General features: G+C 36.6%; 2 protein-coding genes, 2 long non-coding RNA genes and 1 pseudogene across 6 annotated transcripts; 3 read left to right on the forward strand and 2 right to left on the reverse strand.

Moving 5' to 3' along the window:
• Positions 1-8,716: 8,716 nt before the first annotated feature.
• Positions 8,717-11,770, forward strand: LOC134283421 (uncharacterized protein K02A2.6-like; annotated as a pseudogene).
• Positions 11,771-16,078: 4,308 nt separating this feature from the next.
• LOC134283433 (uncharacterized) lies at positions 16,079-20,752 on the reverse strand. 3 transcript variants are annotated; one of them, XR_009995480.1, is made up of 6 exons: positions 20,480-20,752; positions 19,956-20,061; positions 19,530-19,845; positions 19,320-19,425; positions 18,982-19,049; positions 16,079-18,681 (listed from the first exon to the last, which is right to left on the reverse strand). It is a non-coding gene; the product is annotated as an uncharacterized LOC134283433 (long non-coding RNA). The 3 variants fall into 3 exon arrangements; XR_009995478.1 differs by having other exon boundaries at positions 18,982-19,110; XR_009995479.1 differs by lacking the exon at positions 19,530-19,845 and having other exon boundaries at positions 18,982-19,110.
• A 116-nt stretch (positions 20,753-20,868) lies between these two features.
• On the forward strand, positions 20,869-21,784 carry LOC134283432 (uncharacterized). The gene is made up of 3 exons (XR_009995477.1): positions 20,869-20,906; positions 21,031-21,568; positions 21,706-21,784. It is a non-coding gene; the product is annotated as an uncharacterized LOC134283432 (long non-coding RNA).
• Positions 21,785-33,556: 11,772 nt separating this feature from the next.
• LOC134283422 (uncharacterized protein K02A2.6-like) lies at positions 33,557-34,552 on the reverse strand. The gene has a single exon (XM_062765867.1). The coding sequence runs from the start codon at positions 34,550-34,552 to the stop codon at positions 33,557-33,559; it is 996 nt and encodes a 331-aa protein (XP_062621851.1).
• Positions 34,553-63,757: 29,205 nt separating this feature from the next.
• Positions 63,758-64,948, forward strand: LOC134283423 (uncharacterized). The gene has a single exon (XM_062765869.1). It carries the CDS (start codon positions 63,758-63,760, stop codon positions 64,946-64,948), a length of 1,191 nt encoding a protein of 396 aa, XP_062621853.1.
• Positions 64,949-72,089: the final 7,141 nt, after the last annotated feature.

The following is a 72,089-nucleotide window of genomic DNA, read 5'->3' on the forward strand; positions in this document are numbered from 1 at the left end:
CGTGCGTGCACGTGTTCTTCACTCTGATTGGCTGAAACAAAAATCTCAATATCTTTTCCGTTCTTTGACGAAATGCTACGAAATTTAAAACATAAGCATACAATAGGATGTCCTACAATATGATATATAACAATTGTCATTAAATCACACGCATGCACGTGCGCTGAAATCTGATTGGCTTAAACTTTAAATGGTTATAACTCCCTTGGTTTTCAACGAAATAGGATGGTATTTAGAATATTGATAGACATAATGGACCCCTACAAGAAGGTATAGTCATCATGCACATGCTTGTAACTTGAAATGAGTAAATTAAAAATATGCTTGAATAAGTGTATTTTTTAATACTTCTGGATTTATTGCTTTGATATTAAGTCTATTTGAATATATATACATAGTGTAGAAAAGATGATATGATCATTACCCACATGCATTCACATGAGCTCGCATGTAATGCTAAAATTTAAATATATTTCGTAGTCTTCTGGGAAAACATTGTTTAAGTCTAAATTGCACAAAGTATGTCGTATTTGATAGAGTTTAAGGAAATATGGCACCAAAAGGGAGTTGGGGAGCGTTTGGGGAACATCTGTAACGGTCCCCGTTACAATTAGCCCTAGTTACACTTTCGAATTTATTTTACAAATTATTTCGATGCTTGAATTTTCAGGATTGAATAACAAATTTTGAAGATATGAAAGAAAATGTAATAGGGGTGCAATGCTATACATTTTTCACATACGTTTAATCCTCTCATGATGCCAAATAAAAACAATGTCCCTATCATTTATTTTCTCAGATTTCTGTCTAAAATCACAGTATTATTGCTCTGTAACGTACAGAAAAAAAGCTGGATTAATGTAACACTTGTAATGAAATTTCATCATGTTTGAATGTGGAAAATTAAGTTTACAAAAACTGTAGTGTCCGTAACCAATTCTGTGAAATCTGAAGGCTTTATAAATATCTCATAACTAATTTCCTAGATAGGCATCTCATATAGATATTGAGATGTGTTGTAATTATCATGAGCATGAGTACGTCTTATGATAAGAAATATACGCTCTTACAAAAGTACATTTCACAGCCCCCCTTTGGGCATAAATGTGGATTCCAAGAGGAAGCTTAAGTCATGTGCTTATTTGAAAAACAGAAATATTATAGACACCAGCAGAAATCTAGAGCACAGCCGGACAAATATTTATCTATGATAGTGGACGGTATTGATCAAAACAAAACACAAGTTCCGCACTTTGTACACGCAAGCAAATTTACATCTAGTATGTGGAGACTTCGTGTTCATCTAGTGGGTGTGATCGATCATGGTATTGGCATATATGGATTCTTCGACATGTTTGAGTACAGCCATTCAACCAAGTTAACACTGTCTGTCCTTCTAAGTGTATTCTATTTCATAAAATTGCTTCAAGTGCCAGAGGTTTGGACGCGGACAATCACTCGTATTGTTAAAGTTCTGAATCGAACTCAAAGTGTGACGAAGAGGGGCATGATGGTAAAGGATGCCAAAACTGCAAGGGCGGGCATATGGCTTCCTTCAAAGAATGCCCTATGTGGAAAAAAGAAATACAAAAAGTAAAAGCTGATAACAGGATACCTTATACACAAGCCAAAAAATTGGTATACATGTTCCGTGTTCCAAAACCGAATTTGACTTCATATGCTACTGTTGTTAAATCGTCCTCTTTGAAGAAAATGTCTAGTCAAGATTCTGAGAAAGACTCTCTTCAGCAGACTTCTTCATGTCAAACACCTCTCTCATCTGACAAAGGTAAACAATGCCTGCTTCTACAGGATCTGCAAAAAAAACCGTGGCTGCGACTACATCACACCAAGCAGCTACGAGCAAATCAAATCATCGGGGAGAAAAAACAGATAACAATCAAAAAACACTTCTAAAAACACCCCAAAACAGTCGAGTGATAGGTAACCTAAAGAGACCGTTACTCTCCACAATAAATTTGGGGTCTTCGAGGAGATGGACATTACTCCATGTCATTCTTCGCAAGCCCGGAGTGTATCACCCCCCCCCCCCCAAAAGTAAAGGGAGGATATCCCCTATTTCTCATATTAAATAAAAATGCATCACCCAACGGTATTGTCGAGGTTTTAATGAATTATCTTTACTTATTCAGGACCATTGCCCGGTAGCTGTATGCTTACAAGAAACGCATTTAAAAGTAACTGATAAAATTAATATTTTAAAACACATATTTCCGCTGGCATATTTTTTATCTATGCTGAAAAAATTCAATTATCGACCGAGTAATAGACCCAGAAACACGGAGAATGAAAACTCCGCTCAGACACTGTGGGGTATGGTATTTGTCACTCAATTTCTCAGATACAAGTCAGAAACATATTGATAGGTCTGCTTTATAATATGTGGGACATTCTAAATAAGATATATACAAAATAGGACAAAAATTAAATGACAGATATTTCTTTCAGCTAAAGGTCCTTCACCTCCTTAAAATCACAATTTTGGAAGAGGTATTCTTGCTCATCACAACTATGTACATAGTTTATTTAATTCTTAGGAGCAGAAAACATTTTTTTTTAAATTCATGTATTTTCACTATATAATCAAGAGAGCCCTGCCTTAACACCCGAGCCTGACCCTTGGGCCTTGAAATTCACAATTTTGGTAGAGGCACTCTTGCTCATCATAAATATGCACTTAGTTTATTAAATACCCAGGAGCAGAGAAGAATGGATTTTTCAAGCAATTCATGAATATATAGAGCCCCCCCCCCCCCCTTACACCACAACCCCTGACCCTGGGGCCATAAAATTAACAATTTGGTTAGAGACACTCTTGTTCATTATAACTATGCACTAAGTTAGTTTATTTAATATCCAGGAGCTGAGAAGATTTTCAAAGAGTTCATGAATTTTCACTATATAATCTATAGGGCTCCGCCCTAACATCAGAACCCCTGACCCTGGGGCTAAACAATTCACAATTTTAGTATAGGCACTCTTGCTCATCATACCTATGCGCTTAGTTGGTTTATTTAATACCCCGTAGCAGAGAAGATTTTAAAAGAAATAATGCATTTTCACTATATACTTATTTAGCCCCGCCCTAGCACTAGAACCCCTGAACCCGGTGCAATGAATTTCAAAATTTTGGTAGAGGACTCAATGCTGATTTCAATCATGCAAACAGTTTGACTGCTGGATGTCCAAGAGTAAAGAAGAAGATTTTTAAAAGATTGCATTAATTTTAGTGGTTTTTGCCCCCCCCCCCAGGGCTCCAGGGGACCATGACATTCACCAATTTTGTTTCCCTTCACCCATAGATGCTTTATGCCAAATTTGTTGAAATTGGTTCAGCTGTTGCAGAGAAGAAGCTGAAAATGTTCAAATGTTAAGGGACAATGCACGACGACGGACGAAAACAGATAGCTGAGTAAACTCAGGTGACCTAAAAACCTGTTTAAAATTTTCTGGAATTCCAGAGAGAGCAAAAGACATCACAAATGAGATTGTTCAAAACATTACAAATAAACAAGTACTACCAGAAGGTGTCGAGACACTACACAAATCTGCTATTAGTACCTCCCACTGACTTGGCCCACCACGCTATGGCCGCGGGGTATCATAGTACGATATGAGGACAAAGCTACAGTCTACCAAAACAAATCTTATCTCCAAGGGTTAAACACAAATCAAGACAATGAGTATAAAATATTTGAATGTCTAAAAATGGCAATGTGTTTTCGCTGACTTCCAGTGTAAAATGCACAATCCCGTGGGCCGATTTAGAATGCTTTTAGAGATTTTGTCCAAAAAATAAAACAGTTATCCAAATAACGTTTCCAGTTATTATCAATATACAAAATTCTCCAAAAAATGTTTTGCATTCTGAAAATAAAGTGCCACGCCACAGCATGATACGCCCGTCAAAAAATTACAATTATCTTAAACAATTAAAAGTGCAAGAAAATCATGTCAACCTTGATTTTAAGATTTCCATGATTTTTCGACTCCTTAAAAAATGTGTTTATCCATCTCCTGTGGTGTAGGCATTAATTATAACATATACTGCATCATTCATAGATTTCTATACTGGTTGTGTTAGACCTTGCCAAATGCCTATCATATTAAACAATATCAAATTAGTCTTAACAACTTAATCTATACCTAATTAATTTTGAAAATAAAAGGCTGGCCATCAAATATAAACTGACCAACAGTTCTTCTGTCTAATTCCCAAAGGATGCACTGTCAGTTAATTAAGATAATGCTCTGAAGAAATGATTGAGACAACTATAGCCTTGCTACACTGAACACATTAATTAATCTTTAACTGGATGCTTGTCTACTCATTACTCCCAAGAGATTATTGGATCTGCACTATCTACCATAAAGCATTTTTAAAACATATAAAACCTCAATGATTTTTTTGTTAGATTTAATGGCAGACAGGTTTTAATATGCAATTCATATGGACATGCTGATTCCACCCCACCTCCATAAAATTATTTTTTTAAAGTTCATAATATTATGTAATATCAAAATAGTTTATTATGCAAAATCAAATTAGTTTTATTTACTTCTCATCAAATTCATTTTAAAACTTATGCTAGCCAACAAGAGCTATTTTTAATCCAACAGGATTACCCATTTGACCCAATACTCAAGGGATATAGATAGCATCGATGCTCTCCCTCACACTAAACTCATTAATTTCTCTAATTTGACATGCAATTTTCTGTTATCAAAATTCTTCTTGACCAGTGCTTGATAATTAAACTCATGGGAGTGGTGGAATTTCTTTAACATACATTACATTTGTTATAGATTGCTGTCAAGTATATGCTTAAAAAAATAAGTATTTTCTTGATTTAACATTTTTCTAATAAGAATAGTGCAATACTTTTACATTTTTTGGAGTGTGTAAATGAAGAGAAAACAAGACATTTTTTTTTTTAAATTTCACTTAAATTAAAGGTCACAGTGACCTTGAAATAGGTCGCGACACACCCGCTACCTAGGATGCATGAAGTGGCCAAGTTTGATGATTCTAAGTCTAATAGTTTTCTAGTTATGGACAGGACAGGATTTTTCCATATTTGGCTATAACTTTTTAATTATAGGTCAGAGCGACCTACTTTTTGTGCGCGACACACCTTCTACCCAAGATGTATCAGCTGACAAAGTTTGATAACTCTAGGCCTTATAGTATTCAAGTTATGAGCCGGACACGAGAAAAGCTAACAGACGGACGGACGGACAGACGGACAGACAGACGGACATGAAGCCTATAACATAATACGTCCCGTCTTAAGACGGGCGTATAAAAACGTTTCCTCCAGAAATCCTAGTTTCATCTTCAGAGGGGCTTAAAAATCAAACTCATTTACATAATAAATAAGCTGCTGTAAGAATGTATCTTTTTGTGTCATATTTTCAGTATACATCCATCATGACTTCATATTTTACAACATGATTTGAAAAAAAAATCTTAAGAATGCATTATAACACACACAAACAAGAACCGTCCAAAGGGGACAAAATACCCCCGCTGGGTTTTTCAGAAGCAAGTTTTTCCATAAGAAAAATATGTATCCATCATGGATTATGAAAATTTTCTTCCAGTTCCCCAAGTAAACTTGGGTGAAGGTCATGACACACTCTTACGTCATAGGCAATCTTTGTGTGAACTGAGAACCTTCCAAGTTCATCCATAAGAAAGATATGGACCGAACACGAATTATGAAATTTTTCTTCCAGTGACTTTGAACCTCTCTAAATGACCTTGGTTCAAGGTCATGACACACCCTTGGGTCATGGGCAACCTTTGTGTGGAGCGTCTCTCGGTAAAAAAGATGTGGACCGGACTTAATTGCACAGACAGACGGAGGGACAGGCAGACGGACAAGGTGATTCCTATATACCCCCCCCCCAACTTCGTTTGCAGGGAGTATAACAATAAGAAACCCTGTATATCATCATAAACTTTATTTGTTTATATTTATTGTAGGATGATGTGTACAGTTGGATCATCCGCCCAGAAATCCTCCCTCCTGTGGCATATCTAAAGTACAACTTATCTAATTGTTTACTCATTGTCATTCAATTGTTTGATTACCTCATTGTTTGATTTACTATAGTGAAAACTTTGGAACTTTGATTAACTTTGGCGAAAACTTTGGAACTTTGATTTACTATGACAAAAACTTTGGAACTTTGATTAACTTTGGCGAAAACTTTGGAACTTTGATTTACTATGGCGAAAACTTTGGAACTTTGATTTACTATGACAAAAACTTTGGAACTTTGATTAACTTTGACGAAAACTTTGGAACTTTGATTTACAAAGTAAACTATAGTTAACTATAGTTTTTGTTAGGGAGGATTAGATATGCCAACTATAAGGAGATTAACAAAATGTGCAAAGCAACAACTTAAAGATCGCCAAAACAAATAGTAAAAGATGTATGGAGTATCATTAGCTCAACAGAGAAAGTAGAAGATTCATTAATAGATAGCATCCTACAGTCCTGCAACGTCTCCTACTCAGCGTCTGTAGATAATTTGAAAACTATCACCAAAAGGAACTGCATATCGCAAATGAGGTCTAATTGATACATGGATAAATAATTACAATCAAACCTTTCTCACAGCCTGGAATGTTAACATGGATATACAATATATAATAGACCCGAACTCATGCGTAGCTTACATTCTATCTTACATTAGCAAAGCAGAAGCAGAAATTGGAGAACTGCTAGCAGATGAACAAAGAGAAGCCAGGGAGGGAAATAAAGACGCCGCTTTGGCAATGAAACAAATATTACAGGTATATATACAAAACAAAGAAGTGTCGACCCAAGAAGCTGTATACAGAATATGCAGTTTGCATCTCAAGGAATGGACAAGACAGGTCCTTTTATCCCTGCAAGAAATTATGCATTTAGAATGAGTCTTCCTTTGAGTGCTCTTCATTCAAAAGAATATATGGATGCCATCCATCATTGATAAGTATTACGCTCGCCTTGATAGAGAGGACTTTAATGACCAATGTCTAGCAGAGTTCTGTTCCAACTATTTCTTCTATCCAAAATGAAGACCTCCAAATGCATCCCGAAAAAAAAATAATGACATTTTCTCAATTCATGTACGTCAGAAAGGATTGTTGTATATTGAAAGAAGAAAGGATGGGAAGAAGCTCCCAAGATACCCAAGGTACCCAAGATTCAATTGTCTTAAAAATCCAAACGACTTTTACTTGCCTCTGTTACAACTACACTTGATTGGTTGATTGTATATTGTTTAACGTCCCTTTTGAGATTTTTTCACTCATATGGGGACGTCACCGTATGCCTTAACTCTTTTTGGAAGCAGTCATGCTGGTAATCATGTGATTTTGAATGAGACAAATGTATTTACATAAACAAGGGTTTACATAAACAAGGGTTGAAATTTTCCAAAGACATTCTTTAGCTTACGTAAGGGACGTCCTTTAGTGAAACCCATGATCACTGTGTCAACAACTGGCCACTTTATAACAGTGATGGGTCCATATCTTGCTCGAAACAATGATGCCAGTATAATCAAACATACTATGCAGAATTTGTAATTGGCTGCAAGAGGACGATATTTTTATCGTTGATTTTGGAAGGATATTGTTTTACAAACAAATTTTCTGTATGTCGGTAAATTTTTCCTCCACGTTACATCAGGCATATTTTGAATCTGAGCAATGCGTATTATTGTTGGTACCACCTTAAAACATACAAACAGGGTATGTTTAAACGAATAGTTTTAGGTCCGAGTTACTTAAGACGTCTGTGAAATTTAAAAGTAATCCATTCTACAAACTTCTCGTGAGAATTAAATACAAGCACAGATAGCTTTGTAACAAACATGTTTATCCATATTACTAGACAAGAAGTTGTAATGTTTATACTCTAAATTAAATCTGTCAATCTATAATTAACAATTAGAGTGCCAGCATCAGAATGTTTATTTTCAATCAAGCACTGCTCTCTGACATTATCAGTTCTCACGATAAAGTTCCTCTCCCTAATTTCATCTGTTGTCAATCATTATCATATGCATGGGAATTTGTTCAATCTGATGGTCACTCAATAAATAGTTAGTAAACTAGACAGACGTGTTCTTTTACCTCTCTCTCACAACATTACAATGGCGACGAGGATTCTGTGAATAATCTTTTGGATATATACTAGTTCTACTGTGTAGTACACTTGTAGCAAAAGTTTATCCAATATGTCGGCATTACCAAACTTTCCACCATTTTCTGTGCATGAAAATGCAACGGACATACGCTGGAAGAAATGGAAGTTGAGACTGGACAATCTCATTCTTGCGATGGGAGTTAAGAACTACAAAGCCAGACAGAGAGCTCTGCTATTCCACTATGCTGGAGAGGAGGTAAATGAGATTTTTGAGACATTACCTAACACAGGTGATGATTACGACACGGCGGTAGCAAGGTTGACTGAATACTTCGCCCCAAAGAAAAACACTGAATTTGAAGTGTACAAATTCAGGCAGGCCAAGCAAGAACCCGGAGAAACAATTGACACGTTCCACACCAAACTTAGACAATTGTCGTTAACTTTTAACTTGTGAATTCAACAACAATGACAAAGAAGTGAAATCACAGATAATTCAGGGATGCAGCTCAACAAGACTAAGAAGACGAGCACTGAGGGACGACATGAACCTAGAAGATCTACTCAAGCTGGCAAGATCACTAGAACTATCGGATAAACAGGCAAGTGAAATCGAGAAGACCGACAAAAGTTCTGAGGAAGTGCATGCAATGAGGAAACGGCGCAATGCACCCAAATTTCTGGAAAGAAAACGTGGTACTAAGGATCGGACAGACACACCCTCAAAGGAGAAATGCTTCAACTGTGGTGGACAATTTCCCCATCTGAAAGGACCGTGTCCGGCAAAAGGTAAGACATGTAACGCATGTCACAAGATAGGCCATTTCGCATCCGTCTGCAGATCAAAGAGCAAATCAATAAATCGTAAACCCAAATCTGTGAGACAGCTAGAGGCATGTAATAGCGACTCTGATTCAGAATCTTGTGAATATCTCTTTGGGTTGGATCAAATTAATTCCATTACCAGGAGACAACCGCGTATCAAAGTTGAAATCAACGGGATACCCGTAAATGTTCTAGTTGACACAGGCTCAAGCATCAACGTCTTAGACGAAAGCACATTCAGGAAACTTGAAAATAATGTGAAATTGCGGAAGGCGGATACCCGTGTATTCGCGTATGGTTCTAAAACTACCCTTGATATTATCGGAAAATTCCAAGCAACAATCGAAAACAAAAACAAAATTGAGATTGCGGATGTCTATGTTGTTAAAGGGAACTCTGGTTGTTTACTTGGATACGATACATGTGTTCAACTGCAAATTGTGCAGAAAATAGCATCTCTAAGTGATGACAAAATTTAATTTTTGTGTCAAAAGTACCCGAAAGTGTTCAATGGGATCGGAAAACTCAAACACAAGCAAGTAAAACTCCACGTTGATGAATCTGTGAAACCTGTTTCACAACCACACAGAAGAATTCCGTTCCATGTCCGGAAACAAGTTGAAAAAGAACTCGAGAAATTAGAGAAACTCGACATCATTGAAAAGGTTAATGGTCCCACACCATGGGTCTCTCCGATCGTCGTAGCTCCTAAACCTAAGAAACCTGGAGAAATTAGACTGTGTGTGGATATGAGAAAAGCCAACACAGCAATACAACGTGAACGCCATGTCACGCCAACCATTGATGACATGATTCTTGATCTCAATGGATCTAAAGTATTTTCCAAACTCGACCTGAATGCTGGGTATCATCAGCTGGAATTACACCCAGATTCTCGGAACATTACAACGTTCTCAACCCATGTTGGATTACATCGATATAAACGACTAAGCTTTGGAATTTCTTCAGCAGCAGAAGTATTCCAGAACTCGCTTAGTACAGCGCTTGAAGGTTTACAAGGAGTTCGGAACATAAGTGATGACATCATAGTGTTTGGACAAAATAGCGAGGAGCATGACAGAAATCTAGAGGCAGTCTTTAAACGACTTGAGGAAAAACACCTCACATTAAACAAAGAAAAATGTGAATTCAACAAAACGCAAATTGAATTCTATGGATATGTATTCAGTTCAGAAGGAATTTCCGCAGACCCGAGAAAAGTGGATGCGATAAAGAACTCTGAGATACCGTCAAATGCAAGTGAAGTCAGGAGCTTCCTAGGCATGACAAATTATGTAGGGAGATTTATTCCCAACTATTCAACAATTACTGCGCCATTACGAGAGCTAACCAAGCAAAATGTGAAGTTTGAGTGGCAACCTAATCAACAAAAAGCATTCGACATGTTGAAACGTGAACTTACAAGTGACAAAGTTATGGCATATTTTGATCCGTCAAAAGAAACAACAATGATTGTTGATGCAAGTCCCGTAGGACTTTGTGCGTTATTAACACAAGAAGGCAAAGTCATATCGTACGGAAGTCGTGCGTTAAATGATGTGGAAACTATATACTCACAAACTGAGCGCGAGGCACTGGCAGTTGTTTGGGGATGTGAGCATTTTCATCTGTATTTGTTTGGACAAGATTTCAAAGTCATTAGCGACCACAAGCCATTGGAAGCGATTTTTAATAATCCGCACTCAAAGCCTCCCGCGAGAATAGAGAGATGGCGATTAAAACTGCAACCATATCATTTTAGGCTACAGTACCGTCCAGGGAAAACAAATGCGGCAGATTACATGTCCAGGCATCCGTCTAAGTCAACAAAGATCAGCAGTCTGTCAGACATCGCCGAGGAATACGTTAACTACGTAACAGAGAATGCCGTACCAAAGACTTTGACCTTAGCTGAAATCAGTGATGAAACCCTAAAAGACCCTGTCCTTCAACAAGTAATTGAAGCAATTACTTCCGAGAAAAAGATTCCTGAATCTAAAGTCCTCGATAAAACAATTGAAACTTTTAGACGAAGGCAAAATGAACTAACTTTACACCGAGACGGAAACTACTGCGTGTTACTCATCGAAAACAGGTTGGTCATTCCGAGATCATTACAACAAACAGTGATCAAATTAGCGCATGAAGGTCATCAGGGGATAGTCCGTACTAAACAGCTACTCAGAGAAAAGGTTTGGTTTGTCAACATAGATAAGCAAGTAGAAGAATTTTGTAAAGGATGCGTTCCGTGTCAAGCGTCAGTACCAGGACAAAAGTACACACCATTGAAGATGTCACCCCTACCCGACCGACCGTGGTCTGAGGTCAGCATGGATTTCTGTGGACCATTTCCGTCGGGATCCTACTTAATGGTCGTTGTTGATGATTATTCGAGGTACCCTGTTGTCGAAATTCTATCAAAATTAACAGCAAAGGCAGTGATACCGAAACTAGACAACGTTTTCGCCTTATTTGGAATTCCTGATGTAGTCAAAACCGACAATGGACCCCCGTTCAACGGATCGCTCTTCAAGGAGTTCGCAAAACATGTAGGATTTCAACATAGGAAAATAACACCGTTATGGCCACAAGCTAATGGAGAAGCGGAACGATTCATGAAGACCATTGGAAAAGCGATTCGAGCCGCACATGCCGAACACACAAGCTGGAAACAGGAGTTATACTGTTTTTTGCGCAACAATAGAGCGACGCCACATGCAACAACAAGCACAACACCCGCTGAAATACTACTAGGCAGAAAATTAAAAACCTGAATTCCCGAGATTATTCCATCGTCCAAAAACACAGAAATATCTCGCAAAGATCTAAAAGAAAAAGAAAAAATGAAGAGATATGCAGACATTAGAAGAGGAGCACTAGATCATAAGCTGCAGCCGGGAGACAAAGTTCTTGTAAAACAACAAAAACAGGACAAACTATCAACTCCATACAGTCCCGAGCCGTACGAAGTAGTTAAACAAAAAGGCTCTATGATAACCGCTAAGAATGATAACAAAGAAGTCACCAGAAACGCATCATTCTTCAAGAAAACTAACGAAGACGAAAGGTCATCCGAGGTACCAGACGATTCCAGTAATGACTTAATTACCGCACAGCCGGAGCCTAGACGGTCAACTCGCGAGCGCAGACCACCAGCGCATCTAAAAGATTACGTGTGTGCATTGTGTGAAGATTTGTAATGGGGCATAATAATCCCCAAATCATAATTATGTAGTGATTTTGTACATAACATTAGTAATTGTGCATGAATATATTGTCGTAAAAAGTTCGAGGAAAGAGACATCAAAGTTGAACAAACATTTAGAAAATTACTGACAATTCTCAAAATGTAACCCACATGAACTTTGATAAGTGCTAACAGTAATTAGAATTATTTCGATGTACATGTTTTCAATTAAAGAAAGGGAGGGATGTAATGTTTATACTCTAAATTAAATCTGTCAATCTATAATTAACAATTAGAGTGCCAGCATCAGAATGTTTATTTTCAATCAAGCACTGCTCTCTGACATTATCAGTTCTCACGATAAAGTTCCTCTCCCTAATTTCATCTGTTGTCAATCATTATCATATGCATGGGAATTTGTTCAATCTGATGGTCACTCAATAAATAGTAAGTAAACTAGACAGACGTGTTCTTTTTCCTCTCTCTCACAACATTACAGAAGTGACTTGTTAAGTGAATATAACATATATATACAAGTATGAGCTTTCCTAAAAAGCATGTCTGACGTGGTTTGCTGAAATTCATTTAGCGGAAAGAAATGATAGTGTAGGAGTTGTAATTTACACTACTTAAATATTTTTATTTATACCCAGGTTCGTTCCGAAAAATAATTGAAATTGTTCAGGATCAAGGTTAATTTTCCCTAAAGTCTGTCTCACCAAGTTACTGTAAGCACTTTTCGCGTAATATCTCAAAATATATAAATACCTTGGCTTTCTACCATGGTCCGATCGTTAGATCATTTTTTTTCCAACCTTCCTCCGTTTATCCGAACCCTCGAGGTCAACCAGCGTATACACACGGCGGCAAATTCAAAGTCTACGGGGTATTAACATGGTAAACTCGTCCATTAGCGTCTCGATTACGGGGCCGGGAACCAGTTTTCGAGGGGAGTAGTCGTTCTTTGCAAAGTAAATTTCCAACAAATCGTAAAAAATCAAAGGATTTAATTTAAATTGCTTTTATTGGTAATTTAAATGTAACTTTGAATTAAAATAAATTTTAACAGCATGTAACAAATTTAATTATAAACTACGAGAAAATAGTTCGAATCTAACGAAGTACAAGTTGTGGATAATGGTTGTTGACATGTGTTGATTCAAGCTCGCCAGTCTCAGTGTTAAAAGTAAGTTGTTTATTTATTCTATGGAATTTTTCTGCAGCTGTAGTTGTTTTACTAGCTTATATGCACACAAAAGAGAAGGATCTACAAATGCTAAGAATATTTATATTTCAAAACGCATGATATTGCTGACATTACAGATCTGCTTAGGGCTCATATGCATTGGTAAACCGTACTAGTCTAAGTGCTCTGTAACAGTCTGTATGTAAGCACATGTGTGAAAATTAAAAGGGGTATATCTATGATTTTAATAGAAGAAGAAGATGGTTAAACGAATAGGTGAAATAATACCAAAAGGGAAATAACAGCTGATTATAACACATTAACTAAATTTTTGAAAATTTATTTCTACTTTCATTTTCATTTATTAAATTTCATGTGCATGCATTTGGCAGATAAATAACCAAAAAATTAAGCAAGAGATCTAAAGTGCATTTTTATATTTATGTGTAGTGTCAACACCATAGGGACCTTCATTCCCAAATTCTGTAGCCTCCAGTATACTCATAAATATGTATACTATTCAGTTCAACTTTAAATTTTAAGATTTGTACAAGTATATATAGCTTTTGATGAGGAATATATTTTCATTTCAAGATTGACAAGATCATGGTATTAAACTAAAATGGGAACAGATATGGTCACACTTGCTGATGATACAACCTGAAAGGGGTAGGATGGGTATGTCAGGAAATCCTTTTTTTCATGTAGGAAAGTTTGGAACTTGTAAATTGACACATAAATGTTACAGACCATTCAACAATTCATCAGATATATCATATATACTCGCTTATAAGAAGTTTTTTGGGAGTTAAAGTTTGGGCCTAAACTCTTAGTCTGACTTATAGGCAAGTTATAAAAAAGGTTGGTATCTTTTAGGGATCAATCCCTCTCATGTTTATAAGCATAAAAAATGCAACCAACTTATAGGTGGACCGACTTATAGGCGAGTATATACGGTACTCAATTGTAATAATAATTCTGATTTCATCTGTTAATATTTCCTGGATGTAATTGTCTATGTTTTTAATATGACACATTAGGCCATCTGAAAAAGATTGTTTTGTTGCCCTCTCTCGACCAACTGACTAAAAATGGCCAACTCAATTTTTTTTTTTCAAATTTCAGAGGTTTCTTTTCTTTTTATTCTCTTTATCCCATTAACAAATTTGTTGAAATTTTATGGGAAAGAAATTCTCCAACCTATCCACAGGACCAATAATTTTACCTTGATTCAGGAGAGGACAAAGAAACATTATTTTAAAGATGATTTGGCAGTAACAATTTATTGTTCTAATAGGTAAAACACTTGGTCATCATCCATGCTCATAGCTCTGTCTCAAGTTTAAACTTGTTTGAAAGAGATTATGATAATTATTTGCTAATTTGACACCTGGTTTTTGTAGCACAGTGGATGACAAATCCCATTGCCTGACACCCAGGACTAACTACTTCATCGGTAAATAAAAAAAAAGACAAATTATTTAACTTCAACTGCTTTAGGGAGAAAAATGTACCAAGATTTCATAATTTTTTTTACAATTATAGCATCAGTTATGCCCCTTACCTCTAGTAATTTTTAGCTCATCTAAGATGAAAGCTCAAGTGAGCTTTTCTGATCACCCACTGTCCGTTTGTACAAAGCATCTTTGGGTTAAGGGGAATTGAAATTGTTAAATGATGGGGCCAGGCCCCCTTTCAAGGGGAGATAATCAAGAAAATACTAAAATAGAGTGGGTTTTTAAAAAAAATCTTCTTAGGAAACACTGGGCCAGAAAAGCTGAAACTTATGTGGAAGCATTCTAGAGGAGTGTAGATTGAATACCATGGATATGTCAAAGTGATCTGGAAGACCCATGAACCATGCACATATTCTTTAAGTAAATTTAAACTCAATATTATGAATCCTAGGATATATCTCAAAGTTCTTTCTCAGCTCCATGTATATAGTAATTTATTGAATTAAATTTTAAAAACATCTTTCAAATGTATTAAGACCTTAAATACTCTCATGTGTGGATTACAGTCTGCATAGGTCAAGACACCCCCCATCCCTTTCCATTTGGGGTTCAAATTTTTATGTTAACAAAGAGGGAATAGTTCTTAAAAATTAGCTGCAGCTGGACAAAACGTTAATCAGTGTGACTTATTGACATTTTGTTATTGTCTCTCAGTGTAAGGCACTGCTTGAAAAAACACCTTTACAAAACTTTACTTGTGAAGTAAATTTCATTAAAGGTGCTCCCAAAAGCAAGGTCATCTTTGTATTAACTTTACAAAAAGTAAAGGTGAAAAGGTAACCTTTAATTACACGAAAAGATAATTAAATATAACCTTTCACCTTTTATGCCATATTAAAGTTCATTAAATATATTGTAGAAAATTCTTATTTAAATGCTGACTATTGTTTAATACACTTATTCTTTGGAAATTAAATATAACCTTTCACCTTTTATGCCATATTAAAGTTCATTAAATATACATATTGTAGAAAATTCTTATTTAAATGCTGACTTTTGTTTAATACACTTATTCTTTGGATTTTCACAGTTAGTTTAAAGAATCTAATCTAGTCAGTACCCAGAATTTTAAGACAAATGTCATATATTGTTTTTATTATCTTGTATCCATTTCCAGTGGAAATTAGTATTAGAAATGGTCATCTACAGATTCAAACACTCGACTCAAACACTTGACAGACTACACCTCAAATGATGTAAGCCAGGTTAGCTTAGTTGGAGCAGCTGGCGTTTATTTTGATACATGTAACAAAACATAAATTTTTAATATACATTACATTGAATGTGAAACAATAAAGCACTGCAATGCATTTGCAAAATAATTTACATGTAATAAATTGTATCCCTATCACTGACATTAAAAACCGCCCAGGCAAAAACCATAGATGGTTAACTATGGAAAACCTGTGTCCGTCGCTATGTAAATAATGTCTCAAAGGAGAATGCCGGACGTGCATTCGGTGCAATAGTTAAAAATGCATGAACATCCTATAATATTTGCATGTATGAAAAAATCAAAATTAAAATACATTTCAACAGTTTTGTTATTTCCATTACCAGTATATTTATACAAATATGATATATATAAAGCAAAAAAAAATGTGTATGTATTGAAGAGCACTGGCTTAGAATGATATGAACATATTACTGAATACTCATTTCTCATTGGCTTTTCTTTGGCCACGCCCACATATACAACCAAAACCATTGATATACATTCCTCGCATACAAAGTATTCCCGCTATACTGCGAAACACAGGAAAAAAATATTATCTGCACCAGGATTGCCTACAACTCTCTGAATTGGATGACATAGATCTTTAATATGTACATTGATATTAATGATAAAGTAATTAAAAATATAACAATGGGAAAAATTGGCATACTGATATTTTTCATTTTCCAATCAAAAATGATCTAAAATATTCTGTATTTTTGCTTCTCATAATATGATCAGTCAGATATACAGCACAAACAATATCCAGTTATAACCTTGAATATAAACATTATATTGAGCTATCTTTGACTTTTGCTTTCCTTTAAACATTCAGATACATGTGAGAAAAAATACAAAAAAGAAATACAGATGACAAGTATAAATTTTACATTTCTGCTTATGAAATGGAGGTCTCATTTCACTTTAAAATATAATACTAATACATGTACAATATTTATTCTTTCTGGTGCATGTACATATATAAAATAAAATTTGCAGTTTAAATTGAATTAAAAATGTGAAAAAAATTACATAAAAGGCTATTTGATTTGCACTTATTATACACAGGCTAATAACATCTTCAACTTGTAATGCAAAATGATGCATTTTACATATTCACAAACACAAAATATGGTGAAAAATCTATTAGAATAGATGCGGGGATGCAGTTTGCAAAATGCATGAGATCATGTACGAGTCCAGCTTCACCCCATGAGCCTGTCTATGCTTGATTTAATTTAGATTTGTTTTTATGTCTGTGGTAATGTTAGTGTGTTTGCATATGTGTCCAGCTTCACACATTTTCATGTATGTGCTCGACTTCACACGCCTTGGAAAATATGTAATAGGTTGTGTTAGATGCTTGTGTGTTTGCATATGTGTCCAGCTTCACACATTTTCATGTATGTGCTCGACTTCACACGCCTTGGAAAATATGTAATAGGTTGTGGCAGATGCATGTGTATTTGTGTATGTGTCCAGCTTCACACATTTTCATGTATGTGCTCGACTTCACACACCTTGGAAAATGTGTAATAGGTTATGGTAGATGCATGTTTGCATATGTATCCAGCTTCACATATTTTCATGTGTTTGTTCGATTTACACGTCATAAATGTAAAATATGTAACCAAAATGGTGTAAAACATTTACAAGTGTATGATGCACAAAGAGAAAAAAAGTTCTGTGTGTTTTGTTCTGCAAAAAAATAAATTATGTCCTGTTGAGAAACTGACAATCAAAATAAAGTAACATATTCATTTTACATAACTGTACTGAAAATCACTCATCCAGTTTAAATTACTGTACTGAAAATTGAATTTGTGCAAAAACTCTGAATGAATAACATTTAAAACCAAGAATGCTTGCATGTTCATCTATAAATCTCCAAGATATTTACTAGTTAGTTTGTAGCGCCGCATCAGGCAGTCTTATAACACATTTCATAATGTCAGTTTGCATGAATAAATCAATTTATCCTTGTTCATATCTTGCCGAAATTCTAGTCTACAGTTTATTTACACAGCACATCACAAACAGAAACATTCAGGAAAAATAATTCACTAAAAATAAAATCCAAGTTAAATAATCACATGTACATATAAATCCAAGAAATATTAGGTTATATTCCAAGTAAGTAAGTAACTTTATCTATCTCTAACAGTTCTATCTACTAAGTCTTCTATATTTCCACCTTCCTACCTTATTCTAAAATTCTGTCGCACTATATATATACACCTGTACTCAAGATCCGCTCCTGACGATCAGGAGCACATTACATGTATAAGATCCTTAAGATCAGGAATCAATACACAGGTCATTACAATCAGCAGGGGGTTATATAAGAGGGGCGATTAATATACAGATAAGATGATAATGTGTGAACAATTAAGTATTGAAGAGTTATATTACAGATAAGATATTCTAAATCACTACATGTTTACAAATTTTTGATCATATCATTGATAACAGTACATTTTCTTGATCATGACATCTGTTTTGGATTCCCCTCTCTGACATCTTTTCTTGTTCACCAATTAGTTCAACAGTCATCTGGGTACTCAGGTGTTGTACAAGTCCTAATAATAATAATTTTCAAAATTATAAAGAAAAAAAAATATAATTTTTAAATAGGTTTTCATTACTTCTATTGAAATTAAAGCACAAGCTTTTGAAGACATACTTAAGTAACAACACATGTATAACTAAACATAATGGAAATTTAGACAAAGCGACTCAATGTCAAACATATGATAGTGATACATCTGTAATATCTATGAAACTTACCGAGATGCTTAAAATGTTTATGGTGTGCTTTCACTATAAAGCTTAGCAGTATATAAACATCTCTTGATTAAATGTTGAAGTCCAATCCTCACCTGACTTGCACATTCATATGGATTGGTTCTATGTTGATAATCTCTTTCAACAATTGTCATCACAACATCTGAAAGTCATCAATCTTCAAAATAAATCTGACGCTCACCTCTCAAGTGTATATAGACTCCCTGTACAAATGCATGGAAAATAAGATTTTGAATAAAAAATGAATTATCTCCATATCACCATACCTGGCCTTTTTAAAAATGTGAGGAAATATTTTAAATACTTTTCTTTAGATAAAATCATGTAGTAAGTATCCAACAATGTTGAAAAAAAAGTATCTCTAGAATTTTACATTTATATTGAATGTAAAAAAAAAATCAAAAGACATTACCTAAAATGGAAATAAAGTACAACTGTGACTGGTGTCTCAGGCACAACCAATATACACAAGACCTTTCCATCCTTAGCAGCATGCATTAGCTCCACATTCCTTGCTTCTGCAAAAATATACAATGAAAATTTGTTAAAAAATGAGAGCGAAGCTTTATATTGAATGAAAAATGCATTGTTCCTCTACTTAAAAAAAATCAAAAGGCATTACCTAAAATGGAAATAAGGTACAACTGTGACTGGTGTCTCAGGCACAACCAATATACACAAGACCTTTCCATCCTTAGCTGCATGCATTAGCTCCACATTCCTTGCTTCTGCAAAAATATACAATGAAAATTTGTTAAAAAATGAGAGCGAAGCTTTATATTGAATGAAAAATGCATTGTTCCTCTACTTAAAAAAAATCAAAAGGCATTACCTAAAATGGAAATAAGGTACAACTGTGACTGGTGTCTCAGGCACAACCAATATACACAAGACTTTTCCATCCTTAGCAGCATGCATTAGCTCCACATTCCTTGCTTCTGCAAAAATATACAATGTCAATGAAAATTTGTTAAAAAATGAGAGCGAAGCTTTATATTGAATGAAAAATGCATTGTTCCTCTACTTAAAAAAAATCAAAAGGCATTACCTAAAATGGAAATAAGGTACAACTGTGACTGATGTCTCAGGAACAACCAATAAACACAAGAACTTTCCATCCTTAGCAGCATGCATTAGCTCCACATTCCTTGCTTCTGCAAAAAACTATATACAATGAATATTTTTTAAGAAATGAGAGCGAAGAGTGTAACATGTACTTCGGGGAACAGAGGAAGGAATTTGAAGTCAGATTAGTTATATTTCTGCCAGTGTTGGCACGGGCATAGTATCCGGGGGGGGGGGGGCTTGCCCCCCCCCCCCCCACTTTTTTTCCAAACCAACATACACTATTAGAAATGTACCAAAAATGTAGTATAAGAATTGGAACTAAATGTAGTTATCACTGAGAGAAAGTTACCCCCCCCCCTTAACTCCCCCCTTTATTCCCTGCCCCCCCCCCCCCCCACTTTCAAAAAAAAAAAAAAACACGAAGCTACGCCACTGGTTGGGACGGATAAATTTCCATAATTAAATGAAACAAATTATGCGCAACAAATAAGACACATGTATTACCTTGCAGTCACCGGCCCACATAATGTATACAACTGACAACATCCCAAATCCCTTTCTTTGTTGTTTACTTGGCGGAATTTTCTTTGCCTTCTAGACTGGTTCCCAGCTCTGGTTCCCATACATTGCCGTGAATAAGTCCTACGTTTATTGGTTTTGTTTACAAGCTTCAACATCAATAAAATCTCCAGCACATTTACAGCTTGTATTGTAAACTAAACTGAAAACATATTTTACACAAAATTTTTAGCTCAGTATTATGTTATCCTCTTCATTCAAGTAATATGTAAACTCTTCTCGAATGTAAAACGAACGATCTACTCTGAACAGTAACCCAAATATGGCACTGTGTATTCGGTTGAATAGCCAATCATTTCAAATCAAGTTGAGCGGGTCTGCATCGTTATTTTGACGAAGTTTGAAACCAGTGGTAATTTTTTGACACTTCATGTAGATTTAAGAAGATTCTTGCCTGAACAACTGCTCGAACTCCCGAGTTGACATGCTCTAAAGGTTTGTTTACGATTTCCAGCCGTTTTTACTTTCACTTTCAGATCAGTACATTGTGCATGTTGTGAAAGAATTAAACTAAACAAAGTCACGGAAAACGACGCTTTGTATGTTATTTTCTGCTAGGATATTAGATAAGTACTTTTGATAATTCTGGGATTAAATGTTTATGTGCGCCACTTTATTCTGTTAAGGTGTATGAATCACAGGGGCTTGTCTGCCGGATTGATAAATGTAAAATATTTTTAAAAATTTGTATCTACATTAACCATGTTAACTACACTCTAAAAGTTGCTTTAAATTAATAAAGATTTTGATCAGGCAAGAAAAATAATGTTGTAAGAAAAGTGCTACACTTATCAGGGACCTATATATACTAATCTATATACATGTACATAAACTCTCAACTTTGAGAGTTTATTTATTTTTATTTATATCATTTTGTATTTTAAACTGTGTCCATTTTCATAAAACACACGTATAGTGAATTCAGTATGCAGATTATTGAAGGGAAAACATCAAGACGGGGCAAGGAAGACAACAAAACATGATTACCCAGATTGAGGATCCCAGTGTTCTTTGGTACAAACACATTTTAATAATAAATTTCATGAAATCTGTTACTTGAACAAACATTTACATTATTTAGTGCTTGAATTGCTCGGGAGTCAATATCGTCATATATTTGTAAAAAAAAATGTTCAATTTCCTTTGTATAGTCTCAAGCTACTCAGCCTACCATGAGAAAATTAAAAGATCTGTCATGAAGAAGAGGCTGGTTCTCAACTTTCATATTATAAATGGCAAGTATTGTTTAGAACTAAATTTAGATTATTCTTGATAAAAAATAACATAAGGGTTTTTGTCAATTCATAGCTATTATTTGTGATTGCACTGTGTATTAATTTTCATTATCAATTCATTCTCTGGTGACCAAGTGCAGCAGTTTGCTTCAAACTCATAATTTTCTTTAAAAAATATTGACTATATTTGTCCATATGTACAAAATGTTAATCAGGCCGAAATTAAAAATATCTTTGTTTCCCCTAACCCGACCCTAAATTCTCAAGTTGGGTCGGTAGGTAGGTAAACAATTTTATTTTCTTACAGCAGCTTTGATAATACATTCTAAATTTAATGGAAAAATAAACTATATATAAGAAAAGTACAAAATCAAGCAATTCGTGAACAAAATGCTAAGTACATATGCCGTTTAAAAGCAAACGTACTTCATGGTTAATTAATTCACAACTGTTATTTAGTTGAATTTGTGAAATATCCCACGCCATTTAAATTGAATAAAATAGACAAGATTCTCAAATACACAAAGACCAGACATACGTGCGTATTTTTGTCAAACCTTTCATCAGCCTTCAGAGTTTATAGACGATCAATGTACTTTTTGAGGGCCATGAGATTTGCAGTGGTTCTGGAGCATTTTGCTTTGGAGTTAATAAGTGGCTAATTTTAAATCGCAGGCTCAAATCCCAATGAGTAACGTTGAGAACGGTCCTTCAAAGGGGACCATAAAACTTGTGTCGCAGAAGATGCTGGTTCAAAAAAAAAATCCCCCACTGCTTAATGGCAAAAAAAGTGCTGAGTATATCTAAATTTGGAGCAATGGTGAAATGTTTAAATGTAGTCCTAACAAATCTCGAAGGAATTAAAAGTTAAGAAAAACTTCAAGGGCCAAATTCAATACAAATACACTGTATGTATCAGGAAGCTGAATCATGATTTCAAAACTATTTGGAAAGAGTATTTTAACAATAATTAATTGAATCAAACCTAAGCCGTTCTGATAAAAACTGATTTTGATGAAATTGTATTTTATAAAACTTGGTAAACAATAAAAATAATTTTTGAATCATATTATTTAAAAAATCTTTTCAGTCGGTGCGATTTATTTGAGTCGGTCGCGTTAGGGGAAACAAAGGTATTTTTTATTTTGGCCTCACGGTATGAATTCTATTTCAGCATGATTGTCATTTTCAATTTGAGGGACTCTCACATAAAGTCCTTTTACTGTTCCATATCAGGAAAAAGGTCATGAGCTGAAACATGCAATTGGGGAAAAAGGTACATATATCCTAAACCATAACTTCAGTATCATTCTGTATACATGTACAGCTAAATTAAATACCGTATAAGTGGAAATTTTAGCGAGAGGCAAATTTTACGATTTGTCCTTTAAAACTGGTAATTTATTTTTAGCGAGATGCTATTTTAGGGACTTTAAAATGCACATTTAAGAAACTAATACAAATAAAACGCAATTAATTTTTAGCAATATTTAATTTTAGCCATCTCAACACCCTTGCTTATAATGCCAAAATTAAATCCTCGCTAAAAATTCTACTTATACGGTATGTAGCACAATATTGTTCTCTTTGTAAACTGACAACTGAGTAGTCAGGAAACCTATGATTTCTCAATATTTCAGGGATTTATTCTTTGTTTTTGTGTAGTACCCTTAAAAAATACATATTTCTCAAATTTTAATTGATAGGCTTTTTGTGATAAGGGATACATGACCTAACCCATTGATTCTTCATATAATATGTCAATAACAAGAGTTCCACTCATCTTATTAAATTAATAAATTTACATTTTTTGCGTTTTGAGGTTAAAGGTCATGTATGAACTGTTTATTTATTAGTAAGGTTGTGCTTTTTTTTTTTAGTTTTATTTATCATGGTATTGTGAATTCTGATAACACGAAGCCGTTGAAAATATTCATACTTATGCATGGCACTGAAAAAAATACTTTTTTTTCTTTTAGGAAAAGCATTAGGAAAATGCCTGCATGGGGAGAAAAGTTTTGAACTCTGAAAAGGGAGGTGTGACAAAAACATTTTGACAGTTGTTGATTTCCACTAAAACCAATATCAATAAAAAAGAGGACATAAAATAGTTTTATGTTGATTCACAACTTTAAATTCAACAATGAACAGTTGGTTTTATTATAAAACATGTCACATACAAAAAAAAAAACATATTTGTGAAATGTACTATGTCTTTGATATGTATGTAATTTGCAGGATAGGATGTGGGCAACATATACTGCCAAGAATCTTGTTGATTTTGTTTTTATGTTTGTAAAAAATAATGTTTTGTATTGTAATAAACAAAGTTAAAGTCAGCTTTTTCTTAATATGTTTATTAATTATGATGTTTACATTTCCGCAACTTATCAATTTGGAAGGAAAACTTATTCATAATTTGAATAAGGCTTCATTCACTGGAATGGAAAACGGAAATTATTAACTTTTGTGGTTATTAAATATGGTATTTAATTAAATTTAAGGTTTGTAATTATCAGATTGTGGTTATTAAAGATGGTATTTAATTAAATTTAAGGTCTGTAATTATCAGATTTAATATATCCTAAATACTGTCTTTAATGGTTGTAAATATTAACTTTACTTTTTTGTAAAGTCAAGACAATGTGGGACATTACATCATATTTAAGTGCATGTAAAGTTAATGTAAAGGTTACCTTTTCCAACTTTGACTTTTTTCAGAAAAGCCAATTAAAGGCATTGTAAATAATAAATTTACATTATCTTTACTTGTTTTGTAAAGCCAAATTTTCACGCAGTGAGGGGTAAGGGTGCAAGTATTGTTATTGGAACAAAAATTTTGAAAATAATAATATGACTTGCCTAGGCTTTTGAATTGGATAAGGAAAACTTATCTTAGCTTTTGAATGATAACAGATTATCACTCTCTCCCCCTTCCTCTTGTCAAGATCAGTTTTCATATGCTTTTAATATACAGTCAAACCTTAATATTTAGAACTATTGTAGACTGATCCAAGTTTAACTTTGAGATATATGATGATTCCAAATAACCAGGGCACATTAACTTAACAGAAGATGACACTGCCCAAGTATTTCAACATATCCATAGTATATCAATATTCAAAATAACCAAGTTTATCTGTAAATTTTGTGATTTCAAAGTCAGTGTTCTTTGGTCACATTTAACCTGGAAGATTAATTGTTTAAGCCATTGCTGTTATATATCTGCCACACTGACTTATAGTTTTGAAACCCGAAACAAAATTCTCCAGGAAAAAATGTTCATTTTAGACAAAAATTTGACAATTATCCAAGAAAAAATGAACAAGTACATATTGTTGCTCACTGAATTCTTTTTTTCTAACTGTAACCTCAAATGCGTCGCAAATGAACACTCGTCCCTATAGAATTTTGTCCTGATTGCTAATTTTTTTTTATATTGAATTCTTATTCGGGTGTAATTTCATATAATATAATTGTCCAATCACAACTTCTTGTATGCATTTAAGATATTGATTTCTGATATAGATAGCTCTCACTGATGCATGATAATATTTAAAAAATATTTAATTCCCATCTATCAGATGGTCATCTAATTATAGAAGTTGCGAATGGCTCATATTCTTGATATTAACATGATTTCAATTTTAATTAACATACATGATTTGCAACTTATGGCTTCACTATATTCAGGTTTTTACTCTATCTTAAAATGAGGAAGGTATTTTTGTTGTTGTTACAAATACCATTTCATGTACAAAGACTGTTATTGGCAGTTAATTATGGGAAATCACTCTTGGAAAGAATTAATTACATTTTCTCCTCTAAGAGTTATCTTTCTTGTTTACTTTCAAATGTGGTGTGTTTAATTTATTCCATTCATAAAATCTTCATTCTGAATATATATTAAAGTATAGTTTCTCAAGGATACGTATTGTGTATAGCCAAGAATAAAATAAAAACAAAGGATTCAGTCTTCTTTTCTTTCCTTTAATACATAATAATCTAATTGACAATGTTAAGAGGGCGGTTAAAATTTATGCGGGGTTGAATAGTCCTGTCACCCATACCAAAGGGCAAGGTGTTGTTTGACGCAAAGTTTATTCAGACAACTTGAAAACTTGGCCACGTTATTGCACCTATAGATAAACTGGGACATTTTCAGTGTGTGAAGTGCTTTGAAAGATTGTAATTCTGTTCGGATATACTACTTAAAGTATGGATAACTATTACGTATTAGATTTATACAGATGTATGGTTATAGGAGTTGCTTCGAGGACTGTCCCCGTGTTCATGAACTGTGAAGAAGTTCTCGTGAGGTAAAGTCGGCCTTTTTGTTACAGCAATTGAGATAAATGATCAGGATCTTTTAACAATGACACCAAAAACTAATTAATTTATATGATTTCAATTTTTTCCTGACTTGAAGACCTACGGAATATAACTCAGCCAGAAGTTGCAAACGACAGTGATAAACACTGTCGACAGATAGTTTTCGTCAATACCTTCAATGATTTTGCCACTTGTCGGCTCCTCTTTTTCTGTCTCGGCATTGTTCGTTAATCAAAATTGTGTGTGAAGTTGTATATATAATAAAAAATATGTATATAAATATAAGTAAAAAGAAACCGGATATCGTCTGTTGAAAGTAAACGCATGCGTAAATAACGACAACGTGCGCTGCGTTGAACGTCAGTGACGTCACCGACGGAAGGCTCTGGAAACTAACGAATACGTAAAAATAATATATGATCCCCTTCCGAAGTGGCGGTCATTTTGACAATGTTAAATCCCCGTAGACTTTAAATTTGCCGCCGTGTGTATACACTGGTTGACCTCGAGGGTTCGGATAAACGGAGGAAGGTTGAAAAAAATGATCTATCTATCGGACCTAGGTTGAAATCCAAGGTATTTATATATTTTGAGATATTATGCGAGAAGTGGTTACAGTAACTTGGTGGGACAGACTTTAAATAAAACAACTTGTGAAGTTTCAACAATTTATTATGACAACTTTTAATAAACATGCAATAAATCGAACAATCATGTAATACCTGATTCAGGTGCGAAAGGTGTCAACCCTAGTCGATGAGTAGATACACTACTGACAATAAAAAGCTTTGTTATGATTTAAATAGCCAAAAGAATAAAAGAAGTGAAAGTGACCAATAGACACTTTTCATGCTTGACGGATAATTTATCACCGATAGCCAAAATATCTCTCTCGATAGAACTGTATTAATCCGAATACCAAAAGCCAAAAGTGAAATCTACTTCACTCCTCGCCCCAAATTTTAGAAAATGTTTACATTTGCTAATAAATATCTACTCAAGACACCTACCATATGAATTATAACATCTTTATAAAAAAAATCAACAAATATATTCAAAAATAAATTTTAACAATTAATAAATGATAACAACATTAAAGTATAGAGAATACTTATAAATATACAATAAATATACTAATAGCAAAAATATATACAGACACGTGCAAAAAGTATTCGGTCAAAATGGCGGCGTGTTTACACTGACGACGGTGGTATGAAAAAAAATCTACGAGCTAAAATGTCAATGAAAATGTTTTAAAAACTAAAAAGTAAATTACTTACGATTTAATACTTCGTAAGGTGTTCTTTGAGTCTGATTACATTTAGAATCCGCTTTGGAATGGAGCCATACAAGCTTTTAATGTAAGCAGGCGTGATACTTGTCCATATGCGCCGAATTTCCTCGATCAAATTGTCTCTCGATTTTATTGCAGCAGTGCGTGACTGAAGTTTTCTTTTTATGTGTAACCAAACATTCTCTATTATATTCATGTCCAGCTTAAACAGTTAATTCGATTTCTAGCTACATACTCTTGAGTTGATCTGGTTCGGTGGACAGGTGCGTTGTCATCCTGAAAATAATAGCCGTTTTGAGGGAAATGTCTTGCGAGAACAGGCCATAGGTTTTCCTCTAGGATATCTTGGTATTTAGCAGCATTGATATTTCCTTCTACTGGCGTCATTGTTCCAACACCCTCCCTGCAAATGCACCCCCATATCATGACTTCGTATTTCGCTTGAGACGTCCTCTGTTGAACAAGGTCCGGTCTCCATCCTTCGTCCTTTTTTCTCCAAATCCTAATTCTTTCATCATGTCCCATTATAATTTTACTCTCATCTGAAAAAATCACACGTTTCCAGTCCTCTACTGACCATCGTCGCTTCCCCCTACACCAAGCAAGCCGCTTCTTACGATTCACTTCTTTAATAACAAGTTTCTTCTTAGAAACACTTCTCCGGTAGTTATGTTTGTGCAAATTATGCTGCACTGTCCTTTCATTTACTGGTTCTGGTCTTTCCTCGTTAAATTTTGCCGTTATATCCGAAAGTGAACATCTACGATTTGTTTTCACAATCCTCTCTAACTTCCGATAGTCCCGGGACCCGATTTTTGGAGGTCGGCCGCTTCTGGGTTTATTTTCAACAGATCCCGTGTCAGAAAATTTTCGACAAACGTCTATGACAGTTGATTTAGGTTATTGTAACATTTTACTTATCTTTCTCCGAGAATAACCTTTTTGCATTAACTCCACGATGATGTTTTTAACATCTGACCCCATTACTTTTCCTTTCCGACACATCTTTTTCACTCTTGCTATATTTGCCCTAAATTTGTAAACAACAGACGAAAACATTGTCACGTGATTTATCATGTGACTAAATTCTCTAAATTTATACAAATCTACTTCCTGTGCTGCGATATGAAGAGGGCAAGGTCATTTTCTTTTTTTATACCATTGAAAGTGTAAACACGCCGCCATTTTTGACCGAATACATTTTGCACGTGACTGTATGTACAAAAATATAATTTGACATATACAATAAAGACTTTCCACCTGTAAAGAGGGTTTACTTATATTGTTCTTGAATTAAGACTTAAATTTCGAAATTTTCTGCTGTGAAATTGCATGTAATTGAAAGTTTTTCTCGCTTTGGATAGTAGTTTTTCTTTAGCCTCAGCTCGGCATTGCCATTCTCGTCGAATTCTACAACTTCGTCTCTGGGATTCGTGTTACATCCCTCCTCTGGTAATATGTTTCTACAGTTCACTCTGTTTTCCGCGATTTGTTGCTCCCTCTTCCTTTTCTCTGCAATTTTTCTGTCAGTAATGCTGGGTTGTTTATCAAAATTCCTCTAGTAGATAGGTGGTAGGATATCTCCAGGACTTTGGTATTGTGAATTCCTTATATTTACACGTGTAGCCTTAGCTGCCATCTCTTTACTTGCTGCAACATACAGATGTTGGTCTCTTTGTAAATGTTGTGTGAGAAAATATAATTTCTCGTATCTGTGAAGACATAAGCTACATTCCAACACTTCATGGAATTCTTTATGAAATTTCTGCCAGTGTCGCATATATTTTCGAAGAGTGGGATAAATACACGGATCACAGCCGTTCACTTAACAAGGCCATGCCTTGGGAAGGCCAGTGCGTTCTGCAGTAGTTTTGATGGAACTTGATCAATTCATCCTCCTTAACATGTAAATCATCGACTTCCATGATACTGAAAAAATATATAGATAATAATAAAGGGGTTATTGTTTAATATCAATAAAATGATACATATGTAAATCTTTGTTACATTAAGTAACAGTTAAAGTAATCATAGAATATTCCTACAAATGCAAACAATAACTCGAAGTTTTACGTTCTCTTGAACTAAAATTCTCCAAGTCTACTGATATGTACAACACTTTATGAGGGACTATATATATCTCTAGGCTTAATGGGTCTTCCACAACGAGTTCTGCGGAGAGAGAAATCAGATGTTGGGTTTACACATGAGAAATCCCTATTATCTAAAGACAATTCAGTCTCTGGTTCTGAGCTAATTTGTGTATCTGATAGTAACCAATTTTCAGGAAAATTTCTGCCTCTACATGATTTGAGATGGTCAACATGAACTACTAATGATGGCGATGTTTCATTTTTCTGAATCTTGTATGTTATGTCTGTTTTTTCCAAAATGAGATAAGGTCCCGTCCATCCCAAGCCTAGTTCTTGTCCTGCACTAGGGGGATATCTCCAAACCCAATTTCCAGGAGTGAATTGTCTGGTTTTAGCATTAATATCATGATCTAATTTTTGTCTTTGGAGAGCAGACTGAAGATGGGTATGTGCAAAATTGAAAGCATTTCTCATAGTATTCTTTAGCCATTCTATGTACAAAATAGGACATTTATCATCTGGAGAACTAGGAGGCAAACCCATCATAATGTCAATAGGAAGGGACAATTCTCGACCCATCATTAAAAGATTTGGGCTACAGTTTGTACTTTTGTGCACTGTCGTACGATAACCCATCATAACATAAGGCAAATGGTCGTCCCAATCATCACGATTCTCGTTAACAAAAGCTGAGAGCATATCTTGCAAAGTTCTGTTAAACCTCTCTATCATACCATCGGATTGGGGGTGATAGGTTGTGGTTCTATTTTTTTTCTACCCCAAGATTTGTACAAAGAGCTGTGAATAACAAAGACTCAAATTCCCGGCCTTGATCTGTATGTATTACCCGTGGTACTCCAAATCTACTGAAAAAAATCAATGAAGAGTTTATCTGCGACTGTATACGCAGTATGATTTGGTAAAGCATAAGCCTCTTTCCACTTAGTGAAATAATTACCAACAAGCATAATATATTCATTGCCATTTGAGGTTGCTGGAAGGGGACCCATAATATCTATTGCCATTCTTTCTAAGGGATACCCAAATTTGCTAGATTGAAGTTCAGATGTACCTACTCCAGGACCAGGTTTTTGTCTTGCGCATTGATCGCATTGTGAGCACCATATTTGAACATCAGCATTCAAACCAACCCAGTAATATCTATGTTTGACAGATGAGATTGTTTTATCTCGACCGAGATGTCCAGCAGTTCTGTAGTTATGTAATTGTTCTAAAATATTTTGTCTTAATTCAAAAGGAACTACAAATTGATATTTATTATCGCCAGTATTGTTGAAATTTACGCGATACAATATTCCGTCTTTAGTTCCAAAGTGTCCCACATACTAAATAAAATTTTAGTTTCAGTATTTGAATTCGACAGTACAGAACAATTGGGTTTTTCTGTGTATTCTGTTTTTAAGTCAATGATGGGCTTTAAAGATGGATCATTTGTTTGCAAGTTTTTTATTTCAATTGTTGATAACGATTCCATCCATAAACTATGATTACTCTCAGTGCTCTCAGTACTTTCGGTACTTTGATTTATTAAAATTGGATTTAATCGGGCACTGGAATGTTTTGAACAATCAGGACAATTTTGGAAGGGGCATTTGCGTATTGGAATACGCGATAAGGCATCTGCATTTGTATGTTTTACACCTTTTCTATGCTCTATTTTGAAATCATAGGTCTCAAGTATGCGCAACCATCGTGCAAGAATTCCTATTGGATCTTTGAAATTTTTAATCCAAGTCAAGGACGAATGATCTGAACTTACAGTAAAATGTCAACCCCATAAATAATGATTGAAATGTTTCACAAAATAGACGACAGCTAAAAGTTCGCGCTATGTGGTGCAGTAACGCTTTTCTGCTTGGTTTAGCGTTTTACTAGCATAGCTAATGACACGTTCTTGACCTTTCTGAAATTGAGATAAAACGGCGCCAATACCATTTGCACTCGCATCTGTGTCTAAAATTAAATGATCTCAAAGTGTTGGAAAAGTCAAAATTGGTGCATTAATAAGCAAATATTTTAATTCTTGGAAAGATTGAGCATTTTGCAGTCCAGTTAAATGTTTTATTTTTCCTAGTCAACTGAGTCATTGGACTCGCTATTTCACTAAAATGTGGAATGAAACGCCGATTAATATCCCGCCAGGCCTTAAAAAAAACTTTGAATGTCTTAAACGTTTTCAGGTTCTGGCCTATTTTTGACCGGTTTGACATTTTCATCTAGCACATGTACGCCATCTTTTGATACTGTATGACCTAAATATGAAACTTGGGTTTGAAATAAAACACATTTTTGGGGTTTAAGTGTTACGTTGGACGCTCTCAACCTGTAAAAATTCCAAAGAATTTTCAAATGTTTACCCAAAACATATTACATCGTCAAGATAACACAAACATCGATCTATTTTCATACCTTTCAAAACAATATCCATCATTCTAGAGAATGTAGCGGGGGCATTGCAAAGACCGAAGGGCATGACGTTAAATTGGAAAAGGCCCTTATGTGTTAGGAATGCTGTTTTTGCTTTGTCTTGCTCAGAAACTTTACATTGCCAGTATCCTGATGCTAAATCTAACTTACAAAACCATTGCGAGCCTGCTAATAAATCGAGTGTATTATCGATACGAGGCAATGGGAATGCGTCTTTACGTGTTACTTTATTTAGTTGACGATAGTCAATACAAAAGCGAGTACTCCCGTCTTTTTTCTTCACTAAACAAACAGGCGCAGCCCTTGGACTCTGACTATCCTCGATTATTTTTCCCTCAAGCATTTTACTTAATTCAGTTTGTCTCAGAGCTATAGTAACTCGACGTTAGGGACGTTTTATAGGTTTTGAATCACCTGTGTCGATTGTGTATTTGTTTGACCAAAATTTCAATCTTGACACAAAAATATCTAGGAATTCAATGAGTACTTGTTTGAGTTTATTTGCCTGAGAATTATTTAGATTTTCCGAAGACCTTTCGTAAAGTTCTTGGAGATGTTTAGGTAGAACTGAATTATCTAATGTCTGAATTTGTTCAAAATTCGACTTTTCTTCAATACAATCTACGGTACTAAAACTAGCAACCAACATATCTCTACTCTGTGTCGTGTTTTTTCTGTAAGTATTGATAACACTCATACAAACTTTGCCATTTTTTGGATTCACCAAAGACTTTGCCATTAGTAGACCTCTACTTTATAATATAGGAAATGGTTCTACAAGACCAACATTCTCTCCTATCTCATTCTCAATCTCAACCTCTATCAACAATTCGGATTTCGCAGGAACACAAACATCGCTCTTCATTTTCACTCTTGTGCAATATGTAGCACCCTCTCTGAACAATTTAATCTCTTGTCCATCTAAAATCAAACACTCGTCTTTGATATTTAATTCTGATTTCGAACTGGTCAAGAAATCTATACCCAATATTCCCTCTAAACCAGATTCTAACTTTGCAACGTACACATTTTGAGAAACAAAATTTTTCCAATCTTGAAATTCAATAGTAGTTGCCCAATCACATTCAAGCAGCTTCCATCTGCTGTAGTGAGATCTATAGTCTCTCGTGATATCAAAGACTTGTCTAATTTTAGTCCCTTGATGATTTTTTTCTGAGATTATGCTAACAGAGGCACCCGTATCTACCAACATTTTCACAGGAACTTTATCTACAAAAATCTTCACAAAAAGACGCGATCGAATAGAGTTCATTTTCAAATTAGGCCATTTTATCCCTTCATTTTTTAAGTTTTGTTCATGCTCTGGTGTGGCTGGACTTTCGGCCTCAAGACCAGCCCTTAATGTAAAGTTATAACCAACAAATATGGCGTTCAATACTTTATCTCAAGATAGATCAGGGCCGCTTACAACATATACAAAACTTGCAGTGCTTATATCATTGAGAATACACAAAATTAAATGTGATAACATTACATCTCCCCTTTTTAGAGATTTTTTTTTCTTTCTGAAAAAAATCATAAGAACTTAAGCATGAATTAAAGTCAATTCACTAGAACATTGAATTAAGTAATTAACAGTTTATGAACAAATAAAGTCCTCAAGATATTTAGGTCGTCTCACTGTACGCTGTGGTCTCGGTTCTTGACGCGGAGCGGTCAACGAATCTGATTGGCTCGGTTGCGGCTGAGGCGGCTTATCCAACATCGATTCGGTGCATTTGTCATCTGGGACAACCGATGGCAAGGTAGTTTCACCAGTTTTGAGCAGCTGTCTGCGGTTTCTGCGATAAAGCTTGTTATCACCTGTGCGCACTACATAAGATCGGTCCGAATGTTCCTGATCTACTACAGCAGGTTCCCAGTGTTTTGAATCTTTCTGTACACGTATTATTTCACCTCTGTTGATGCTTGGCAACGTTGAAGACTGGCGATCATAATAGTGTTTTTGTTTCTCTTGGCGTGCGACAAGTTTCGGCTTGCAGGATTCAACAACTTTAGGATTCAACATGTCCGATGTTATTGGTATCTTCGTACGCAACTGTCTATTCATGAGTAGCTGGGATGGTGAAAGTCCTACTCCATCAATCGGTGATGCTCGGTAGTTCATAAGACTTGTATAGATGTCAGATCCAGATTCATCAGCTTTCCTGAGCAGATTCTTTACAGTCTGAACACACCTCTCCGCCTGTCCATTTGATTGTGGGTATCTGGGACTTGAGGTGTTATGAATGAAATCCCAATCGGTAGCGAACTTCTTGAATGCGTAACTCGAGAACTGAGGTCCGTTGTCCGTGAATAGTTCCGTCGGAATGCCATGACGAGCAAACACAGATTTAAATGCAGTGATTGTTTGTGAACTGGATGTTGTAGGCATTCGGACTATTTCCGGATATTTGGAATAGTAATCGACACACAAAAGGTATTCCGAACCTTTGAACTGAAACATATCAGCTGCGACTTTGGCCCATGGACGCGAGGGAATCTCCTGAGGAATCAATGGTTCCTTACAATTAGAATTCCTGTACTTGTTACACACTGCACATTGTCCAATAAAGTTTTCAATATCCTGGTTCATCTTTGGCCAAAATAGTATTTCTCGTGCTCGTGTCTGTGTTTTTACTATGCCTAGGTGGGCTTCTGTAGCTTATTCAACATCTCGGTTTTCAAGCTGATCGGTACCATTAGTCGTTGGCCTTTGTACAAGAGTCCATCTATGGCTGTTATTTCATCACGGTAATTCCAGTATTGAATGATATTCACCGGAACACTCGACCGTTCAACTGGCCAACCAACCAATACCGTATTCTTCAGCGTCTGTAATGTCTCATCTGCAGCAGTTGCCTCTTTGAGCTGTTGCAGTTTTTTCCGGGGACACAGGAAGTTGTGCCTCAATCGAATTTACATCTATCTCATCATCAACGAGAATCTCGGGAGTCTCTTTCAGGTAAGACCGACTCAATGCATCTGAGATATGCATCTCTTTACCTGGTACATACACTAGCTTGAGATCGTAGCGCTGTAGCTTCATAAGCATTCGCTGAAGTCTCGGAGTCGCTCGGTAAAGTGGCTTGTTGTAGATTGCGACGAGGGGTTTATGATCTGTTTCCACAGTCACACTTCGCCCATAAATGTAGTGATGAAACTTCTCGCATCCATACTACACTATCGCTAACATCTCACGTTCAATCTGAGCATACCGCTTCTGTGTCTCTGTTAGCGCACGCGATCCATATGCTACAGGATGCCCATCCTGGAGAAGTACTACTCCTAGACCTTTCGAGCTTGCGTCGCCTGAAATGGTTACTGGCTTGCGTACGTCGTATATACTTAGTACCGGTGAGCTGGAAACTAACTGTTTCAGTCTGCTGAAGCTCTCCTGCTGAGGCGAATCCCAGTGCCATTCTACATCTTGTTGTAGAAGCGTACGAAGTGGAGCTGTCACGTCAGACAAGTTCGGTATGAATTTCGCTACATACTGAACAACACCTAACACCCGTTTCACTCCTGATACATCTGTTGGTGAAGGCATATCCACTATCGCTCGAACTTTCTCAGGATCTACTTTGATACCACTGTCCGTAATCAAGTGTCCTACGTACCTCACTTCTGGTACACGGAACTCCACCTTACTCTTATTTAACTTAAAGTTCATTTCGCGACACCGTTGTAACATCTGTTGTACACGGGAATCATGTTCCGCAGTGGTCTCACCCCACACTAAGATGTCGTCGACAATGCATTCCACGCCCTTCAAGTCAGAAAACATCTCCTGTACCCGTTTCGAGAATACTTCTGGCGCGGAGCTTATTCCAAAAGGCAAACGTAAGTACCTATACCGTCCAAACGGGGTATTGAATGTCAATAACTTAGAACTTGGCTCATCAAGTTTGATATGCCAGAAACCATGGGTGGCATCAAACTTCGAAAACACTTTAGCTTGTGGCAGCTGTTCGATCACTTCTTCAACTGTTTGTAAGTGGTAGTGCTCTCTCTTGATCGCATGGTTCAAATCCTTTGGATCGATGCAAAGTCTTATCTTGTTTGGTTTGCGCACAGTAACTAGACTATGTACCCAGTCAGTTGGTTCATCTTGCTTCGTGATAACCCCTAGTGTTTCCATTCTCTCAAGTTCTGTTTTTACTTTGTCACGTATCGCTGCAGGAACTTTTCGTGGTGGATGTATGACCGGAGTAATGGTTTCATCAATGTTGATGTGGTGTTTCCCAGGGAGCTCACCTAGTCCTTTGAAAACATCCTCATAGGTTTTCAGTACATCCTCCTTTGTCAACTGTTTTTCAACAGAATGTACTCGCACAATAGATCCAATCTCCGAACAAGCATTTTTGCCAAGTATTGCCTGTGCCTTTGTATTGACGATGAAAAATGGTAAGTCATATTTTCGGCCACGCACAGAACATTCCAGAATCTTTGTTCCCTTCGGTGTTATCTCGGCTCCACCATATGTGACTAATCTGACCTTCGTGTGTGTGAGCTGCTGATCATTTAGGTCTAATTGATCAAAAACATGTTTAGGAAGAATGTTCGCTTGAGCACCAGTGTCCAGTTTGAAGTTTACTTTGTGGTCATTAATTGTCAATGTCTCGATCCAATCACTCTTTTCTTGATCCACTGTGTTAATCTGTAAGGTTCCAATGAAAAGTTCTGTATCCACATCTGAGTCACTGTCATGTGGTACTCCTACAGTGTGAATCTTCTTTGCACTTGTCGATTGTTTTGACAAACAATATTTCGCAAAATGATTCTTCTTCTGACAACGGTGACAAATTTTTCCGTATGCAGGACAGTCACCAGTCATATGTTTTCTTCCACAATTGCGACATGGCTTACCTCCAGTACTGTCAGGCCTTTGATTTTCAGTTCTTTGTTTATCATGTTTTGTGTTCTTTTGTGAGCTGAGTTTCCGACCACTATTTGACTTACGTATGGCTGCTATGGACAGTTCCTCAGATCCTTTCAGAGATTTCAACTGTTTTGTACTCATTTCTTGAGCTCGGCACACATCGATTGCTTTGCTCAGTGTCAAATCAGTTTCTCTTAATAAACGTGCACGACATGCTTCATCATGAATACCACACACTATTCTGTCTTTGATTAATCCGTTCGTTAAATGTTCGAATTCACAAGGCTGCGCTTTATTTTTCAAATCTGTCACATAATTGTCTATGGGCTCGTCCTGGCCCTGATTCCTCGTGAAAAACACATGTCTAATGTATGTCAAGTTCTTACGAGGCTCACAGTACTCTTTAAACTTAGTTTTCAATATATCTATCTTTTCCGTATCCTCGCCTTCGAGACCGAAAGAATTATAAACACGGCGTGCTTCGATGCCGGCCACGTGCAAGAAAGTAGATACCTGTATTTTCTCGGCTTTCTCTGCAATTCCTGTTGCTGTTAGATAAAGCTCAAAACCTTGTATCCACTCCTTCCAGTTCTCCGCAAGATTTCCTTCCATCGAAAGATGGTCTGGAGGCTTTAGTTGCTCCATTAATCCTTGCGTTGTACGGTTTTAGCTTCTGACACCATGTAAAGTTATAACCAACAAATATGGCGTTCAATACTTTATCTCAAGATAGATCAGGGCCGCTTACAACATATACAAAACTTGCAGTGCTTATATCATTGAGAATACACAAAATTAAATGTGATAACATTACACTTAATAGTTTTCCGGTATGGGAACATTAAATCCCGACGCTCGAATGTGCTTGCGGATTCGAACCCGCGACGTAAGGATTGAATCCTTACTTCGCGACTCTAGAGCAGACGCTCTAACCACTGCGCCACGCGGGCGACTCCAGTTCATAGACGAAAAAATTCTAAGAACCATCCATATTTCTAAACTTGTGACATGATATAAAATCTTTCTCAAAGATACAATTTGTTTGTATCATCTGTCCTTAAATGCAGAATGGCTGGGGGGGGGGATTCGTAATATAATAATGATATTGTTTTCAGCACTATTTATTTTTTTTTTCTTATCGGGGGTGGAGGATGTCTGTTTAACAAAAATCAAATTGCATAGCATTTAAGTGGGAAGGGGGGATAATTGGCATACGTAATTGGACAGTTTCCCTTATGCCTAGCAGAAACATATCACGTATGCTTTATGTATATTTGAGTGATTTTAATTATTTACCTACCTAAGTATATCTCACGGTTCCAGGCAATATTGCATTTTTTTCGTAGTGAATATAACAATGTACATGTACATCGAAAGGTTAACTGAACTTTTGGATTGTATATACAGCTTTCAGGAATAACGTGCATCCTAAATTCCCAAACACCGATTGGAATTTGAAAATAAAACTGCGGTGTTCATCAAATTCATTTAATCTGGTTCCCGCAGACTCAACAGCCTTCTAAAACTAGTTCCCTAGCGGAAATGATTACTGTCAACTCGTACATAAAATGTCAAGATTTCGAGACAGTAAAAACGCGATATCTGAAGAAATAATTCAACAATGGACCTGAAAATGAATAGGCTTCATCATCTTATACTACTACACAAGTATGTAAACGCTGAGGGCGGTAAATGCAGAAGTTCTCTGTCAATCTTGCCCACAAATGATTATTGTCAACTCGTACGTAACATTTCAGGAATTCGAGGCATTAAAAACACGATATCTGAAGAAACATTTCTACAATGAACTTGAAAATGAATAGGCTTCGTCCTTTTATACTGCCACACAAGTATGTAAACGTTGAGAATTGTTAATGCAAAGGTTTTCTGTCAATCTTGCCCACAAGGTGTAGCGAACACACTAACATATACACATTGGTGATGCTATATCCCCTCCGCAACTAGTTGCGCGAGGGGATAATAAGTACCAGAACTACCTAAATATAGCTATAAAATGTCAAAATTAGAAAATGTTCCAATGCTCCTGGCACTTGTATAACCACTGCTACAAATGCTCCTAGCACAAGTAGAACCAATGCTCCTGACACTTATAGAAGCCCAGCTACCACTGATCCAGGCACTAGTATAAGAACTGCTACTTATGTTCCAGATACTAGTAGAAGAGATGCTACTGATGGTTCAGACACAAGTAACACATGCGCACCTACCTCAGGAATTAATACTAGTGTACAAATAATGATAATGGAAGAAAGTGGTGCATGTTCTTCTTTGAGCAATGCTGATCAAAATTCATCAGAACTCGATGATATGCCAGGTTATTTTTTTTTATAAAGTATTGCATAGTGCAAACAAAAGGGTTGTTTCAATATCATTGTACTTTGTCATTCCATTGTACACATATCACATGTAAATATAGGTTATTGAAATAACGCAATGACAATGAAGTCTGCAGGATTGATAGAATTTAATTAGCCTCTCCGTTTCTCCGTCTCTCTATCTGTCTTAGCATTTTTGTATGGGAAATAAATTGCAAAAGACATTGTACTTATACAAAGATTAATGATCATAATGTGTCAAAGCTTTGAGCAAAGTGTATTCGACAAGTTCAGGGCAAGTGGCTGAGAAAAGTTAAGTAAATGTATCATAGTATGGTCTAGAGTTTTTTGAAAAAGAGAAAAATTCGAAGTATATAATTCACATAAAAGAATTCTAACAGATGTATCGTTATCTTGATTTATTAAGTCATTTATGTATAAAATTTAAAGGTTTGGTCATAATAAAAATATTCCTAGATTCTCATCCCCGCCCGCCCCGATTTTATACCCCCGCCTCGATTTTTTTTGTTTTTGTTTTTCTTCTACTTAATTCTGATCGGGATCGGTATATATCTACCATTCTACTTTCGTTTTTAAAACCACGAAAGTCGATATGAATTTGACAGCTGACAAGATGGTAATTGCTGTAATACATGCGTATATATTTTGAACAAGGGTTATGAATTGAAAAAGTTTGGTGATAATGTGAAGTAAGAGAAAATTGAACCTTTACTATGACTATTATTCAGGTATTGTAGATAAAATTACACCGACTGACCAGGTCAATAAAAGATCTGCAAAACTGATAAAATAAAAGCCGCCCGTCCGCCTCGATTTTTCAAAAAAATTTGGATGAGAATCTAGCAATTTATTTTGTTTTAAGCATCTAGCTTTGAAGTAAAGGAAAGGGAAAAAAAACACCCTAAGATTTTTGCGTACTTTTACATTTCAGTGAGCATTCCTGGTCAAAAAACGATTCAAGAGATCTGCAAGATCTGGTTTGAATTCAGTGATACATGTAAGGATGTAAAATGTATTCACTTTGAATAGTAAGATTAAGTCAATTCCTGTTCCAAAGACGATTTCTGCTGAAAAAAAGATTAACTAACTTAAGATGAAGACTCGTTAGAGTTTCTCTGATCAAGTTTGTCTAAAGTTTTCATGAACTTTTCACACTTTAGATTTTTCTTTACATAAACACTGGACCTGAATTTCAACCAAACTTTCAACAAAGCATCTTTATAAAAATGAAGTGTCGCACTCCCTTCCAAGGGGGACATTAATTAGAGGAAGGAGAAACATTCAGTCCTTAAAGGAAACGTATGGTTTGCAAAAATGTTTTTCAAATTTCAAAGGTTGAATGGTCTGATAAATATTCCACCTGGTATTTTTATCTGATAATAGTTCGTTAGGTAGAAAACACTTTGTATATATAGATAAATAAAAGCTACTGGGGGCCGCCATTCTGAAAGATAAAGTTACCGTTCTTTACTATATTTCCCACAATTCCATCTGTTTATGACATATGACAGGCAATTCCGCCTCTGAAACTTAAAGTGACAGAAAACAGGTCATGTCTGAATGCAAAAGTTATCAATATGAGCCGGAGTTTAATGAAGAGGAATTATTGGCAGCTTCAGCTGATAGCTCTGGTGATTTGGGAATAAATGAAAGAGGTGATAATACCAACTGATGCACGTGTGGACTTTTTGACATTCTTCCAAGTAAAAAAAAATGTGCATGTTGTAAGGAAATTGAGCATTATGCGGAAAATTATATTTCATCGCTATGTCGATGTATTTCACAGCATAGTGACTTTGACATGGTGTGTCTAAATAGAGTAGTTCTTGAAACAACATAGCTGCTGAATGAGGGAAGATAGTTCTGTGTGTTTCGACTCTAGAGGTAAACTCTCTGCTGGTGTTACAAGGGGGAGTGGTTGATTTCTTTGTTCCTGTACACTTGTACTTGGAGTATTCAGGAATTGTTCCAGAATGTCACTATTTGAGAGTTCCAAGTTGGGATTGTTGTCACTCACTGTACCTGTTATGGGTTGCTGTTGTGTAGGTAAGATGTCGCCACTTGACGTCTAGGAATTTGTATTTGTTGTGGGAATCAGATCATTTGAATCAAGTAATTTATTGTCACAATTTGGGGCAGCGACGTCTTCAGGAGAAAGTTCTGACTTTTCCTCGTCAGGTAATTGTGATAAAGTTATGTTGTTGTTGGTAGATGCCGAAGCTCCTGTATATTGATCGCTTTTGTCACTGTTGGTTGTTGAAGCTCGCTGTTGTTGTTGCCCTATTTCTTCATCCTTGGCTTTTTGGCCTCTCGTTTTGATTAAATAGTTTTGCAGTCTGTTTTCTTTTATCTGTATGTCGACCGGATCTCACACCACTTTATCACTGGGTTATTTGACACTCATTAAGGATACACCAAAGGCTATTTTCAAGAATTTTGTCAATTTTGAGATTTTTTGCTAAGAAAACAATGCTAATCACTGCTTTACAATGCATGGAAAATTCCTTCTGATTATTAAATGGTTTTTTAATTATTTAACAATAATCAAACATAAACACTAACACATGTGAATGCGCCGTTACTGAAGCTTCTGATTTGGTCAGTAACTGCCTGCTTCTGAAAGGAGCAATAAATCACTGTGACCACTTGGGGAATTCTTCACTAGCCACACAGAGGTTATCTGTAATTAAACTGCAGGGACTCTAGATTTAGGGAAGGAGATCTAACAGGTCACTAATGACCAAGAAATAGGAGGTGGAGCTTAGCTCTTGCCATTTTGCCGGGAAATCTTTCTGATTCAGAATTGAACCTATTTTACTTAATTGAAAGCACCTAAATAAAGAATAGAACCTCCCATTCTTGTGAATATGCATAGAAAATATTGATAAGTGACAGGTATCCAAGGCTGAATCTCCAAGGTGTCATATATTTCTAGCTTTGGCAGACTTTGTTGTGTAATGGGTTTTTACCCTCTACTGTAAAGTAAGATCAGACAGTTGGTGGTATTATTTCAAAGGATTCAGCTCCTTTATTTATTGACCAATTTCTCTGAAAACTGGCCAGAGTGTGTCTCAAATGTGTGTTCACAAAACCGTATCTCAGATTTTAGATATCTTGCTCAGTTCTCGAATTATTGGGGAGAATGAATAAGTGGGCTAATAAATTGGTAAAATTGAAAGACAAATGGATGTAACTTTTGAATAGGAAAATTTATCAAAAATCTGAGATACGGTTTTAAAGTTCAATCATTCGTCTACATTGAGGCAAAAGTTTGACTTTGAGAGGTGGAATACAAAAAAGGTGATTTATAAAATTTAAATGCACTAATATTTACATTAAAATATGAATAATTTTTTAATAAGATAAAATTGAACATTTTATTTAAGATCAATGAATAGTAAATTCAACAAGCTTTCAAATGATATATACTTTTAATATGTTATCTTTGTTAATGAAAGAATTACAAGCAAATTAAATTTTGCCCTTTGGAAACCTTTGGTGTATCCTTAAATTATATAGCTGGGAGTCTTAGATGACTTCGCTATATCTGTAAATTCAAAATATACCCGTGTTCGTACTAAACTAGTTCTGCTGTAATTTGGTATATAAGCGTTATGCTTAACATAGCAAACAAGACCAATGAAAGAAATATACATGTTCTTTATACAAATAAAATTTTATGGATCTATACAATATTTAGTGTAAAGTTTGCTGAAATACTAGCTAGCAAGGAATATATAAGTACAAATTTGTACTTTATATTGTTCTCTTCAAAATATACATGCATATTGTCTTCTAGCTGACAACTGTGGAAAATTATTATTGAAGAAAAAAGATTAAGAATAAATTGTTTTCCACTAACTAGTACATGTACAATGTATTTTACATAAAATAAAAATAAAAAATGTGAATGTACCTGATATATATGTTACAAATGATCTAATTAAAAATACATGTCTGTTCTAAAATTCAGTTTTTACCATAAACAATTTAATTAATATTTCCACATGCTTATTTTCAAAAACTGTTCAATTAATTCTATCAAGTTGGCATCAATTTACAGACAGCAACAAATCTAATACGTTTTTAACATTATTGACATGCAATTCTTTAAAGGTATATATGGTGTTCCTATACTGATAGTTATTTTTGATAGGAATCGGTGGCCATAATTGTTTAACTTTCAAATGCTCCTATAATAAAATCTATCTGATTAAATAAATAGTCCAGTATTTTATTGTCCTAAAACTCTCAATCAATTGTCTCCATTGTTATTGTTGTCAATCAAAAAATAGAAAATTCTAAATTTTTAATGAAATGAATAGCACGTAACACCATATATATATCTTTAAAAATCAAATTTACCTTTTTTAATCATCTAGGGAAATACATCTGGGCATGTAGGAGTAGGGTTGATGTTAACAGCCCCAACACTCCTAGACTGCAACATTCTATTGCTCTTTACAGAGCATATATCTAGAAATGTTTTGTCAAGATTTGACTTTTGACAATTTATCACTCTGCCATGATATAGGATGAGTGATAAATCCCCCATCGCATTCTTCATCACAAGACATAAACTCCATCTTCAGTATGCTCCTCACCTGGGCCCTTCCTCATTTTGTTTTCTGAAGAAAATCGAAATAAAATGTTATTTACAGGCATATATTACTGTACATCTAATTAAGTGGTTTCCCTGGCTTAAGTCAGAAACAATAATCAAAAATGATATACCAATGTGTTCTACTGTTCACCGTAGTCTAGTGGTAGAGCGTTCGCTTCGTGATCGGGAGGCCGAAATTTTTGGGTTGAATTTTTTTTGGGGGGGGGGGGGGAGACTGAGGTGGAACACCCCCCCCCCCCCCCCCCCCCCTGGGAAAAAAAAATCTGGATCCGCGCCTGTGTTATACACATCATATGCAAATAATAGAAATAATAAATTTAAAACAGGTAATTGTGTTACCTACATTTGTTTGGTTCACAAACAGGGGTTTCATTCACTCTGACCCTTTTCCTTGACTGCAGCTGGTTACTAGTAGTCGGTGTAGAAGAAGCACTGCTGGCTCTCGAACTGTCATCATTTCTCTATATCAAAACATTAAAGTGAAAGTAGATTTTCGGAACCTCTTTAGAATTTTTAATATGCCAAAATTTGCAGCCTTTCACCGGCAATGGTGACGTCTCCATATTAGTGAAATATTCTGGAGAGAGACGTTAAACAGTATACAATCAATCAATCATACACACCAAAGATGCTGTGGCACTTCAGGCTTTTCAGGGACTGAATTACTTGGGGATGGAGTACTGTTATTGACACGCTTGCACTGGAAACAGTAAATATAGCCTTGTTTAAAAAAATCCAATACGTTTTCAAATGTTAAACTTAGCAGCACCCCCACCCCCCAAATAAGATGTTGCTTTAAATAAAACTTACTTTGGATTTAACTTTCTCAAACTCCCTCTCCAGGCTTTCCAACTTTATTTTAAGGAATGAAATCGTGTTGCAGCATTCATGGCAGTAACTACCGTTATACAATGTATTGAAAGCACTAGAAACTTATCTCACTCTGCTGACTCCCATATTTATAATTATAGGTACTGATATTATTTGCTACAATTCAATTAAGATTAAATCAGGTTCATTCAAAATTTAAATAATTTTGAGTTCTTTAAATATTGTATTTCATTAATGTGTTTCAATACAAACCTGGCATCTAAACTGCTGATGTGTTACGTGTGTAGGAATCAGGGATAACTGCTGCATTACTGGCAGCTCTTGGACTTTCTGCTGAAAAGTTTCCATCTCCATGATCTCCACCAGTCCTTACTTCAATGAACAAAAAATTTTGTAATGCTGACTTCTATGTTATCCCATCATTTTCCACTACTTAATTAAAGAGATTCAATATATCACATGTATAGCGTTTCTCTATATATCTATAATACCCAGTGATGGCGGAATAGAGAACACACTATGAGTTAACGATATTTATTAGTGCCCGCAGTTATAACATATACAATACAATAATGGCGGAGCTGACAGAGACACGTCTGTTCTCTGCAGCATGTGACAAGATAAGAGCTCCAGGAGCTGTACACGTCACAACAGGTGCTGTGACGTATACCCTGTGATCGGAGGTAGCAGGGCAACTCGTGCCCAGTACCTCCAGGACCACCACATTCCTCCCCATTTTGAAAAAAAAGCGTCCCTGTCCGTAATATAAATACAATGGGACAAACTATAATGTACATAAACATTCACAATTAAAACTTAGCGGGGCCTAACATATAAAAAATCAAGAACATACAGTGGCTGGAACTTTATTGTTAAACCTGTTACACGAACGATCTTTCACGTTCACGATTCTACACGTTACACGATCTTACACGATTGTTAACGCAAACGCACGATTCTTCATTCAAAATAGTTCAAAATATTTAGGATTCAATATTTTCAGTTATTAGTTCGTTCTACATTCTATTATGTAAATCGCGCTTTTTCATTTTATTTGGATTTTAATTAATAAATTAAGAAAAACAAACAAGGGAAATGCTTATTAAGGTCTTCCGTTTCCAACGGAAGACCTTCTACTGATTCTGTTGGTCAAGATTATTATTCTTTTTTTTTCTTCTACTTTCTAGACGCCAACTTTTAGGCCTCGTATCTCACTTATTTATCAACGGATTTCGCTCAAATTTTCAGACATTATAGACATCATTAAACTCTATCAAAGTGCTATCTAACATTTCAAAAATTCACTTCCGCTTTTGAGTTATTCCCCTTTAAACGAAAATTTATAGGCTTTCGTTTCCGGATAAAGGCTCAGAGATCACATAGGCTGGAGCAGAAATTTTACTGATTTTGGGTAACAGAAGGATTGAAGTTGTGCACATCGGTTTTTGTTTTTCGATTTCTGTATTCACAATGGCGCTATATAGGGGTCAAAAATTAGAACGCCTAAAAGAGCGAAAATTTACACATATTTTCCTTTTTATCTTGAAAACTAAAAATATTTTGTTAAGACATGTAGAACAAAAGTTGTGCATAATTTCAAGGGCTTTCATGTAATACTATTCAAAAGGGGCTGGCCCCTATAATCAGGGCTCTATGGAACTTGAAAGTTTTTGCTTTATAACTCAAAAACGGTAAATATTTCGATCTAGATCTTGCGAACAAAATTGCTCTTTTACACCTTTTTGATCTGATGAAAATGCTGTTTTGTTCGATTATGCCGGGAATATTGCGTAATAACCCGGTAGAAAGCAGGCAAGGTAAACAGGTAGCGTTTTTCGGATTACATTCACCTTGTTTGTTTACAATTATATAACACGCCTCCCTCGATAGCGCGGGGCAAAGTCGGTCACCGGGAATCAATCGGCGGGTAATCCAGCGACCCACAGTTATACACAAATAAAAACACAGAATGGTTAAATTCATTCTTTTAATATGTAAAATTGTACCTTAATACTATCTCTGTCCTATAAAAAATTTTGTTCGAGTCTTACGTATTATAGGAAAGAAAGCTCGGCAGTTCTCATCTTGCTATTGAAGGAAAACTCTGTAGTCTTTATGCGCAGAATTGAAGTAAACTTGCCGTAAGTAATAAATATTTTACAATGCTGTATCACATCTCTTTTTTAAATTAGGTTTTAAACGTGTTCTTTGGTTCCCGTTCAGAGTATTCAATGGCATCATTTTCCTTTTATTAATCAAGATGTTTCCAAGAGAAACAGTTTTAGAAAAAAGCTTTTCTTCGTTAAAGAATGAACACAAACAATATGAACGAAAACGATACACGCCCGGATCTCATAAAAAGAACTTTTAAAGAGTCAAATAATACAAAAATTATTTACTGCGCAATTTTCACATTCACCTGGAACCCAGAATTTAAGTGTGTTGACCATTGCTGCGTAATCTTACGATTACGCGCATCCAAGAAAATCTTAAGCGACACGCCGCGGCGAACCATTTACCCCGCAGTCATAGGCAAAATAATTGGTGTATTAAAACCATTTTACAATAAATGGAAAATTATTATTGTCGGATATTTGAGATTAATATGTTCATATAATGTTGGCTTATCTTCGTTTTAAATTTGATCGTGATACATCTAAAACAGCTATCTTGGTTTTGTGTTTGTTTACAATTACGCGACCAACCAATCCTTCCGTCGCTTGTTGACATTAATTTACACAGCGTGGTCGAATGTTAAATCTTATTTTACAAACTTACGGAAAACATTATTTTCAAAATTATTTTAAAATATCTTAGGTTTGACTTTAGAACAAAACGCTGGGGTATTTATTTTACATGTTACATTAATCAGTCTTCAATTTTTATAGTTCGTTAGCTCCATGAGTAATTTTACTTTTCGTTTTGAGGATTCATAGCGTAAGGACTGGCGATCTGCGGTTACTTTACTTCAACCAATATTGATTTAAAAAGGCACAATCTTAATTAACGCTTTTAACACACAAATAAATCCGTTTTCAACACAAATTTTCCCACACATATTTTTTTTGTTCATCACAGATTTTTACCATGGCTATTTCAGTTTTAAATTTTAAAGAAAATCTTCCGAATCATAAGGATCTATTCAGAATTTTACTCATTAATGAAATGAACTAAACATCGATAAGTATCTCTGGCACGTTTAAACTTCATAAGTGACTTCTGTGCTGCACAATGCCTATTTATATTACACGTTGAATAGTCAAGTTGAAAAAATAATTCAAAATTTTAAAGTAATGAATTTTATTTGTTTTATAATTTATTCAAAACCTGTAAATGATTAGTATAGTGTGCTAACCTTTTATTTTTGTTCCGTGATTTTAAAAATATCAGTAGCAGGTTATACAATGTACATGTAAGTAGTACATGATATAAACCCGCATCGCATGTACAGAATCGAAAATTTAAGAACTTATATATAACAATCTACAGCTACTGAATATCACAAACTTATCATGTAATTACACACTTTTATGACCTAATTTAAACTATTAAAATCATAACTGGCACCATAGTTAAACATTAATTGTCTTATAATCGGCACTTAGTGCCTTTGAGCAGGGAGGGATCTTTTTGTGCCAGCACCTAAAGCGACACAGGACCTTGTTTTATACGGTCTCATCGGAAAGACAAGTCCCCACGTCCCACAGTGGGATTCGAACCACGACGTAAGGATCAACTCCTTACTTCGTTACTATAGAACAGACGCTCTCATCACTGCGCTATGCGGGCGACCTTTGGGATATAAAATGAAAACAATGAAGAAAACGGTTAGTAAAAAGTAAGAAGGGGTCGTTTTAAAGTATCATTCTTACGAACTTCAGGGCAAGAATGAGAAACCATATTTACAAAAGCTTCCTGATATAAAAAAAGATTACTTTTTTCAAATCATGACTAGAGTTTTCCATTGCAAAGTGATTGTGTATTTTAGGGGGTAGTGTGGATGGAATGGGAATTAAACGGTCTGTTTAACTGTCCATATGTCTGTCTGCCCCTTAAAGTTTTTCCCAGAAGGTCAGGCTATAACATAAAGAAACCAGAAGCTTGTACTCGATACAAAGATTTCAAGTGATCCTAGGATGTGTCATTGTATTTATATATTCAAGGCAATATTACTGCAAATTCAAGGTCACTGGAGAAAGAATTAATGTTTTGTTGCATCATTTATATGTAATCGAGAATATCTGTAAGCTCATACTTGATACAGAGATTGCTTGTGACAAAAAGTTTTTTTTTTACGATTTTGACTCAGAAAACAGTATTTTTTTCATTCTGACTATATATATTTGTTTAAGTCCATATACTTGATACAAGTTGCTTATAGTCCGCCGGTTTTCAAATGACTTAGAATAAGGTCATTTTAGCAAATTTAGGGCCAATGACAGAAAAGTTGTAAAACTCCTGTCAAGGTTATGAATTTCTAAAAGTTGTTTCAGATTGAGGGTTTGTCTTGACAAAGAGCCAAGGTTATTCTGTTAAAATCATGGTCACTGACAGAAGAAATCTTTTCTTTTCCACGCTATGAACTAGTGAGTGAAAATCATTGGAGGCTCTTACTTGAAACATAGATTACTTATGATTGGAGGTTGTGTCATGACCCTGATCAAAGGTCTTTTTGGCAAATCAAGGTCACTGACAGAGAAAAAATGTTTAAGCATAACTTTGTAATTAAGATTCACTGGAGGCTCATGCTGAGAAGAAAGGTTATTCACATTAGAAAGTGCAGTAACCTTGACCCAAGGTCGGTACTTCCTGTCCACAGCTCCAACGGAAGACCTACTCGTTGCTTTGCAACGAGCTCGGCTCTAGTTTTACAAATAACATTCCGATAAAAACTTACAAAACGAAATTTACACGATTCTAAACGCACGATCTCGCACGATTAAAAACGCACACGATTGAGTCTGATACACGAACGATCTTGCACGTTACACAAACGATCACTCACGATACACGAACGATTCTACACGATTGGTTTGTCAACAATAACGTTCCAGCCACTGTAAGTATACATAACTAACACATTCACCTATATATAAACAAGCAAGCATATAATCATACAATGTCAATATCACGTGTATTTAAGCATTAATGTCCATAATACAAATTATAAAATTAAAAGAAATTAACAGTTTGTATCACCGATCACAGAATCTCACGTCCGTTCCTGGTCCTGTGCGCCTCCGGTCCGAGTCTTCTCGGGTCCACCACTGGGTCCTTCGGGATCGTCCTCCTCAGTTGGTTCCATGGTGACATCTCCGGTCGGCACCTCCAGATCCGGAATCCGGGCCCAGGACAGACATGATGTCTAACGTGACTCCGTCGCGAACGCTCAATCCTGTAACTGGCTCACCCATGGATCCTCCTTGGAACGTCAATGAACATCAAGGATCGAATATCAGGGAATCATCCCTGTATAATTAAAGGATCTGCTTCCCTAGCAGTAGAAATAACATATATACAATCAGCTAAAATTGAAATAGCTGCACCTGACCCCGCATCCTTGCGGGGGGGGGGGGGGAGAGATAATTTCCCCAAACTAATCTCGATGGGCATCGACGGGACTGCATTCGGGGCAGATATACCGAGGCACTGTCTTAGCGTAATCCTCACTGATCCCCACACATCCAGGATGAAACCAATCCCGACAGCTGTCGCACTCCACCATTAACCCCTTAGGTTTTGTCTGTAGACAAACGCAATACTGTCGGGTCTTTGTCCCCTTAGTAGTTTTTGGTCGTCTAGGAGGGTTGGGCTTCTCTGATTTTTCTGCCCTTTCCCGTAAACGTTTCCGGGTACCCATATAAGGACCTATTGATTCCGCTTGTTTAGGACTGACCTCAGGATCATTCCTACTTCCAGAATCCTCAGGACTTAATCCTGAATCTCTGGTTCCCAGCGGACTAACCACGTCGTGTACAGGAGAACTATCCTTATCTCGGTCTACTGACGGCCCAGGCAACTTATTCCGATAATTGACCAACCATTTATTGAGTTGCCTCGACTCGCACTTCTTAAGCTTGTCATGGTGCATTACCTTGACCTCGCGCCGAAATTTGACAACAAATATACTGTCCGATTTGGCTTCGATTATGATCCCAGGACCCCTCCATACTGACTCTACCTTTTTTTCCGGCATTGCGGCGCAAGCATACCAAATCTCCGACCTTGAACTTGCTGGTACGGACCTTTATGTCATGCGACCTTTTCATTGCCTTTTGTGCGACTTTTAGTTTCCCGCGGGCAATGTCGTGCGCGCTTTGAACATTTTCTTCTAGGTCACGTACATATCTGTCGACCTCACTCTCCTCCCCATTTTGAAGAGACGTGGAAGGTGGTGGGGCGATTATCAAGGTTGCTGGTATATTTACTTCTCTACCCAGCATGAGACGATTTGGGGTATAGCCGGTATGGCGGTTCACCGCCGAACGCAATGCTCCAGCTAACGGACCTAAGTATTTATCCCATGACTTGGGCTGGCCATCGACGTAGCAGCGAACTGCGTCCATAAGAGTGCGGTTGTAGCACTCTACCTGGCCGTTCCCCGAAGAACGGTAGGGTGTGGTCCTAGCCTTGTGTATCCCTAACATGGCGCAATCCTTACAGAACAGCTCACTCTCGAAATTTCTGCCCTGATCTGTAAAGATTTCGTAAGGATAGCCAAATCTTGAAAAGAAGTCATTTATAGCAGAACGAGCAGTAGTTTCCGCTGTTTGCGAAGGAAGCGGAATGCACTCTACCCACTTCGTAAAGTTATCAACCATCATAAGGATATATTCGTTTGTTTCTAGCACATACATCGCAAGTTTTAACATATAACTTGACGTCCTTGGTCATGCGCCACCAGTAGAACTGTTGCTTAAGTCGTTCCTTCGTTCTCTGGATTCCCTGGTGACCAGAGGACGGAATATCATGGCATAGGTGCATGACCTCAGATCTAAGACTCCGAGGCACTAGCAGCCGACGGCACGTATCCGAGTCATCGGGTTCTCGCCAAACAACACCTGTCTCGTCGAGATAAAAACAGTCTCTTTCAAGAAGATAACATTTCTCCTCCAGACTGCAAATAATTAAGTCATTTTCGGTAGGTAACACCCCAAACTCTAAGTACTGTCTTAGGTACACTATGGCTTCATCATTTTTCTGTTTCTGAGCCAAATCTGCGGAACTGTAAGAAGATAATGAAATACCCGCAGTATCACCTGTTAACTGACAAACTTGGGGATTAACTGCCTCAATCTTGGGATCTAGACTTGACACCCCACTGACAGCAGAAGCACTCACAGGCAAAGGAGTATCTTCCCAAGAACTAGTAACAATGACCTGACGGAGAGTGGTATCTAAGGAATCACAGCAACCCCCCTGAGCGGACGAACTTTCCGCTGGCACAGGCGTTTCATCAAAGAGCTGGGACAAAAAAATTACATCGTCAATTTCGGTGTTAAAATCATGCCAGCGCTCGTGGGCTCGGCGGCAATACCGGCATCCGCCGCATGGCAATTCCTCGACCCGGATTTTCGTCGAGTACCCCTGGCATGAGTCGGGTATGTCCCGGGACAGCACGTCAGCATTGACATGTTTCTTTCCCGGGCGATGTACAATCCGCATATTGTACTGGCTCAGTTCTTCGAGCCATCGAGCGATTTGGTTTTGAGGGTGCTTAAAATTCATTAACCAAACCAGACTATGGTGGTCGGTCCTGACTGTGAACTCGCAGTAGGAGTAGGAGCAGACCCAGCAGGAAATGGCGGAACTGCCTAGTAAATTTAATAACCGCCAACAACTCTTTTCGAGTGGTACAATACCTGCGCTGCTCTGCGGACAGTATCGTACTCCCATACCCTATGGTTCTCGCTTTCCCACCCTGAACTTAGCTTAATTCCCCGCCTAAGGCATAATCCGAGGCATCAGTGTCGAGGATGAAATGACCTGTACTATTCGGTATAGCTAGTACTGGGGGTTTGGTCATTAACCGGATTAGTTCCTCGAAGGCACGATACTGCTCTTTTCCCCACCGGAAACCACTTTTTCCGGTAACCGCATAAAGCGGAGCCGCAACTCTAGAGAAATGAGGGATAAAACTGCGGTGATAATTGGCGAAGCCTAGAAAACGCTCGACGCCCTTGACATCACTCAGAATCGGCCAGTCCCGCACTGACTCGATGTACTGGTCCCCCATCTTAACTCCGTGCTCACTTACGGTTCTACCAAGGAACTCGACCTTAGTCTTGAACAACTTACACTTCCGAGGCTTGAATTTAAGGTAATACGCTCGGAAAAGCTCAAACACTTGTCGTAAGTTATCAAGGTGAGCTTTCGCTGAGGCGCCTAGAACTAAAATGTCGTCTAGGAAGGCTAAGGCGATTTTCCAGTTAAGTCTATGCAATACCAGATTGATACTCTAGCAAACGTCGCAGGGGCATTGCACAGACCGAACCCCATTCTAGTGAACTCAAATAAACCATATTTCGTGATAAAAGCAGTCTTTTTCCGGTCTTCCGGAGCAATCTTGACTTGCCAGTATGCCGCGTTAGCGTCAAGCTTGGAAAACCAGCGGTTTCCCGCTAGAGTATCCATGCACTCCTCGATGAGTGGCAGAGGGTACGTGTCCTTGACAGTCACCTTATTCAAGTCTCTATAGTCCACGCACCAGCGGACGCTGCTATCCTTCTTCCTGACCAGAACTGGGGCTGACGCCCAGTCTGAGGAAGAAGGCTGGATTACTCCGGATTTTAACATCTTATCGAGATGACCTTCCTCTTCCCCTTGAAATACAGCGGGAGTACGACGCATCCGCTGTTTGACAGGAGATGCGCTACCGGTGTCGATTTGGTGCTCGATCTCGGAAAAGAGATCAAGGTCATCTACAGCAAAGACGTCGGCAAATTCTTTAACGAGCTCCGCAGCCTGAGATCGGATTTCCACAGGCGCGGTCTTGCTTAACTGTTCTAGGAGTGGGGTAATATGTTTAATATTGGGTCCCCCCTCTGTTGAGACACGACGCACTGTGGGGTCAGTACCTTCAATGGACAAGGCAGAGACGGCTTCCCCTACCTTGGTACCAGTCTTAATAATATGGCTTCTGTCGGTCAAGTTAAGAATGCATAGCTTGGCTTTATTGCCTGATTGTATGTCCGCGAAGCTACTATACCAGGCAGAAATATACTAGCTGGTTCCAGCATAAACTCTGGCATTTCAGAAGTAAGGGCGCACTCGATAACTTGGGCAGTGTGCGGAGGGACCCGCACTCTGCGAACTGAAACAGCATCGAGTGCTGGCCCCATTTCCTCAGAACTCAGGGCGAAAGGTGTGTCTACGCCCTTGATCCTTATAGTTCCTGCTTCCCATGAAACTTCTGCACCATGTGTGCGCAGGAAATCGATCCCTAGAAGCATTTCATCTTGTAAAGGACCAGCATAGATCGGGTGTACAAAATCATAATCCCCAATGCGTAAGTTGAGATTTCCGAGGTACTGGGCGGTCATACCCGCCCCCTCGCCAGCTAGCCTAACATTATTGTCTCTTACAGCTTCGAGCTGCGGCCTCAAAGACTTATAAACCTCGCTTGAGATTATTGTGATGTCGGCTGCCGTAGCTATAGTCGCTTTAATCTGCTGACCTCCTATGCATATAGGGATGCGCCAAGAACCTGAGCTTATGCTATAACTACCTGATCTTACCGAGGGAACAACATAAGTGGCCTTAATAGTTGGAGTATCAGCAAAGGTCACCCTATTACCACTACTCGAGCGCTCCTTAGTCCTAGTCTCTGCACATTTTTTCAGACACGGGCACACGGACTCCGGGTTGCTCCTACGCGGACAATTCCGCTGTATGTGCCCCGGTTCTTTGCACTCATAACAAATAATTGTCCCTGAACTCTTTGAGCGCCCTTGACTCGCTGATTTCCCCCACTATAGGTTTACGCGTAGGGCTACGTCCCCTACTACTCTCCCTCGAGTCGCATGTGGAACCAGTCTTCCGCTCTACCAACTTATTTCGGCTCCCGGAGTCCGAGAACTTACGACGGTGAGCAAGCGGCGAGCGAGAATCTCTCCTACCCTCAGAGCCCCGCTCTGAGGAAACGGACCTTACAGCGCGTGGACGACGCACCACTGCTCGGCGGCTTAACTGGTAAGTTTTTACCCTTTTAATTGCCTCCGCCAAAGTACATGGGGGATTATTGATCAACTGTTGACCTGCTTCCCAAACTCTGCAACCAAGAGCAAATCTGACAATAAGTTGCTACTGAAATATTTCTGGCGAAGTTCCGCCACCGAAGGCCTTCTGGGCAGTGTCCATGATTCTATCTGCCCATTGTTCCATCGTTTCCTCTTGTTTTTGAGTTATGGAGCTAAATTCAAGCTGAGAGGCTGCCCTTAAGGAACTTTTCCCAAAACTCTCCTCCATTCGCAGTACAACCTCTCGGAAACTTAACAGGGCCCCCCTTCGACGCAAAATATCAAAATACTTGAGTGCTGCTCCCTCCAATGTTAAACATAGGGCAAACAACGATCGGGGTCACCCCACTGATGGTATTCAGCGATTGTAGAGAATTTTGAATAAAATGGTCCCCACTCTACATCCCCATTGTACTTCATCCACTTTATTTCAGCTGGAATATTCCTACTCACGCTACTACGAGTACCAGGAGGTATTAAGCTCGGAAATTGGGATGCATCTGCCGTAGTCATTAATGTATGACCTTGAGGTACCCATGACCAACCCCCTATTCCAGGTGCAAATGATGGTGCTCCCCCTAGTGCCGCCGACTGCCCTACCAACCCACCGTAGTAGCCAGAGCTCTGACTACCCAAGTTAGCTGCACTAGAAGACACAGATGCAGTTGGTGCCGTCACTGGCACACCCATGCCACAAACAACATGACCCGGAACAGGACTTTTGCTAGGATGTACAGGATACCCCCCGTTCCCTGATAAGAACGAGCCAAATATAATAGTGCTCGGCAAACCCGAGCCAAGACTACTGTAGTCTGCTGACGAAAATGGCTGACCTTGAGATGCAGAAACAGACGTGACCTTAGGGTTATGGTTAGAAACAGATTAGGTACTAGGTAAACTAGTGACGGGCTGCACTCTAGGACACTGCACTGGCAATGAGCTAGGAACCCAGGGACTCCCTTGGCTACTAGTCATTACAGACGGACTGGCAGTGACTTTAAGCTCCTGTGGCACAGTTACTGGCTGCGGTTTCTCGGATTTCATCATTCCCGCAAGCATTTGAGTTATTTCACTTAACTGAGTCCCCATGTTTGTCTCCATAGACCCCATATGCGATGTCATGTCGGTTTTCAGAGTCCCCATCTGAGACGTCATGTCGGTTTTCAGAGACCCCATGTCGGTTTTCATAGGCCCAAGCTGAGACGTCATATTAGCTTCTAATGAGCCTATATCCCCCCGCAGAGCTCCCATGCCTTGACTAAGGCCATCTACTCTGCTGTTAACAGAACCAAGGTCACCCTGAATCTGACCAATATCCCCTCGGAATTGACCCATTTCCCCCTGAATTCGGTCAACAACACCCTCCAGGATTGTCTGTCGTTCCTGGAGCAGGGAATAAAACTGCTTGAAACCGGGCGTTTCCAAAGACCCATCAGCTCCCCGTGTAAGCGACATATCTGCGCCCTCATACTGGGTTACATTATCTGGGGCACCCTCCCCCTGGGGCATCAGTGTGCTACACACACCCGGGGCAAATCTCACGCTTCTGGGAGGCGGAACTTTCCGCGGACTGCGTTCTCCCGGGGTACTCCCCAGACCGGGTGTTGCTAAAACGCGGAACGGAAAACGGAACGGAACGGAAAATTTATGTCAAACAAATAACATAGATTCGATATATTAATAAGATATAAAAGCAACATTCTTGATGCAGAAGTCATACTTAATAAGATTTATTATAAACTATTTTATATATGCATGAATCATACACACCCTCCGCTCAGAACTAGTGTACAAAGATCTATAAAATACATACTAACTAGACCCAAAGTCCTGAGTATTCATCTGAGCGTTTCAAACAAATTCTTTTTTAAAAGAAAGTTCATTTCTAAAAGAGATATTCCTTGAAATAGGGAGAAGGAAAAAAGTACTAGTATGTAGATGCATATATATATTTTTTTGCAAAGGTAGATTTGGTATTGGCCATAGGCGTCGGAACCGGGGGGCTTGGGGGTTTAGCCCCCCCCCCCCCCCAACTTTTTTTCCAAATATATACTTAGTATAGACATTGAACATGACTTCGAAAGTTTAGCCCCCCCCCCCCCCCCCCCCCCCCACTTTCCAAAGATACGTCTTAGTTAAGGTTTAAAATGGGGAAAGTTGTGGTGTTTGGAAAAAAATTTTGGTACTGAAGTTCGAACCTACCCCCCCCCCTCCCTCCCCCACGAAAATTATTTTTAAACTTGCCCCCCCCCCCCCCCCCACTTTCAATTTGCTTCCGACGCCAATGTAGGCAATGGATATTGGAGCGTACATGTAGGCTTAGCCCCCCCCCCTTTCAACAGGAACTTCGCAGAAAGCCAAGGAAGGATAAGTGGTAGTGTCTGGAAACAATTTGAAAGAAGTTCGACACCTCCAACCCAACCCAAATCCCCCCCCCCCCCCTTCCCCACGAAATAGGATTTTCATGTTTGGGCAAAGGACATATTTTCCTTTTTAGGCTTGTCAAGTTTTTTTTTGTACGTTGGAATTTTTTTTTTCTCTTCCACTTAATTCCCCCCCCCCCCTCCTTCCAATTTGTTTCTGACGCCAATGTTTGTAAAGACAAAAATAACTATTTTTGTCATTCAGATTAAGCAAGCCGTAGCAAATCCAGGAATATTGAAAGGGGCAGGGACAGTTTGGGTATGGGTAGGGGACCACAGCCACATTAAAAGAAATCAATTTATTAAAACTTGTAAATATTTTGGACACAAAAAGGGGAGCGGACCTTTTGCAACTTCTCAGAGCTTTCCGATGAGCGGGAAAAAAATTGAAACTCACCCCACCCCCACACAAAAACACCGCATACAAACAAACTTTAACTTCATTGAATGTAAAGATGCTTCATTAAATCTACCACAGGAAAGTTTTAGAAGTTTATCTATCCAGAATTTAAATACTAGTTGATAGAAAGCGACTCTATTTATAAAATTTTCACAACCAGTGTTACTTAAAAGGTGTTTATTCAAGCTTGCCCGAAAGGTTTGCCTTAAACGTAATCTTCATATTTTTTTTTTACACTTTATTTCTCTTTCCATGGTTCGATATCTAGATATCAAATACCCCCCCCCCCAACTTTTTCCAGTCATAACCTTAACGTTGTTTTGTTAATGTAATCAATATAATGTAGTAAGTTGTGTAAAAACATAGTACTGAAAGATGTTGAAAAGATGACAATTGTTTGTTTCGGGAGGGGGGGGGGGTAAACCCCCCTCCCCCTCCCGTAACAAACAATTGTCATCTTTTTATTTTGTTTTTGTTTTTAATTGCTTGTCAAATACTTTTCAAGCAAGTTTAACCCCCCCCCCCCCCGTTTTCAAATTCGACTCTAGGTCACTGCATGCTATATCAGCGGTTTTCGTAAATAAGAGACTAATCAGGAATAAATCAACTTGTATTTGATAGTTGGGAATTGAATATGTATAAGATATATCGTTAATAATTAGATTTATGTATTTTTAGTGATTTAATCCAAAATTATGCTTTCCGTTTTCCGTTTCGTTTTCCATTCCGCGTTTAAGCAACACCCCCCTAGACCCGCTTGGTCATTTCCCCCAACACGAACGTCCCAGTCCCCACTTTGCCTCGAAGCCCTTATCCCCCTACCAAAGGAACTAAACCCATGGTCCATCTCGCCCGGTGTCCTTAAAACTGACACAAAGACAAACTTACATGAATTAAGCGGTTTATCCGCTAAACAAGAAACGAATATACAAACCAATATACATAATAAATAAATACTGCTATCTTACATCTCGGAAAATATCCAAGATGGCGACGGGCACTAACACGTGCAGGTAAGGTTTTACCCCGCAGTCAAACTAAAATACCCTGTATATCACATGTATAGCGTTTCTCTATATATCTATAATACCCAGTGATGGCGGAATAGAGAACACACTATGAGTTAACGATGTTTATTAGTGTCCGCAGTTATAACATATACAATACAATAATGGCGGAGCTGACAGAGACACGTCTGTTCTTTGCAGCTTGTAACAAGATAAGAGCGCGAGGAGCTGTACACGTCACAACAGGTGCTGTGACGTATACCCTGTGATCGGAGGTAGCAGGGCAATTCGTGCCCAGTACCTCCAGGACCACCACACATGTATATAACAAGAGGCCCATGGGCCTTATAGGTCACCTGAGAATTATGCAACAACTTTCCAGTGATTTAATTTGATTAATGTTTTAAGCCAGATTCTATGGTGTTCACAATTTTGAAAGAGGCACCATTGATCATCATAACAATACACTTAGCAGTTGCTTAGTTTGTTTACTTAATACCTATAAGCAGGGTAGGGGAACAAAAATGCATTTAAAGTAATTAGTTTAATTCCGCAATCATCAGTAATGCTCCTATCACACATGAACCCCTGACCCTTACGCTAGATCCACACATCGCACAATTTTAGAAAAGGCACCCTTGCTTTTCAAAAATATTTGAAAAATACCAAAGAGCAGATCTCGAACAATAAATCCAGTTTCAATATATAATTACACCCTCCCCCCCCTATGGTACCCCTGACCCTAGGGCCTTGAAATTCAAAATTCTGGAAGATTAGGGCCCTTGCTTATCACAACTATAGGTAGTTCATCAGCTTAATACCCAAGAGCAGAGAAGAATGTGTTTTCACTATATAATCAATGGAGCCCCACCCTATCACTTGAACCCCTGATCCTAGGGCCAAAAAATCAAAAGTTTTATATATCATAGGAACCCATTATAGGACGAAATTTGTTAATTCATTCGCCCGTGTTATGACAAATTTCTGTGTTCGTTATAAGTAAGTATGATTTAAACAAGTAAATATAAAACATAAACAAAATATATTTCAATATATTTTAATATTAAGGTAGCAAAAGGGAACATGGAAAAGGCCTGAAGTTGAGAACTACAAACACGAAACATTGGTCAAAAATGGACTTAAAATGTTATGCTCATCATGTTTTGGCAGATGTACAATCCCTCCAAAAGTTGTATAGGAAGTTTATTTACTCTTAATTACGTTGCATGTGAGCAATCACTTGACCAAATAGTGGAAGACAAAGTAATTTCAAGCCAAACAATGAAGAAATGAATGCTCACTCAGTTTGTCCAAAGTGAGAAGTATTCATGAACGTGATACCTTTAATGGAATTAGAAATGTGTTTGTGGGGAAACGTGAAAGGTCAGAGGTCCCGAGAATCTCAAAGTCTAAGGCAGTTATTGACAAACTCATTACATATTTGAAGACATGATAGGTTTATGTAGATTAGTATAATGGTATAAAATCACATGGTAAAACAGGATATGTCTTGGTGTTCTTCTGAAGATTCAAGTTTTCTTAAAATCATCAAAAACATGGCCATGTGTTGTAAGAAGATTCTGCTATAGTCTTGTCACTCTCTAAAGCTGAAGAATGGACTTTTTGGGTATGTTTTGTTAGATATTTTAGATTTATCTAATCTAAGCAATATGGACAAGGCCCAAAGTCACTTGTCTGAAATTCAGTTGGCCCTCTCGAAATTATGAGTTCTCCTTTTCTTTCTTGTATTACCTTCTTGTTTTGCAAATCATCACCTTTAGCCCGTAATGCATCATATTTCCTTTTACCTGTATTGTTCATTGCCTTATTAACTTCTGTTACAGAGCTGTGGAAATTCTTGAAATGAGTAGGAATATGAAGAACCATTTTCTTGCATATAAAGCAGCAATGCTTTCGGTTATAGACTCTATCAAGCTTTTTGCTTGGTTGTGAGCTGTCTTTTATGTTGCTGTTTTAGCAGCTTTTTAAGGTCTTCCGCTCAGGCTGAAGACCTTGTACTTATTCTGATGGTTAAGATTATTCCTATTATTCTTTTTTTCCCAGACGCCAACTTTGAGACCTCGTAACTCGCTCATTTCTTGACGGATTTCGCTCAAATTCTTAGAGCTTATAGACGTTAATAAACTTTATCAGAATGCTTTCTAAAATTTCAAAAAGTCACTTCCTGTTTTGAGTTATTTCCCTTTAAACGAAAATTTATAGGTTTTTGTTTCCAGACAAAGGCTCAGAGACGGCTAAAGCTGGAGCAGAAATTCTACTGATTTTAGATAATAAAAGGATTGAAGTTGTGCACATCGGTTTTCATTTTTCGATTTCTGCGCTCAAAACGGTGCTAGATAGGGGTCAAAAATGAGATTGCCTAAAAGCGCAAAATTTTAAATATATTTCCTTGTGTATCTTTTAAATGAAAAATATTTTGTTAAGACAGGTTGAAAAAAAGTTGTGCATAGTTTGAAGATCTATCATTTGACATCAATAAAAATTGGCTGGTCACTCAAATTAGGGGTCAAAGGCACTTGAAAGTTTTTACTTTATAACTCAAAAACGGTAAATATTTCAATATGGTTATCGATTTGAAATGGGTTCTTTAACATCTTATTGAACTCATGAAAACGTTTTTTTTTGATCGGGCCTATATTTGTGTCACAGGGTGAATAAATTAATATTATAATAAATACTATATAATTTATTCATTAATAATTTGTGACCTAATATACTAATCATTTCATTACCATCATCATCATCTTCATCTATTATTATCTACAGTACTCTGGAATTTACTATGTGTTCAGTCATTCATAAAGTCGTTCATTGATATTCATGAGGTTGAATGCTCATTGGTTGGTTTGAGAGTGTGAAAGGTCAAAGGTGTTTGTGTCAGAATGGGTGCGGTTTGAAAGTGTGTGATTGGTTGATATTTCAGTGTGAGAAGTGTGTGAGTGGTTTTACTAGTTTGGAACCAAATACGCATGCTTGGCGCCAAACACCCCTAATAACTCACTCCACCCTAAGACAGCCAGGAGGAAGGTAGAGTTTATCTCCTCTCCATACATAGTCTTTTATTTATAATAAAGACAACTGTATACCAGTCGATTCGGTAAGAATTAATTTACCACCGTTGCTCTGAATGTATTAGATATCTTATCAATTAGTTATCTAATTAAAGATAATTGAATCGGAACAGTTAAAGTAATCTAAAATAATTAAATGTTTGAGTGTTAGTGTATGAGTGTATTCATTTATTTTACAGGTCACCTTGTTAATTGTAATTATCATATCATCAAGAAAGTAATTGAAATATAGATAAAGAAAAGAACCCACAACAGCTGTTTTGTTATTTATGGAGTAACAAATATAATGAGGCTGTGACAATGGCGCCCAACCGTGTGATTTCAATTACAAAAGAATCTCTATTTATAAGGTGATTCGATCTCAACGGTGGAAAAATTATCAATCCATTCATTCATTCTTCTTTTATTATCATTCATTATGTGAATTCACCATTTCAACACTGTGTTTTGTGTTTGTGAGTTTTACTCAGACCTGACTTCTTCGAAAGATGTACCGTTATGCCCCGTGCACTTAATCTACATATTTGTGACTTCACAGACACATGAACCTAGGCTACTTTCGTTTTCGCTGGATATCCGAGGATCTTCGCCTCTGGAACCGTTTTCTGGACGACGCTGGACCAGTGACTGTTTTCCAAGGATTCTGTGACTTTACTTAACTCTTAATCTTAATATTTTCATTGTGTTTGTTTAAATTGCATACATGTGATATTGTTTATTTTCATGTGCATGGTGTGAAAGTAACATGACTGCCACGAGTGTGTAAAATTTCTAAAAGTTTAAAGTTAAAGTTAAACAGTTAGAATAAGTAATTTATAGCAATACAGTTATTGACATTCATAACATCCCCGCATGTCTCTTAACAAGATGCACTACTAACAACAAGTACGTAATCACGATTGTGTTTTGAAAGATAGAGGAAATTCGAGTTAGCAGGTGCGAGGTGAGAAATAGAGTATAGCTGTTGTCAGGAGAACCTGGTAGTATAATTAGGTGTCATATTCAGTTCATTTCAGCTCATATCATCATCAAATCATATCATACAAACCTGTCATCAAATATTAACCAGTCTAATTGAATTTTTGTGTTTTGCAGGTGCTACTTGTTAAAGTGTACCTATTGTCAGCTGATTTATCTGAATTACTTTTCCATGATCAAACTCATTTCATAATTTGTTGCAGATATTCAAATATTTACAGGAAAAGAAGAAGTGAAAGCAGTGTTTATTTTTGTATTCATTATTTAGTTTATTTTTATTTAATTGTTCATTTAGGAATATATGAGCAACAGCAAATTATTGAAGTATTTAGAAAGACCAATTATATCTAAATCTGTAGTTAGTAGACCAATATTAATTAGTGACAGTAAGGGTTACTACTTAAAGAAACATTTGGATTTGTTGAAAATTAGTAGAGTACTTGTGCAGTTTGAATGTAGACCAGGAGCTCGTTTCGCAGATTTCTATCCGTGGCTGAAGAGAAACTTCTAGTAAATTCTACTCATCTTGTTTCTGGGCCTAGATTTAAACTTGATCTATTGAGATACAGAAAAGAAAAAGGCAAAAGCCAACGTATTTCATACAATTTTCATTTGTACATTGATGGAGTTCATCCAAGCTCTTTGTTAGGAAGAGTATGGTTGAAAAGACTGATTGATTGCATTTTTATTAATTCATAGTAATGTTTAGTTAAATACTGTTATATGTTTTATTGGTGCATTATTCTGAGGCAGGTTCGTTTCTGTTGGTAGGGACAGACCCAATCACAGAAAATATCCCTGTTTCATATAAATTGTACCAAAGATTTTATTGTCAGATATACATATACATGTTGCGCTGCTAGGTCAATATTGGAAGAGATTGACCTAATCATATTATCATACCTGTGCAGTTGTTAATTGTATATTGTATAAAATTAAGTAGTCATTAGTTTTATCAAATCTTTGATTATGGCTACTGGAAATGGTAATGGTGCTGGAAAAGCAGACGCGGAAGATAACTCTATTGAACATTACATAAATGAAGTCAACAAAGACCCAAACTATAAGGTTCTTACAAAAGAGGAATACGATGTATTAGTAAATGCAAGTCTTAAACAAGAGCAAAAGACAAGTACTCCTTTCAAAAGTCCAGGTTGGATTCCATTTTCTCCCATGACAAAATTACTCAATACAATGAGTGATTCGAAGAACCCTGGTAATGTCTCCATGTTACAAGGTAATCGATATCCCACCCCTAAATTACCAACATTTAGTGGAACAGATGAACCACAAAAAGGGGAAGTTAGGTATGAAGTTTGGAATTTTGAAGTAAGATGCTTACTAAATTCAAATCAGTACCCAGAACATATTCTACTTCAAGCTATAAGAAATTCTTTGAAAGGTTTAGCTAGAAGTATGTTAGTGTCAGTGGGGGATAAAGCTTCTATTCAAGACATTTTGAAAAAATTAGATGGATTTTTTGGCAATGTAGCCTCAGGTGAAACGCTTATGCAGTCATTCTACAATGATTGCCAAAAAGAGGGGGAATCCATTATTGTATTTGCTTCTAGATTAGAAGACACATTATCAAAAGCGATCAAATTTGGTCATATTGGTAATGAAGCAAAAGATGGGATGCTAAGAAGTAAATTTTGGACCGGTTTAGGTAGTCAACAATTAAAACAAAGCACAAGACATCTGTTTGACTCTATTAAAAATTTTGAATCTTTACTTAGGGAAATTAGGAAAGTGCAAGAGGAGATAACATCACAAAGGAGTACGGGAACAACAAGGTCAGCAAGGCAGGCATTTCAACAGGCAGAGAGAGCAGAGACTACTACATCATCAACAGATCTACAGAAAGAAATACAGACAATGGTAAGGACAATGGAAAGGTTAGAACAGAAAATTGACAGTAATGCAAAAACTTTCCAACAATTGAACAAGAGAGTTTATGAATTAGAAAATAATACATACGGACAACAAAGTTTTTATTCAAATAGAGGTTCATCTACAAGGGGTAGATTCAACTACTCAAACAGAGGTTTTGGTCGAGGTCGTGGTCAAAATCAAGGTCAAAATCAGGGTCAGAGCCAAGGTCAAAGACAGGGTCAAAGTCAAAACAAACCATCCCAAGGTGGACAGAATTCAAAAAACTAATAACCTCTTCTATTGAAGGGCAGATGGAGGAGGAAAACAAGGTTCAGAAAAGCCCTATTAGAAACACAAATTCTGAATCTAAAGATTTGTTATCAAGAATTGTTGGACATCAGAATGAAAGTATCATATTTGTAAATGGTGTAGAAACAAAAGCTTTGATTGATACTGGATCAATGGTCACTTGCATGTCTGAAAATTTTTACCAATTTTTACAAGACAAACCAGAGTTGCATAATATAGAAGACTTTGAACGCAAAAGTTTATAGTGCAGAAGGGAATTCTTTACCATTTGCAGGATATATTGAAATTGAATTACAAATTCCGTTTTTGTCCTTGAATCCTTTTTATGTACCAGTTCTAGTCACAAAAGGAACTGAATACAACAGTAAAGTTCCTGTAATTGTAGGTACGAACGTTTTAAGGTTGTGTAAAGATTATGCAAACTAAGAACATACAGATGTTCCAGAGGAATGGAAATTAGCATTTGCAAATCTTAGTGAAAACAATGATATTCCTGTAAAGACCACTAACAAATATGCAATTACAGTAGGTCCTTAGGAGGTAAAAACTATCTCAGGAATAGTCAAGTCGTGCAACAGCATGCAGGTAAGTGCCGCTATTACAGAACAAATTGAAAACCAATCAAATAACAAGTCTTTTAGTATGTCCAAGAGTAGTATCAGTCAAAAATGGGAAGACCTCAAGAATTCCAATAAGGGTATGTAACATGTCAGCACGACCAATCAAAGTGTCACCAAAGTCCCTTATTTGTAAATTAAGTTCTGTAAAAGTAGTAGATGCTTGGGAACCTTCATCATCAAATGATTCTAGAAACAAATCAGAATTAGACCTATTAGAGTTAGGGGTGAAAATCAATGAAAATAAATTATCCCCTGATCAAGTTGAGAGTTGTCATCAATATTTGAACAAATGGAAACACATTTTCTCTACTTCTTTAAAAGATATAGGTAGAACAGACTTAGTGGAGCATGAAATTAATTTGTCAGATAATACTCCATTTAAGGAACCCTATAGACGAATACCTCCAGGAATGTATGAAGAGGTAAGGCAACATCTTAAAGACATGTTAGAGGCAGATGCCATAAGAGAATCAAAAAGTCCATATTGTTCAAATGTTGTACTTGCTAGAAAGTCAGATGGTTCTTTAAGATTTTGCATCGATTTAAGAAAGTTAAATAACAGAACCATCAAGGACGCTTACAATCTACCAAGAGTTGAGGAAACCATAGACACTCTTATTGGTAGTAAGTATTTTACAAAGTTAGATCTTAGGTCAGGATACTGGCAGGTGGAAATCAAGGAAGAAGATAGACACAAAACAGCATTTTCATTAGGTCCCCTTGGATTTTTTGAGTGTAACCGCATGGCTTTTGGTTTAACAAATGCTCCCGCCACTTTTCAGCGGTTAATGGAGAATTGTATGGGGGAAATAAATTTATAACAGTGTTTAATATTTTTAGATGACATCCTTGTTTTTTCTTCGGCATTTGAAGAACATTTAGAAAGATTAGAAGGTGTATTCAAGAGATTAGAAAAACATAATTTAAAGTTGAAACCTTCAAAATGTGAATTTTTTATGTCTGAAGTGAAGTATCTAGGACATGTTGTATCAGAGAAGGGAATACAAACAGATCCCGACAAAATTTTAGCATTAAAAACATGGCCAGTTCCTAAAGATATAAAATCTCTACGTTCTTTTCTAGGATTTACAGGCTACTACCGAAGATTTGTCAAAGATTATGCCAGATTAGTAAGACCTCTCAATGACTTATTAGGTGGACATCCGACTAATAAGAAGTCCAAGACAAGTAAGAAAAAGAAAACTCCTTGGGTATGGGGTAAGAAAGAACAACAGTCATTTGTCACTTTGATAGAGAAACTAACCTCACCTCAATATTAGCATTTGCAGACTTTTCAAAGCCATTTATTGTTAATATTGATGCTTCAAAGGGAGGTTTAGGAGCAGTATTATACCACAATCAGGGAGGTTTAGATAGAGTTATTGCGTATGCCAGTAGAGGACTACGGTCAAGTGAGCAAAATTATCCTACCCACAAATTGGAATTTTTATGTTTAAAATGGGCCTTATGTGACAAATTTCACGACTACTTATATGGCAATACGTTTGACGTATTTACAGATAATAATCCATTAACCTATGTAACAACCACAGCCAAGTTAGATGCAATGTCGCACAGGTGGTTGGCATCTCTTTCCAATAAAATATTAAATTACATTACAAAACAGGTAAATCAAACAGAGATGCGGATGGATTATCTCGTAGACCTACAGAAATTTGTCCTAATGTTATTAAAGCTTTAACTTCAGCTGTATTAGTAGAAAAGGAAGAACTTCCTTTGGCTGAAAGATTAGTTTTGACAAAAAATGCTACACTACAAAGTAATAGTGAGGATAACGAACTGCAAGAATTTAGCAATATTAACTGGGCTGTAGAACAAAGAAAAGATACATCTATCAACAGACTTATTGAATTGTTAGAAATAGGTTTGAAACCAGAAAGTAGAGAGTTGAAACGTGAAAACTTAGAGGTTAGAGAATACCTGAGAGAGTGGAGAAATTATGAAATACATAAAAATATTCTTTATCGTCGTACTATGGTTGATGGCAAAAACATTAAACAACTAGTCTTACCATCACATTACAGAGACATTGCTTTTAAGGGTATTCACAATGATGTTGGCCACCAAGGCAGAGACAAAACTTTATGGTTGACAAAACATATATTTTACTGGAATGGTATGGAAAAAGAAATCAAACAAAGAGTTGAAACTTGTGGTAGATGTGTTCGTAGAAAAACAGCAGAAAGCCCTAGAGCTAATCTTGTAAATATACAGACTACTAAACCTTTAGAAATACTACTGTATGTATCGATTTTTTAACATTAGAAAAGTCTAAAGGTGGATTTGAAAATATTTTGGTAATAACCGACCATTTTACAAAATATGCAGTGGCAGTTCCAACTAAGAATCAACTAGCCAAAACAACAGCTAAAGCTCTGTTTGAGAATTTTATTTGTCATTACAGTTTCCCAGAATGACTTCATTCCGATCAAGGTCGCAATTTTGAAAGTAAGGTTATAAAAGAACTTTGTGCAATTAGTGGGATAAGTAAAAGTAGAACTACACCTTACCACCCAATGGGAAATGGTCTTGTACAAAGATTTAATCAGACTTTAATCAAAATGCTAGGCACTTTGGAAAATTACAAAAAGATGACTGGAAATCATATATACTTCCTTTAGTTCATGCCACAGGCTTTTGGATCGCTTAAAAAAATTTGTGTGTGTAAAAAAAAAATAAAGGTACTGAACTCTTACACTGGGTACCTAATTTCGCTAATAAAATATTTTTTATTCTAATGCTCTAAAATTCTACTTTCTATTTAAATTTATTCATAGATAAACATTCTTTAATTCTACCAAAGCTCATTCCGAAATTCCGTATATTTATTGAGATATTCTGAAATCAATTGCAAAAATGACCTACTTTCTGTTACTCGACATTAGCTTGGGCCCCTGGTCATTCACATGTAAACAGACGGTGTTTGAAGTGCGGCGAAGAGTTGCATAGTATTTGCAAAATCTTTCAACAATTTAAAGTTGATTTCTTACGCAAGGTTGTAACGTTAAGTCCGTAATAATATTCCTTTCGCGAAAAAATTATTTGAAAACGTTTACATCAACAACTACCGCCATGTTGATTATGAAAGTAAATGAAGCCATGGTAGAACGAATTTTTCCCGGAATGCATTATATACCTTTCGATTTTCAAAACAATTAGACCGCTAAAATGTTGTTTGTGACTTAGTTACACCATATGATCAAATTAAAGAAAAAACTTGTAAAGCTCGAATGGAAATGAGCAAATATTCATTGAGTTTAGAATAAATTCCGGGGAAAATTTGTCCCGTCGTTTACGCTTTACAATTAGTGAGGGCCCAAGCTGATGTCGAGTAAAAAAATTAAGGTCAATTTGGGAATTGATTTCAGAATATCTCGAGAAGTATAAGGAATTACGGAATGAACTTTGGTAGTAATGGAGATTGTTTATATTTGAATAGATATGGATAGAAAGTAAAATTTATAAAGCATTTGATTTAAAAGAATTTTATTGGCGAAAGTAGGTACCCCATGAAAAGAGTTCCATACCTTTATTTTTTTTTCAACACCTCAATTTTTTTTCTAAGCGATCTAAAGGCCTGTGGTTCATGCATACAATGCAACCAAACAAGACACTACAGGATTCAGCCCTCATTATTTGATGTTTGGTTGGCATCCAAGGCTAGCTATTGATGCCTTTTTAAATTTAGATAATTCAGAATGTACTGTTAAACCTAAAAGTCATCTGAACTATGCTGAACAGTTAAAGAAAAGATTACAATTTGCCTACAAAGTTGCAAGATCAAATAGTGATAAGAACAGTTCTCGACACAAAGAAAATTATGACAATAAAGTTCGTTTTTCTAAATTAGAGATTAGCGACAGAGTTTTGGTACGGTTATTAGCAAAAACAGGAAAATGTAAACTCTCAGATAAGTGGGAGAAAGACCCTTATGTGGTATTAGACAAACCAAACGAAGACATTCCTGTGTACAAGGCTTAGAAAGGAAAGTATAAGTAGGATTACCATTTGTAGAATTAAATCCAAGTTCTTCTAGAATGCAATTTATATAATGAACCTTACAAACGAAGACAATGTTGTTACCTGCTTTGTCGGCAGGAACCTACGGAAAGCCACAGGGGACCCCCAAGTCATGTTCTATATATTCGTAGTAATTCAATCTTGGGCGGTCATGTTACAATCCCGGACAAGTCATGATCGGCCACACGGGACTCCCAAGTCATGTTCTATATATTCATAGTAATTCAATCTTGGGCAGTCATGTTCTATATATTCATATTAATTCAATCTTGGGCGGTCATGTTCTATATATTCATAGTAATTCATTCTTGGGCGGTCATGTTCTATATATTCATAGAAATTCATTCTTGGGCGGTCATGTTCTATATATTCATAGTAATTCATTCTTGGGCGGTCATGTTCTATATATTCATAGTAATTCAATCTTGGGCAGTCGTGTTTACAATCCCGGCAAAGTCATGATCGGCCACACGGGACCCCCAAGTCATGTTCTATATATTCATAGAAATTCAATCGGTCATGTTATGATTGCAACTCTGACCAAGTCAGGTTTGGTTTGATTGCATAACATGGCCTTTTTATCTTTGCCGGTCATGATTTGACAACCCTGGCCTAGTCAAGATATATCCCATGTTTTACATCTTGACTAGGGCATGATTTTCTATCCCAAGATTGCATTGGCCAAGATACATTACTTCCAAACGCAGTCAAGATTTACTTCCCAAGATTTTAAAGGACCGGAATTCGACCAAGATAGCATTGCGCCAAGATACATCACTCCCAAACGCAGTCAAGATTCACTTCCCAAGATTTCAAAAGACAAAGACGTATTTCCCAAGATTTCAAAAGATCAGGATTTACTTCCCAAGATTTGATAAGATCTAGATTCAGAATCGGCCAAGATATAAAAAGACCAAGAATCGGCCAGCTTTACCGTGATTACGTTTCTCTTAATAGAGAAACACCGACATCTTACGAACGAACGTAACTCTCCCTAACTTCCCGTATCTCGATAGTTTTCTCGGGACCAGCAATTGTACCCAGATAAAGTTTAAAATCGGAAGAAATAAGTATATGTGTAAAATAGAACGGATAGTGTTTTAACCACTTGTATTTGAGAATTATTCATGTCAACATTTTTGTAATCACTTACAATGTTTTCAAAAAACCAGCAAATAGAATAAAATTCACCATAACACTTAAGACGGATTAGGAAACACGTTTGTCATGCGTCAGTGATTAAACGTATATACAAACTACTTGTAGTAGCCGCCTGTGGGAAAAGGTTACTTTTTACAGCTAGCTTGAAAAAAATAATAAATCCGTGCAATCAAGTAAATAGGTAGTGCGCTTTATAGTGTCTTGTATTGAGAGAGAGAGAGAGAGAGATTCTTTTTTAAATTTATCAAAATATCACTTCAAAGAAATAAACGAACATTCATGGTAGACAGTATCTTCTTAGATGATGTATTAAATGGCGATCTTAACTAAATTATCTTGGGCTGCTTTTATCTTAAATATTTGTAACAGGCCTGAAGCAAGCAATTTCAGTTTGGGGGAGGGGGAGGGGGCACAACCAAACATTTTAAGTTAGAGTCACTACCAAACAATTCCTTGGGAAGCCAAAATGAAATATTTTTTTTTTATTGAGGGCCAATGAGGGGCACAAGTATACAATAGATATGTTTTCTATAATATTACATTGTTTATTTATCGCTATCATTGGGGGGGGGGGGGGGGGCTTATCTCCAACCCAACAACCCCGTTCCTATGTACATGTATACTAGTATCTGTTTATATACGTGGATTATAAAAAAAAAATGAAAATATGCATTTGAGTAGGGTGGTGCATTTTTTTTAGTAAAGTTCTTTTCTTTGTCTTAAATTTATGCTCCACTATGTCATTATTTGTTAACCATGCATTAATCGTCAACATATAACATTAGAAGATACACTTTATACTTTTGACCACCGAAAGTTAAATATACATGATATAAAAACTATAACCGAAATTATTATAACTTGCATCATCTGTAAGGAAAAATATATATTCCCCATCTTGTTGTAAAACAAAAACAAAAAAAAGATTGATTCTAGAATACCGACAAAAAGATACCGGTCTTTTAAAAGGGTGAATAATATGAAAACGTAGTTGTCACTTAGTTGTCATGGCATCCTTCAAAAGTATGTGCACACATATGCTTAACACAAGTGCTTGTAGACCGAACAACTTCCCCATCCCCGATATTCATACCAGGTCCCGAGATATACATATTTTGTCGTCTGTCATAGATTATCCGTCTAGTAATTTACAATGTATTTCATATGATACATAGAATTCACTTTTTATTTAAAAAAATCATGCCCGTATAGTATCATAAAATCACCTATATTTTTTTTAACTGCAGGTATCAATATTGAATGTTGTAAATTGTAAATGTTATTAATGAAAGAAAGCC

This window comes from Saccostrea cucullata, unplaced genomic scaffold (assembly GCF_032062105.1).
Source record: "Saccostrea cucullata isolate Sc308-1 unplaced genomic scaffold, CSIRO_AGI_Scuc_v1 ctg1397, whole genome shotgun sequence".
Lineage (NCBI taxonomy): Eukaryota > Metazoa > Mollusca > Bivalvia > Ostreida > Ostreidae > Saccostrea > Saccostrea cuccullata.

Coding starts and splice junctions, on each gene's coding strand:
- LOC134283423 (XM_062765869.1), top strand. CDS start 63,758: ATGGCTACTGGAAATGGTAATGGTGCTGGAAAAGCAGACGCGGAAGAT.
- LOC134283422 (XM_062765867.1), bottom strand. CDS start 34,552: ATGAACCAGGATATTGAAAACTTTATTGGACAATGTGCAGTGTGTAAC.